Here is a 72,089-nt window from a genome sequence, read left to right on the forward strand (position 1 = left end):
AACAACAATGTACTTTTGAATGTGATGACATATTAAAAATTCCTAAAATGACACACTTTACTTAGGAAAGTATAACTTAGACTATGAAGCATTTCCTTATTATATTATTTTTTTAAGCCAAACCTGATAATTTATTAATCAAAAAAAATAGCAAAAGAGAATTACTACTGCAGAATATACCCCCAATTAGCCTTACAGCATCAGCATAATGTCTGGGATGCTAGTACTAGAAACCACAGAGGACGCCATAACAAATTCATCTGCATGAAAGGCCCAAGTAACCTGAATCCACTCTGCATTTCTCTTTACAGTTATGCCAAGGAATGCGCTGCCATAGGTGGAGGTGATGGGGTGGGCGTTTGGTTGCTTGTGGGTGATACTGTATTGTCTACTGAAAGGCAGGTGTGTATATTAATATGCACTGCTGAATGAATTATTAATTGTAAAAACATTACCTACTATGATAACTAAGTTATTGGTTACAGGCCAGAGGTTAGATTAGCTAGCGATGAGGGTACCATCATTAGATACTGTACATCAAATCTGGATTAGAAATGCTTTTTAAACATTGCAACCATTGCTGTATTTTAATCAGTATCATTGTCTTACCCTGACAGTTCACGCAGACATTTCAATTCAGAGGAAAAATTCACAGCTGCTGATTTTATCCATCCATCCATTTTCTTCTGCTTATCCAATTCAAGGCCACGGGGGGGCTGTAGCCTATCCCAGCAAGGGCAAGAGGCGCATTATACCCTGGATGGGTCGCTAGTCTGGCGCAGGGCTGATTTTATTATTATTACTTTTTTAATCTCGTTGTTCTGGTTGTATTTAGGTCCAAATTTTAGGTCTGAGCTCTAAAACCAATTACCAGACCTTTGTGACCCCTGTTCATTACAGCTATCACACACTTTCAAGAAGATGACATTTTGAATTAGTTTAAGAAAAGTAATTTCATATTTGGATGACCCTGGTTGGGTTATATATGGCTATGTCTTGTGCAGAAAATATAAATTTTGATGAAGAGGACAAGGGAGAGAAAAAAAAAAAGTCAGGCTGGTCCTCCCTTCCTATTTTTGTCCCTCAGCAAGATGAGGTCATCAAACACCAACCTGCTTTGTATATTAATGATGCAACAGCCAGGGTTCTTTGGACACCCTGTCCCTAGAGACTGCTTGTCTGGCAGCAGAGGAAGACTTCATCTTGATTTAAGAGAGATAAAACCCTCGACAGAACTGTGACAAAGGCTAGATAGGCAGTGTGAGAGGAGATAGTGAGGGAGTGTCGACACCAGTAGAGAGGAGAAGACAGGACAGGAGGGAAGCAGAGGAGGGACTGTGTGATACGCTGTGCCTTTAAAGGACCAAGCCCCTCCTCCACAGAGCCAAGCAGAAGAGCCGAGTGGTGCTGGCAGGAGCCTGAGCCCAACGATAAACTCTGGCATCAGCTTCCCTTCATCCGGCAGTCAGCGAGGACAGAGTGAGGGCGTAGGGGCAGAGAGACAGGGATGGAGAAAGAGTGACAGAAAGAGGAGGAAGTGTGAGAGAGAGAGATAGAGAGACAAACCAGGCCGATAGACAAAGAGGGAGAGGCTGTCATAAGAATCACACAGCTCCTTTTTCACAGTAGCAGCTCAGTTGATCTGTCTGCTGCCTCCCGATGCAGACGAACGCTGAAGGGGATGACGGGTGGTGTGTTACGGAAGCATAGCTATCTGAGTGATGGTTGCGGCCGCAGTGGCATCACAATCCGAAGCAGGAGCTCTTCTTGCCACTCTGGCTCTTAGTCATCTTCAGCCTCCTCTCTCCTTTCTCAGAGTGCTATCAGGGCCATTCATCGTTCCCATCTCATGCCTCCTGCCTCCTCCTCCTCCTCTTCCTCCTCCTCCACAGCTTCATCCTCCACTTCTACTCCTCCTCTGATGAGCCACAGCCTCAGAGTGAAATAACCCTGCTGATAGAAGCTTCTCCCTCTGTCAAGACAGTAAGTACGGGAGGGGGGGGGGAGAACTCCGCGTGTGTAAGGGAGAGAGGGAGTGTGTCTGTGTGCGTAAGACAGAGAGGAAAAGAGAGGGAGTGAGAACGCGAAGGAGGAGAGAAGAGAAGATGTTGGTGTGTGCGACAGAGGGACTTCTAAAGAACCAGCAGGTTGTGTGTAGCTTCAGTGATTCTGCTGTGCCTGGACAGTAAGCTCTGGGCATAGCAACAGCAAAGTGATGCACAGAAAAGGTGAGTAGGTGTGTGTCCCGGAGGATGTGTGCGAGTGTGTGGAGGTGAGGCAAGTGCTGCTGAAGTAAGAGATGCATTTTAACAGCAGCAAAAAATAATCAACACAGTTAATCCCTGCCCATCTCTGAGTCTGATTAACTCGATTGATGCTGCTTTTTATGCTGCTGTGATTTAGAACAAGCATTAAAGCACTGAAACAGAAAGGAAGATGAGACATGAAAGAATAAGTGATTGCTTTCCTTCCTGTATGACCAGGTGCCATGTGTGATTGGCCAGCATACCCTGTGGCAGTGGCATCGCCCTGGATTTGGCGAGAAGCTCTCCCCCCTGCTTGTTCTCTGGGGCTCCTTTGGGAAGCTTTCATGGGATTTATCTTGTCCTGCTGGATGGCACGAAGCTCTCTGCCTCTCTGAAAAGAGTCCACAGAGAAAACATACATTACACGGATAAGAAGTAAAATAATTATCCAATCACAGCACAAGCAGGGAGACTGGGTTCCCTTAGCAACAACTGAAGGAGACGAGAGAATCCTTTTCTCTTTCTGCTCCTTTGGTTTTTGGGCACACCCCTGTGGACTGCTGTGGGTCATTCTTTTGCGAGAGGACTTCAAAAGCATTTTTACATAAGACAAGCTATCGCCCAAGTTCCAGAGGAAGGTGCTCATTTGCCTTCAAGTCAGCTTGTTACTGTGTCTCATTGGCACAATGAGCCTTTTGTTATGCCTCCACAAATTCGTATCACAAGTCACATTGCACTGGCTTAGAAATCAATTCATTCTGATCCCACACCACCTGGAATGAGCCCTGCATTTCGGGGGAGATTTAACACTCTGAAAAGACCCACTCCTACATTTCTCTCTGTCATGGACAAGAAATGAAGGACAACATGATTAGGTCATCATCTGCAAAGAAAATGGATGTGAAGCAGAGATTATTTTGATGTGAGTTTCTACTGAGAGTCTTGTTCTTTTTTTCTTGGAGGAGGTAACACCACACTTGAGAGAGGAATATTCCCTTTTTAAACAGGAGCTGTCCTTTCTGTCTTTTAAACAGTAGCTCTCACTCATGGACTATATTTAGAAGGCAAATCTTGGCCCGCCACCAATAAAATAGAACACGATCATTTTGAAAATTGAACTAGTGCTGGGAGTTTTATTTTTTTATCCGAAAAGGTTGTCATGAACCCTTTTTCTGTTTTCACTTTTGTATGTTAGCCAGCCATCATGCCACTGTGTTTCACACATAAAAAAGAGTGTTCAGGTCAAGTGGAAGAAAGAGAAAGTCGTTTCCCTGTATAGACAGGCATTTTAAATAGCATCTCCTTGGGAACAATTTCAAATATATACACTGACACATGAAATGAGTTGGCTCAAAGTGATTATGTAAGAGTTTCATAGCAGCTTTAGCCCGTGAATTTTTCCTCTTCTTTTTCGATGGATTTACAGCATTTGACTTTTCCCATGCTCCTATTCTCTTCATTTTTGGAAGTGTCTACCAGAAGGCATGGATGCCAGAGTGTGACCCTGTGCCGAGAGTGCTGGCGAGGCAAGGTGTTTTGGCTGCCGAGGTGCTTTTAAGATGTTGAGGTCTCCCTGCGTGGCCGGGGCCCCTGTTCGGATCAGTAGCACTGAGGCTCCTTGTAGCCAAAGACATGGACCCCGACTCGGCTCCCCCACGCCCTCAGCCTGTTGGCCACTGGCTCCACGTCACCCTGTAAAGGATGTCCCTCAGCAGAGCTCCGGCCCGGGACACCTCTGAGACCCCCAGCCCGAGAGAACGCATCCGCAGCCACATGAAGATGGTGATTGACCAGCTGGAAGGAATTCTCAAAGAGCTCAAGGATGTGGCCAAGGAACTCCGGGAGGTGAGGATAAAAATCTGTTTACAGATAAACAGGCTTTTCCACTTAGAGATGAATATAATAAGGAACAGAGATAAAAATGGGTGCCAGGTGGGTGTGCTTCTCAGACTGTGTTAAATTAAGTGTAAAAGTCTTTTTGTAGCATGGAGATATTGATTAAGATTTGACAGTGATGAGATCTAACTTTGTGTGTTTGTAGTAAGATGATATTTTTGATTACAACCACAACAAGGCTTTCCTCCTTTTACAGTAATTGCCCATAAGAACACAGTTGTTTATGGGCAATTACAAATGTCCTTCATGTGTTCACTGGTGTCTTGTGGGAGGTACAGTAAATGTGAAGAGCTGCTGAAAAGCAGCAAAGCCAGGCTGAAAGGAAATACAGACAGGCTTAGATAAGATACATGACTTAGCGCCGCAATAGTTACATAACCATTTTGTTAAGAATCAGCTGGATTCTTACTGTATTTTTGAAACTGCCATGGTAACGCTGGAATATGTGCATTTTTTTGTGTGTGTGTTTGAGCGCGCGCATGTACGGTACAAGGTCTGAACAAGGATCATCAAAGAGAGAGACTGTATGTGATGTTATATGCGTGTACAACTATGTATACTTAAAAAATGTGCGCGACGTCTAATAATCAGTAGTACATCTGTTCATGTGGGAAAGTACAAAATCTCTTTAGGATCTTCCCCCAGCAGTGTCCTCAAAGCTTTGAGCTCTTCCTGCAAAGCTCCTCCACAGAAAGAGATGAAGGCAGATACAGACAGAGACAAATGAAACCTGAGTAAACAGTTGTGTCTGACCCATCCCATATCCTCCAAGCACATGACATGATTAGCCTCCCACCTGCTTCTGGGATCTACACGTGCATCTAAATGTGTTAAAGAGGCAAAATGGTGGATGCCGGTGCATATAATCACCTGAAGAAGGAGAAGTGTGGGTGCCTATCATAACTTAGTTCATCACCCCACAGGAACCCTCCCCACCCCACCCCACATTCTCCCCAACTCCCAGCTCCGTCCCACTCACTACTTGCTACTTTATGTACTTGCACAGTTGGAGGTGCAAGGGCACCGCTCGCAGTGCACCTTCTCTCTGGTGAACAAGAGAAGCCGGCCCATGAGCAGGAGTGATTGATGGTTATGGGACAACTGCAAGTGGAATAATGCTGGCTGGAGCTATTTATAAACAAAAACACAGCCTGTGCCTCTGCCAGCTCCAGCGCATATTACCATTCTTATCCCAGACCCCATTAGAGAAGGCTCTGCAAAGTGGCTCAAATGTCATTTTTTATTGGGAGAGCACATTCCCATATATTAAAATGGTTAAGGAATCATATTAACTGGAGTAGCAACTGTGATACTGGTATAAATATCCTGCAATTAACTGACCTATGAGATGGGAGTCTGTACCAAAGGGAAATGAAGAAACAGAATCAGCGTAGTGCTATCAGATGCATGGAAGCCTAATGTTCCATAAAATCTCTCATTCTTGGCCACATGAAAGGAACACTATAATAGACAACAACTGTCATATAAATAAATGATGAATTGCAGTGTGAATGTAGTGAAATAAATAACTCAGTGGAGGAGCAGTAATGACTGATTATCACCCACAAGGTCTTTGGGGAACTGAAGATACTGCAGAGCTCTGAGGAGTTAAAGCTGACACTCCAAAGCAAAAAGCTGCAGAGATATTAGGAACCTATGAGTGTGTTACTAAACTTACTTCATGGTGCCGCTTTCAAAGCTCGAGATCACATATGTACAGAGTCAGTGTGCCAACTGGTCAAAAGCTGAAACCAAGAAGTGATTAAAAGATCGAATTTTAAAACATTATTAGTCACACTGCCAAAAAAAAAAGAAAAAGAAAAAAAAAGATCTACCTACATTTAATTTTCTTTTCCTCTATACTGCCTGCAGTCTTCATTTAGATCATTTAGTCAATGATGTTAAATGTCACTTGAATTAAAACACTTAATTTTGGGAGGTCTTCTGATCAGACTGTCTGGCTTTTAGAGCCTTATGTATCTACATTTAAATAATGTATCCTCTGCATTTTAGGCCATTAGAATAAAAAGAATAATACCTTCATTACTCCATATAAATGAAGCTTTACAAATTTGAAGCACCAAGGAAAATCCAAGAAAAATTATAAGGGGAATCTCGTTTTTAGATTAATTTGCTGCAGAATTTGGATCTTCCATACAAGAGACCTTAAAATCAGCATGTAGATTTTCAACACAATACTAGATCAATTATATCAACAAACGTTGGTGTTTAAACATTAAACACAGTCAATGTGATGTTGTAAACTAGTAAAATAGGTAAAAATAAAATAAACAGGGTAAAAATTACCCATGCTTTCCTTTACCTCCACTCCAGAGTGGCTACCTTTTCCTCATAAAGGGGTGAGGGTGGGGGTGAGGGTGTAATCGCTGTTATGTAAATGAGTATGCCATGGACGGTATAGCTAGTGCATGGCATTCAGAGACTTATCTTAAAAAAAAAAATAGATTTTTGGGAAAAAACTCCACAAATGTTGAGCTATTTCAGGGAACTTGAAAGACTCAATGATTGTTAAATTAAAAAGCAATCTCAAGGAAATTTCCATTTAAAGGTGTGCTTCTTCTGCCAAATCTTCACACGGCCTTTTTTTTAATCCATGCTAGTCATTTAGCTCCAGCATTAACACTACAATCACTCTTAATTCATACAAATAACACAGCAGCCAGTGAAAAACCATCACAGTACCTGACTGTTTTGATAGAACCTGGTCTGACTTCAGCTACACGCAGTTTAATACATATTCTTGATAGTGTGTTAATTATTTTTCTTCCAGTTAAAACAGGCATTAATTAGCCCAAAAAATCCCATATGGTTATTTACTCACATAAAGATAGATAATAGTTCAGATTATCTTCAACAGATCTTAGACAGATTATGATATTACTACTAAAACTACCCATATGCACCTTCTAATTTAATAGTAAACTTATAGAGTATAAATTCTGACTAATCCTAGTGTACATAAAAAGGGGATTATGTTACAGATCATTAAATTGGAAGAGAGTAAAATATCATGGTTTTTCTTTCCATGCTGCAGCAAAGTCTCAGGCAGCAAATCTTTCTCACATGTTGAAGAGAAATGTAACACAGAGCACAGGTAGTTTTTCAAGATTGCTCCCTTCAAAAGCCTATTACTGTCAACTGCAGCCTGTCTTACTTGTGAATCCCATTAAGGTTCCATGACAGGTAAAATGAAAAGGACCTAAAGGAAGGACATTGGAAGGTAATATACTGATAAACTACTCCATTTGTAGTAATAATACTGGCAGGAGTGGCGAGACTAGAGGAAATAATTCATTTAGATATCATGTCAACCTTGGACTTTCTGGGAAAATGGCACCAAACAGAATGCAAAGTAACCTCTGAAAGTTACCGAGTTCTTACTTTTGCTGAAATAAAATTAAAATGAAAAAAGGGCAAATATGGAAATGCAAATGTCAGAGTGCACCCATGATGGTTATTAGGGAGATTCAGATTAGTAAATGAAAAGAATTTAATGAAGTGCTGAAGAAATGAAAATGAGGCAAAGGAAAAGCACCAGTGGCACAGACTAAGGGAAAGGGCTTTGGCAGTAAGATGTTTATATGAAACCAAACACAAATGATGGGCTGCTATTATGTGAATGTAGTTATTATGCAGTATGATAGCAAGAGCAGACAATGCTTAATGTCTGTGCTCCTCTCAAGATATATGAACACAGGAAGGCAATCAGGATGTAGAACTGAAGTTCCAAGACAGGACTGAATATAAGCTAGAAAAAGAGCAATTATCAGAAGCACAACACATTCAGGACACTGTCCTCTACCAGTCAGCCTTTTGGTAGTTGTATGCATATGCTCATGTAATGCTAAAGAGCATCTTACTACCCTGAAGGAGGAGAATAGAGGCAGCAACAAAAGGCAAGTGTCAGGTGAAATCTGTGTTTTCCAAATGTCAGCTTTTTTTTTCTTCTCAGCAATGATGTAGTGAGTAACAGTTCCATTAATGGGACTGGCCACTAAGCTGTTTCAGAATTATATAATAGAGATTTCGGTGTGCCATGAAAGGTTCCAAGTGACCAAAAACAAACAAATGAAAAACAGCCATCAGGTTTTTTTTTTTTTTACTTGCGATTAGCAGCAGCAGCCTTCGCTCTTAATTTAGCTGGAGTTTTAACAAGAGAACTTTTGCTCAACAAGCTAAGTTCACCACTAAGTGGCAGCTGCACGTGGCACAAATGGGTGGTCTACTTCATTTCAATTCATCACCCAATACCATCTGCATGATCCCTCTGGTCTGGCTGTCAAATCAAGGCATCTGTGCTAAAATGGAGTCTGTCAAAGAAAACTGCCATGTAAATTATTTGATTGGGAAGGCTACTATGTGGTTTTCATGTGTGAGGCATACGTCAATGCTGTGTTAGTAAAGCCTTGTGTGGACAGTGAAGTAACCAAAACACCTGGCCTCAGCCTTACAGCCATCTGCCAAGCCAACAAGCCAGTCGTGTCTCCTGATCAAGTCTGAAACCAGTTATGACACATCCATGTCGAAGTGGGGGTGGGGGCACAGTCCCCCTCTGCTGAAGCTACCATGCTCAGTGCTGAATTAAATCTGTTCCAAACCCAGAGGCAGCCCAAGGGAGACTCAAACCAAAATCAAAGGGCATTTTTTTTTTTTTTAAAAAGAAGAAGCCATATCCTCTCCTCACTCTGTTCCCTCCCCTGCTGCTGCTGAGCAGGGCAGGGAGCAGAAAACTGCTTAGCAAGAACACTTCAACATTTAACCATGAGGGTGGCTCTTGTAATCACCAGCACTTTGACTCAGTGAGTAGAAGAATATAGAGGACAGCGGTAAACACACACTCTCATTACATAAAATTGTTGAGCCTATTATCACAGAATATTTGGTGCAACATTCAAGGCCATAGCCATGGTATTAGGAAATTCCCGTGGAGAAAATGGGCCACTGCAGAGGGATTTAATACAATAGAGTAGTTCCATTTATTTCCAAATTCCAGATCTGACCCCAATTAACATGCATCTAATTAAATATCTGTAATGATAAATGAAGAATTGGGAATATATAGGAAATAAGGAAAATGCATTTCTAAGACATACATGCCATCATGCTGGAGTAACTACACCACAAATAAAAAAATCAATTTAATCCTATCCTATTAACAGTCATAATAATTAACTGATAAAATTGGCTGGTGTATGAGGTTCTTTTGGTTTGTCCAAACAGATGCCTACAGTCAGAAATTACAATACAATAAGTCACAAAGCTGATGTATAATTTTCCACAAAACAACCATTTTGAGTTGGCTTCCAGCTTTGTGGGTTTACTGCCCAGTTACCCACAGCCCAGTGATCTCCACTGAGGGTGGCCCAGCCTGTTCTCCACTACAGAATCCATTTACTTTAGATTGAGGCAGGGTTGGGCCAAGTCTCTGACGTGAGCATGCCGAGCAGCTGCTCCTTGCAGGGCAAGGATACTCACCGGGCAACACTGAAAGCTTAACAACACAGAGAGAAAAGTGCCCTTCAACCTGCCATACCTGGGCCAAAGTGTTTGTTCTTATTAAAAGCCATTTGGAAGAAATGACAAGTACCCACCTGCTGTGTCTGTCAATTTGTTCTTCCTTGACTGACCTCTTTTGTGTGGGGAAATTAAATTCCTAAATTAAACTTGGTGACGTGTCTCCAGCAGAGTTCTCTTTGCTCAGGAAAACAACAAGAACCAGGCACCTCAAGCCTTATTTATTCTTTGCAGAATTCAGAACACCCTGCCATCTCCACATGTGCATTGCTGCATTGAGCTGAGCTCCCCATGAATTTGTCCATTCCTGGAAGGAAGCAGGGGTTCATTTATTGTCAGGACTGAAGAAATTGCACTTTGGGATTCAAAGCGGAAAGAGCATCCCTTGATTGGCTGATTTTAAATACATTCTGATATGGCCGCAGTTGTGCTCATGTTTCCAAGTGACTACATTGACAAAAAGATCACAGCTTTAATAAAAGCACATAATGTGATTTAATTTTTTTTAATTCCAAGATCCTGATATTAAAAGGTGAGCGGTTTGACTATATGGGGATCAAAGAAGGAAGGGAGCAGCGGTAAACAACCTATTAAGACTTAAGCGGCATCTAACCTTGCGAGCTGTGGAAAGAATAAAAACTGCACCATGCAAAGCATTCCTCTGAGGATCTTTTACCTAGCTCCGCTGTGAAACTCTAGCTTCTTTCGGATGCAGGCCCAGCATATTGACAAGCCCATCGTGCCTGTTAGACCCACTGGATTAGGTGGCCCTTTGAGCTCTGCCTCCCTCCGTGAACCCTGCACTCAGCACAGACTGTAATGAGGGCTTTAGGTTAGACCTCTGCTGAGGTAAACACTCCAAAATTGTGCTTGTTGTGTTCATTGATTTTTATCAGCTAACACACCTACTGTGGCTAGTTACAGATAAAACAGTGAAAATTTTTATCATGCATGTTTATACTTTGTGATTCAGCCACAAACTCTTTTGCTTGTCCTAAGGCAAGGATTGAGATGAACAGGATGAAAAAAGGGTGTTACAGGCACAGCAAAGAAATACTGAGAATGTGTGCAAGAGAAAAAGAGAGAAAGGGAGAGATGAAGGGCGAATGGAGATAATGGTTTCTCCTGCTGCACAGAATTGCGACAGACTGGGTGGAACAGCTTAGATCAATTGTTGCAATTGTGCTCGTTCGTGGGCGTGTTTAGGATTGTTTTGGCCTATCTCTGTGCTGTGAATAAAACCAGTAGACTGTAGTTAATGGTGTGAAAAATGGCATCCATCGAAGTGCACAAGCAGCCTCCAAGAATAGCTACATCATTTCATTGTGTCAAAGCATACTGTACGCAGAGGGACAGCTTTCTCTCCATTAGGCCAGCAGATTTCGTTTTACTAGGTGTGGATGCATTTTTTTATATAACTGTTGAGATACATATAATGCAAAATAAAGAGATTAATATTATGATCAGATTTTGAAGAGGGGCTATATTTTTCTCTATTTTCATCGCCTGTAAAAGCACTCAGGGCAGCATGGGCCAACCCACTCACCAGCGGTGCAGCTTAATCCAGCTACAATCTTTGGAACTGTGTTATACTGAGGGATCATCAGTTGGGTTTTTTTTTTTTGTCATTCCTTTTATTTTTAGCCATAGCCTGTGATGCATCATAAATCAACCCAGTTTTGAATGAGATTGTTCAGTTTTCACCAGCAGAAATAGCTCGGGTTAGATGGCACAGAACTAACTGGACCATTTTAAAGCCTTTTAAGAGCTCAAGTTTTACACGTCCATCTTGACACATAATGTCAAGCGGGTTCTCTCAGATAAAATACAGTTGGTGTTTTAGTGCTATCGATATTTAGCATTTCTGATATTTCGACCATAGGAAAATAATTGTGCATCTGGTATTTTGTTCTGCATGGTTAGAAAAACCTGCCAGAAACTGTGTGACAAGTTACAACAGCATGACTCACTTCTAATTTTGGCTTGGCATGTATAATGTTGCATACTGTCTTAGTATAATTAAAAATGTGTTGTTTACAATATAGAGTCATAATGCAGTTGTGACAATGCAACTTGGTGTTTTATTTATTTATTTATTTTTTGTCAGTATCAACTCTTAGGGTCTAAAACTATCTAACCTGATTTTAGCACTTCTACAGGTTGAGCAGTTTGGAGACAAAGTTATAGAGGCAGGGCTGAGATGGCTTGGACATGTACAGAGGAGGAATAGCTGCCAGGCAGGAGGAAAAAGGAAGACCGAGATGTTAGGGATAGGGAGAGATGGAGACAGATGGGCCACTGTGGCAACCCCTAAAAGGACCAGACAAAAGACGAAGAAGAAGTTGAATAAGGAAATGATGTTTGGCTTTGTGACTTGCTATTTAGTGTTAGAAACTATAAGAGTACAAGCAGCACTTTGTAAAGCAGAAAATTTGCTTAACAAAGTTCTTAATTGTAATGTGCTTGAGTAACAGACCATTTAACTGTAGCCTTCCAATGAATCATAATAAAAGGGAATCTAAATAATAATTTGTCACCATTAAAACAAATAAGGTCTTGCACCAAAAATGTAATTATATAAAGGAACATTTAGTCTGACAACACTGACAAGTCAGTGTGGTCTTTAGTGCATTAGGTCTTTAGTCTGTCATTCATTGTTGGGTTAAGAAGAATACAAGTTCCCTGCGACAAGGTAAAAACAGGTTTTATTCTTAATTATTCCATGAACTTTAGATCTTGTGATAATTTGTACTTTTTTTTTTTTTTTTTTTTTTAGGGAGGGTATTCTGTCGAATCTGTCCATTTATTACAAAGGACATTTTTCTGCACAAATAAGTATTGTTCAGTAGTATTGTTTTCACTTAGTTGCATGAATCCAAATTCTTCTTTAGACCGCGCACATTTTTAAATTCAATACTATTACATAAAATAACTTTGGTTAGGTAAGAAATATAGTAGCAGAATCTGTATTCAGAATTTTCTGGGGAATAAAGGACAAAAGCAGATGTGGAGTACTATATACAGTCAAACAAAATACAAATACTATTTAAAATAGTTCTTTTTTATTCGTATTTTACCATGTTTCCACAATTTTGGAAATACCACATAAAACTAACAACTGTGTGTAGTGGCAAATAGGATTAGTTGAATTTGCATTCAGCTCTGTGATTGCTAGATCAGAGACTCCTGGGAATAATAGGCAAACACAAAGGTAACACACTTTGCAATGTGGACATCAGAACTCTAGAAATACCAAAACATTATATTCTCTTACTGGGATTTATTTCTAATCCCCTAATTAATGCCAACTAGCCCAAGATCCATTTAACATTTAAATGTCATTAATTACTTCGCTTTCTGAGGAGTTGTTCTGTCTGAATATTTAAGCAGGGTGTCTGAGCTTGGCCTAGGGTGTCTCTGCTAATCTGCATTGTGGACCTATGCAGGTCCTCCTTATTAAATAAATCTGAAATTTTTGTTTTCACTTAGTATGCAAGTGAAGCTTTGTGTTTCACAATGGGAAAGAATGCTTAAGTCTGCTGACCTTAAGTGATGAGCAGTTTTTGGGATGATATCATTACCCTGCAGCAACGTGGCCATCCAAGTACTACAGAGCTAACCATATTAATCATCACGAAAACAGTGAATCCTGCAAAGATGCCTCATAGACAGCTTTAGTAAAGCCATGAATCACAAAATCTAAGCATTCATATGGAAAACAAGCCAAGCAAAACAGAGTGATACACAGAGCTGCATCAAGGCGTAACACCTGTCCACTCAGGGAGCTTTTTTGCATGCTGGGAGCCGGGTGAATTAACAAGTAGTAGGAGACTCTATGCAGTGACTAAGTTCCTGCATTAATATGCTTTCTTTTGTTTCTTCAGACTTCTTTGTGTACTTCATCTTTAACAGTTTTGGCCGGGTGGCTACTTGTTGGCTTGCATACTGGACGGCTGGTATTAGGTTTTGTTGGGGATGGTATCCAAAGGGAAGCCATCTCTCCAACATAGACTGAGGCTTGTGCCAGTAAGTGTAGGCAGAGCAGGTGCTGAGGCTGCAGGTGAATAAGTTGGCCATGAGAATGTGTTATACTTCCAGAATAAATTCAGCACTTCTGTAATAGAAGAAAGATTTTGCTCTCTGCTTATTACAGGTCATCATATCTCGCCTTTCTCATAATGTTGGTAATGTTAACACATTTTACTACAGTCATTCTAGAGAGCAGCACCTTTAAATCTCTTTAAAATCAATGCCTTCAAAGGCAACTCTGTGTTTTTGGAGCCTTCCTCTGACTCCGTTTCTCTCATTGCTTTGCACTGGCAGCTCACACTCTGACAGAAGCACGGCATGGATGGCTGCCACCACTGTCATTGTCAATAGCATGACAACACACTATCTAATGCAGGGCAGGCAAAAATGAAACAGGCGCAGCAGAGAGGACAGGCTAATTATTCAGACACACAGCTCAGAGCAGAAGGGGACATAACTTGTCAACAAACCGTTTCGGTGATTAATATTTTTTGTCATTTACGCAGTCACCTGTGTAGCTGGCAGTTTACGGTGATAAGATGATGACGAATTCTCACTTTTATGCAAAACAGTAAGGTGTAAGAGGGTAAAAAAATATAACAGCACTCAACAAGACTGGTCTGCTGTTATTCTTAAGGATATTAACTGGCGGGGGGAATGTAGGTTCATGTGGGTGGTGGGGAACGTAAGTTACGAGGTGATTAGAGAGAGATAAACACATAAATACTGATTACAATTATACAAAAACAGACTGGAAAAAAAATTTGTGATTAAAAACGCACTGGCAAATTCTCAGTATTAACAATTTTGTGTCTTCTCCATTTTCATGATTGTGCTATGCCAATGAAATATTTTCATACATTATTTTAAATGCAAAACTAATTTTATATATATATATATATATATATATATATATATATATATATATATATATATATATATATATATATATATATATATATATATATATGTGTGTGTGTGTGTGTGTGTCCATTGCTGGGAGGAAGAGGTCAAAGTAACATGAAGATTAAAAGAAAAATCACTAACCTCAAAGCCTTTTTTCCTTGGTTTATATCTAAAAGAACACAATTTTAATAAAACTGAACAAATATTATTGAACCTCATATTTTTGTTATGTGACATCAAGCAAACTTTTTTGCAAGAATAATATTTCACAGACCCAATGTATGGATAAGATAAATTATGACCCTTTGTGAGAATGTCGGGCACAATGATCATTTGTTGTAAACCATTTTTTAGTCTATGTTTTGAAATGACAGAAAAATGAACGTCTGATATTTCGTGGACCCTGTTTAATACAGTATAGCTCAATATTCATATTTGCAATTTGCAGTTTTTAATAGAAAATATCTTCTGTGTTAGCCTGACCTCTTCAAATGATCCGATGCCTCATTCTAAACGACTATTTGTAGTGTTACATGTTCAATCTGTTTGTGGCCACTTGTGACTGTTAGTCTCCAGTGAACACAATCTTTAGGAACATGTAGGAAGCTGTTTCTGTTGTAAAATGACTAATATTATAATCTGATTATAATATTATAATCTGATTGGGGGTTAAAAAAGCTAAAAGGCCAGAAATTACCTCTTTAGCTAGTTTCATAATAATCCATTTTTGACCAAAAACTAAGCCAAATATAATAAGATTAGAGAAAGAACAGGGCTTTCTGGAGCAATCTTAACATCTGTGCATTTACAAACTAATCATTTGAAAAATATAAGACATATAATGATACATAACGTGATCTCAATATAAATAACTTTCAGAGATGGAAATAAATGGTTATTGATTATTGACTTAAGTCATTTTTAAACAGAGTGGAGAAATTGCTGATATATATATATATTTCTACATATATATATGAGTATATAGGATATTGCCAAACTAAATGTTTTAGATGACAAAATATGTTTGATAAGATCATCTTGTGCTGTAGGACACAGATTGTTTAAACAAAATTTTTCCCAGATATAATATATATAAAGCAAACAGAATGCTGAATAATCACATAATACTCAGAGTAATCCATAATATATATATATATTTAAAAAGATTTTCAAAAAAATAAACATGTTTGCTAAGTTATGCATGCTCTAATTGAACACTTGACTCTTAACAGCAATAGCAGCTGCATTTTTACAGGTCTGCTGCATGACTTAGTTTATTGATTTTAAGATAAGCATAAACACAAAAGCCACTTTAAGATTTTATTGATGTGCTCCAATTGATACCTGTCACTGAAGCTTGTGATTAGTATAATTTGAATTCATGTGATTAGTAATTTAATCATTTTCTTTCAGCTTCTATTTAAAATAAATCATACAATATATTCAAAACTTCAACCCTGCTAAAGTAGTCCATGGTTGACTGTGGACATTTCTTTAGAGAATTCATTATGCACAACAAATTCATATTCATTTACACTAACTCAGGTGTACAGCCATAAGTAATGCAGACAACACATTCATTTCAACACAGCAAAATCCATATTTGCATGCTGTGTGTGGTAAGGAATATACAAAAAAAGAACCTGACAAGTAGAGCCTCTCTGCTGTCCTCAGTTCAACTGTGAGTCACAGATGCTTCCACTGAGACATACAAATACAGTGGAAACCAGATGGTTGGTAGCGATACTAAGAATGACTTTTTGGATGGGATAAGATATGGAAAGGTTTTGTTAAGTGTTAAGTTACTAAACTGCATTTTGTTGTTATGTTGACAAATGCTGAAGAAATGTCACATCCCATATTAAATCCATTCAGCTGTCTTTGTATTTCTTGAAAATGAAAATGGTACATTTATAGTTTAGTCATTAAATATATTCTGATGATCAATGTGTGGCCCAGTGTGAAAAAATATGTGTTACAATTTGTGTGACCAAGGACTAAGGGTCAATCATGGCTGCAATGACCCTCACACAGCTAAAATTTTTTGATACAACCACATAAATCACAGAGCCCAGTCTGCAGCTTGAGGTTTATTACCAATTCTGCGTGCATCTGGGACTTGCCGAAAGGCAAAATACGTGACTAATTGACCTAATGTTTAGAGCCTGTCCTTGTTTGGCTTTAGAGCCATTGACATGGAATGTAAGGAGGTTAGGAATGATGAAGCAGACTTGAGCTGCAATGATGACCTCAGGAGTGGCTGCTAAGGTCGCAGCTGAAATGATAACTTCTAGAATCAGCTGTTCATGTTTGCAAAGAGGGCAGCTTGATAGAGTAGTTTGCCCACAGTCAGGACTTTCGGAGTCAGGTGAGGGTGAAGACACAGGTCACCCATTGTTGGGTTTGAGTGGGGAGGCATTTGTCAGCACAAAACAAAGAGGACAAGGATACAGAACAGTAGGGCATCCAATGTCCACAACAGACTCCATAGGTATGTGTGTGGACAGAAAATATTTACAGACTAAAAATCAAGAGATGAAGTGGAGAAGGCGGCGGTGTGAAATCAAAGAGGAGAGAGGTGGAGCCACGGACAGACGGGGGAAAAGGAAAGAGAGACACAGAGGAGGCTTATCTCTTGGCCTGCAGACAACAGTTCTTTTTTCAGAGCTCGAGCTGTGTGCATAAGACTTTGTGTTTCTCTTCGGGGTGCATGAGCCATAGGGTCAGCGGTTCATCCCATAATTCTATGGCTGCAAGTCCAATGCAGATGCACGCCAATAAAAAACTATGCATCCATTTAACACCTGTCATTCCAGCATCTGATGACTAGAGAGGCTGTTAGTTAGAGCATATTTGCAAGGGTTCACAAAGGACTGAGAAAAAAAAAAAATCTTTACCCATCTGTGCACTTGCTTATTTGTTTTTAGACACAACTTATTTTTTAACTGATACTGGAATTCAGAAGTCCTTTGCCCCCAAGTAGCAACAGATCCATCTGTCTTGCGTCATTAATGCTTTGCAGAGTCATTTGTAACAACCATAAATAGCACTGGTCTACATTTAGTCAATGACATCTGCTATGACCTAAATGGAGAAAATATTAAATGGGCTGCCAGTGGCTAAATTTATGATAGCACACACTCTTTAAAGGGATCTGTGTTTTCAGTACATCTAAATTTCAAAGGACAATGCAAACATTAAAAACTAAAAAAGGCATTTAAAGTCACATGACATGTAATTTCAAACTTGGTCCTGATACTTAACTCTTTATTTAATAATTTCTGACAAATTGTTGAATAAAAAATTCAGTACCAATCGACCTTCTTTGACATTTAGTTCTACTTTATTGTCAGTGTTGTCCAGGAAAAAAACATCTGATTAGCAAGCTTTATACATATGTAGAAGAGTAAGAGACATGTAAGAGATTCTAATTTTAAAACTTTTTCCTAATGTGCTACTTTGAAACAAGCAGGATGGACAGGATGACCTTTGTACATAACATAGCTGTGAATCTAACTTTCACACAAAGCTCTCCAACTCCACTAATTGCGGCCTACAGCAAAAAGATTAAAAAAAAAAAACTGCTGCTTTGACATAACCACATGAAGGCTTCGTGGAACTCCTGTACAAGTACACCTTTAAGAAATTTGCACCCTATCAACATCCCTATTCTCTTCTTGACCAGATGCAGCCCTTCCAGACACCTGGAGGAGGGCGACACCATTACCTCTCCTCAGTCTAATTGCATGGACATAGCATTGGCAGTTGGGAAAGGGTTCTGAAGCCAAATTCTGCAGGAGAGGTAGCAGGGGCTCGATGGGCCGAAATTCATTCTGACAGTCACTGCCTGATTGACAGATTACTAAAGGTTGACTTCGGTCTCTATGCACCACAGGTAGATGGGTCTTTGCCCCGCCACCATGGGGCTCCAGGGAGGATGGCTTTGGGATTGGGAAGCAGAGAGCAGTTCAGGAAACATTTAGTGTTGGATTTGAATCTGGCTATAACTGTTGGTGGTCAGGCAATTAGATATACACAGTGCAAAATACAACCTCATGCTGTTCTCAACCCACTCCTGCCTGCCTGCCTGAGCCTATACATATGTATGAGTTTGTACTCAGGAAGAGGAAAGGTGCCCCAAACCAGCCATAAACTATGGCTTTTCTCATTTCTGAATACAGGCTGTCTTAATTGATTAGATAATAAGGGCAGATAGATGATAGGTAATAGAGATGTTGTTACCATTACTGACATGGGTCCAGTCTTTATCAATTATGTAATATTAATAGTTTTTAATCAAAGTACTGGCTGAATACCATTCTTCATAGAAATCATCCAAACCCCCATGCTGTTTGCTGCAGAAACTGCAATAAGAGTAATTAATTAAAATGAATTCCATTAATTACATCAGATTTTATGCACTTCCACACAAAAAGGGATAAGGATCAATAAATGTTACATTCGCTTCGCAAATATGTCTTTTTTTTTTTCTTTTTTTACCAGTGAGCTTAGTAGAGGCAGATACATTATTGATCTGTAACTCTAGGACACGAGTGGATATCCTTGAGGAGTAAACTTTGTTTCAGAGCTAAACTGAGTTTTCGTGAATGTAGCCCATCAAAACACAACATTTGTACATAGGGAGTTGGAAATCTGAAAATCAAAATCTGGTGGTGCCATACATTACACTATGTCCCTGAACAAAATTAAAATTAAATGAAGGTGATGTCAACAATTTATTTTAATAAAGTATACAGAGGTTGCATATTATTTTATCATTTTTCTAATCTCTGATCCAAAACATGCATGTACTGGATTTTATTTTCTACTCTCAACATGCATGTCATTTCTCTTGGATAGACAAATGAAAGAGCAGCAGATCATTTCAGCCTGATAATCTTTAATAAAAAAAAAAAAAAGAAAGTAAGAAAGAAAGAAAAAACAAACAAATGGAGGTTGCCTCGGGTATCATCTTATTGAGGGGCATCGAACCATTAAAAGCGAAAACAAGCTTCAAGGAAGGAAGGAAAAAGGAGCTCTGGCACTGCTAACAACATTGTCACACAGCCCACCCACCCACTTCTTACCCTCCTTTCACACTGCATTGTCAAAATAACTGTCAGAAGTGTTTCATTGCTCAGAACTGCTTGAGAAAATGTTGGCCTTTGTGGGAGGTGGTGTGCGCTCACAATATTGAGGACAATAAAGAAAGAAACAATCTGGCATAGCAGTTCAATTTAGCAACATCATTTATTTGATGAAAGGTGCACCACACCAAGTCTAAGCAACTTCTTATAGGGAGACTTCATTTTAAAGCAGCAGAGAATTTTTCTCATGACAAACCTGCTGTAAACTTTTGTGGCAGCCAGTGGCTGTATTTTCCATCTATTTTATAGTTTATTGGATTTCCTGCCTTCATCTGCTATTGCTGTATTTAGTGTTGATGATTTCCATTGAGAGAGGAAAAATAGGCCATTGGATTCTCTTAATTCACCACATACACTCTGGCCCCTGTCATTTAATTGATAGATGGAAGCTCTTTCTTTTTTCACTCTCTCCCACTCCCCACATAGCTCTCCATTTATCGCCACTTTCATTACTCGGAGCAGAATGGTAAGTTTTTGAGATCGGTGCTGGGTATCTGGAGGCTAATGAATTGGGTGGACTGCAGTGATTGCATGAGGATATGCCTTTGCTATCTGGAGACACTTACAGTAGTGACATGTTCAGGGCAACAACAGAAAGTCGAGACTAAAAGCTACTGCATTACTGACATTACATAGAAAACTTGTGGATTTCTTTTTTTCTTGCGTTTATTCCATTTGTGCTATTTGCAGGATGAGATGGGTATTACTGGAATTTTATCAATACTGATACTTCTCATTCATATTCTTATTGGTAGTAGTCTTAATATTCTGGTGTCAAAGAAACAGGACAGCAGTTACAGCTACTTTTGACTTATCAACGAGGTGTCTGGTAATATGCCTTTGTTTAAAATTTCAACCATGACAAATGCAAAATTAGTTATCTCTGATTGCCAGGACAGCTCACACTAAGTTTGAGCTAACGTATTTGGGGTGGAGGTTTTCATGTCAGCTTGCTCTTAATTTGTATCAGTTTAACAAGCCATTTCTTTTTATGTAAAACAGAGCAGCAGGAGATGGGAGCGGGTAAATGTTTAATGTTTATTGGACGGGTGGTGTGAAAAAGGATTGTTACTGGCCTTTCACCTTCACCACTAAACATAAATAAATAGCCATCCGTAACTTGAAATTTCCAGTTAATAAGTCGAAATTTCCTTGTTAACCAGAAGCAGGAGGCTGAAGGCATCAGCTGACCAACAGATTGACATGAAAACATTCCTTACCTTTTATGCAACTGTTTTTCACTAGAAGGCATTCAAAGGTAAAAAAAAAAAAAAAGCAGATGACAATTTGTTCACGTTTGCTATACACTAATAGCTCACTAATACCGTCGCTCCCGAATTTTGAGAGCACGTGTTGGTGATATCTGCTTCCAGGTAACAAGGAAATGACCTCTTTCACGGAGCTTCCTGATTTGGCAGCGCTAACTTGAAATTTCACGTTATTAGCGCAAAATTTTGAGACATGCAACTCGATAATTTCGACTTATCTTCTCAAAATTTCAACTTATTTTCTTCAAATAATTTTAAAATAAGGATGGCATTTTTTGTGTGTGTGTGTGGCAGAAACAAGCTTCCATAAAAAGGAGTAGACGTTAACTCCAAAAAAAAAAAAAAGAAAAAAAAATTATTGTTGCCTTTATCTGAATTATCCCCCTGTTTCATCTTTTTATTTATTTATTTATTTTGCTGCCTGCAGTGTGTCAAACAGAGGAGAGGATTCTGCTTAACCTCAAAATGACACCTGCAAAAAATGTCATCCCAACTATTCTAACCTGTTTGTTAAAAAATAAAATAAAAAAGTCTTCTTGAATATGTCAGCTATGTATCACACCAGCCCTAAACCTAAGTGATACCTGCCACATTTGTCTAGGTGCTTATCAGCACTGACCAGTACTGACTGAATTGTTAATTGTTAAGTTGCAGATATATGCTTACTAATCTCAATTCTGCATGCTGGAGCTCTTGAGATCCATTTTCAAGTTTACTTACTGATTAAAGTATCTCCATAATGCCATGCAGTTTGGGAGAGTGAGTATTTATTAATGAGCCATCTCTGAGCGAAATCCCAGCAATACAGTAGCAGGCTATGCTGGTGTAAGTGTGGGCCTGAAGCACCCTGCCAACAGCACTGAGGCATGTCATTAGAAGCACCCAATCCAGCCCAGATACAGGACTGTTGCTCAAGTGCCAGAATTATGGCCACAGGCAAAAAACACAAACACTGGTCCTCCAGCAGGTGTAGAAGCAGTTCAGGTCTGGTCAACTCTGGTCTCTAAGAGGTGGTGAGTCCAGTTCCTTATATTTTTCTGGTTAAATTTAGACCATTGTCCTATGCTGCACAGAATACTAATAAGGCCAGTGCAAAGCCAAAGAGAGCTGCAAGAGACTCCACTCCTGTATTGCTCCTCCTTATCTACCGCATTAAAGCTTTCAGGCTTTCAGAACATTGTACAACTAAAGTAACCCGAGCCATAAGTTTAACTGTAGCCCTGAGATATATTGACTTCTTCTCACACAATTATGAGGAGCTTTTGAAACACCTTAGGCATTTTAGTGACACATTAAAGTCACTTAATGGGACACCAATTTTCACCACTGGACTATCCAAATAAAGTGTAGCCCATTAAATGAATATTTCATACGCATTTTGATGGGATCTATCAGACACTCTGCAAACATTACCTATTATTTATTGCTCCACTAGCATACTCTGATTTCCTTTCATTTTGCATTAGATACGGTGAACATTTCTGAAGCCCAGCCATTTGTTTGGCTATGTAAATTATTGAGCAGACACAGTATAGTTGCATACATCATTGAAGAGTTGCAGGTGGAAAAAAAAAAAAAAATCAGCATTTTGTTTTTCTCGATCAATCACATTTCTGGATACAGACTGTTTTCAATCTAACACTTAGACATTGCTGATGTAGACAAACTTTTTTACATCAAATGGTTTTGTTGTGATGAATGGTAACTCTTTGTGCACATTAAAAGACTTGTCAATCAGACATAGCATGTTTTAATCCGTGATTTTTAAAGACATAAAAGTAACACATGGATAATTCATTCTGCTTAAGTGCTTGAATGGGAACCTTCCCTAGTTATTTGTGCGGCCTGTTGCCCGCAGGACTTTTACTGTTCATTTCTCTCCAAGGCTTCTGTTCAACACCAATAACACAAGACTAGTTCAAAGAATACAGGAAAAGCTAGAGTAACATTTGTGGCTGACCGAACACACCAACCCCCATCTTGTTCTCTCTTCCTTTTTTTTTTTTTTTCCCTCTGGTAATGAGAGCAGATGCCAAAGGAAACCACTAAGCAGAGCAGTGCTGAAATAAGAAATAGCTGTAACCAGGACACACTGGTTGAATATTTAGAGCAATGTACATATTTTAGCATGCCCTTTCATGTGATTCCAGGTTAAAGTGGATCCCGCCTGTGCTTTCACTGATTTAACTCCAGGTTTGAGGGCAAGTGCATGTATAAGTACAGTAGGGCAGTGCCAAGTAAGAACTGTTGACACTATGTGTGTGTGCTTTATTTTTTTTTTTGAAAGATGGGGCATGCATTATGAAAGGGCATGGTTTCTGGCTTTTGCAGACTCTCTCATCTTCTACCTTTCTTATTATCATGCTCTTTTAGTCCTTGAACTCCCCTGAGTCAACAGAGAAACTCCATCTGGGGTCTGAAGTCAGGGGACTGGTAAGATAGTGCCTACGTGTCACCATGCTTGCTTCAGCCTTGGCAAGGGAAAGAAGGGTAAGGAAGGGTAGAATAAGGGCGAGACAAGAGTGCTGCAGACAGTGAAGGAGGGAGAATTCAGGGTGCTTCATCATCTCCAGCGACAACTGCACACAGAGGGAAGCAAAGTACATGTCCACTTACAATCTGCAACCTTATCCAGCAGGCTGCCAGCTAGCGGTCACCTAAAAGACGTCTGGCCAAACCCATCTATTAACCCAGAACAGCTGGCCAGTTCCCAGCTTGAACAACTGCGCCTTTAATTGTGATTGTGGTCTAAGAGGAGAGAAGGGGGTGGTCTCCGATGATTACATTCTTATTCCAAAAACATACTGCTCAAAAGCCTCTTTTTTTGAAGACAAAAGTGTGTACTGTGGAATGGAATGTACGCTTAATGTAAATAACTGCTCAACCTCCCACCCCATCCCTAACATACAACATCTCAACTACAGAATCCTGCAAATGCTGCAGAATAAGCCTGCATCTACATAATACAACAAAACTAATTTCCCCATCTCCTGTTGTTCTTGAGTCCTGCGAAGATGAAAATATTCATTGCTGTTGTCCTGAACACAGCATAATCATCTAGGATGTACGCTTCCAGCTTGTATCAAATTAATTGTGCATGGAGTGAGGAGGGTTGAGAGAATATCTCATAGAAATGGATTTCACCGTGTCATTACACAATTGGATAAAGTAAAACTATATTCTTTGTTTTCTTGTCTTTGATCACAGCAAAGTGCACGCAGTGGCTGCTTTTACTAAAACACAGAATAGCAAGGCAGCGATATGATGAAGCATTACATATTAGCTAATTTCCAGGCTTGTCACCACAGAATAAATAGGGGTGGTATGTACAGTAGTTACATTGAAACAGCTAAAAAGGCAACATATGACGAGACTACTGCCTTAGGATTATCCAGCGGCTTTGAAGTCTTCTGCTGATGCAGTGGTTACTTTTGCCTGAACACTTAAGCCCCTAGATGAAACTTAGCAGGAATTATTAATGGAGGGCTATGTGCTTTAAAGGACAGCAACAGACTAAAAATAAATAAATTTAAAAATTGCGCACGATGCTGTTATGTTACTAACTAGTATGATTCAGTTTCTTTTTTCAGTTTTTTTTTTGTTTTTCTGGGATCAGGAAATCAAAGTCTGAGAAGACAGTTTAAGCAAGATTGTGTTTTTCTGTGGATTTGCACATTCATTTTTGGAGGCAGCATGTACAGTATAAGCAAGAAGGAGTGCATTTCAACACTGGCTGAACTTATTTATGGCCATGCAGGTACAGTGTCTTGTCTGCCCTGCAAAACCTCACATGAAGGTTGAGTGCATTGAAGCCACTAGTAATTTGTTTGAATCTCCATAGTGCTTTTACAAACCCAATTCCAAAAATTTGGGATGCTTAGTAAAATGTAAAAACAGAATGATTTCCAAATCTCATCAACTCATATTTATTCACAATAGAGCATAATAGAACAAAATATGAAAAGTTACAGAGGTTTTATTTTGCATTTGATAGCAGCAACATATATATAAAAAAAGTGGGGATTGTGCAACAAAATGTTGGAAAAGTTAAGTGGTACTAAAATGAAACAGCTGGAGGACAATTTTTCAACTAATCAGGTCAGTAACATGACTGAATATAAAAAGGCCATCTTAGAGAGTTTCTCAGAAGTAAAGATGGACAGAGGTTCACCAATCTGCAAACATCTATCTACAACTTGCAGAACTTCAGAATAATTTTCCCCTATTTAAATTGTAAGACTTTTAATATCTCATGATCTAAAGTACATAATATCAGAAAATTCTGAGAATCTGGAGAAAGGCTAAAAATCAAAATTGGATGCCTGTGATCTTTGAGCCCTCGGGCAGTACTCCATCAAAAATGGGCACGATTCTGTCATGGAAATCATTGTATGGGCTCAGTAACACTTCCAGAAACCATTGTCTGTGAACACAGTTCACTGTACTATCCACAAATGCAGGTTAGAGCTCTATCATGCAAAGATGACAACATTTGTGAGCAAGATGCTCATCTAAAAATGAACTGAGGCAAAGCAGAAAACTGCTCTGTGGTCAGACAAATTGAATGTTGAATTTCTTTTTTAGAAAACATGGATGTCCACAAGACATGACATGTGATGTTCTTGCTATTAGCACGGCTTAATAGTGGAAGAGTCCAGGTGCTGAACTGGCCCACCGACACTCCAGACCTTTCACCAATTTAAAAAAATTTGGTGCATCACAAAACAAAATAAATACAACAAAATCCCTGGATTGTTGAGCTACTAGAATCCTCTATCAGAAAAGAGTCTGATAGAGGATTCTAACTGTTCCAACAACTGGTCTCCTCAGTTTCCAGATATTTACAGACTATTGTTCAAACAAAAGGGGATGCTACACAGTGGTAAACATGGTCCTGTCCCAAGTTTGTTAAGACGTGTTGATGCTATCAATTTCAAAATGACCGTATACATTGTCTCAGTTTTAACATTTGATATGTTTTCTATATTCTATTGTGGATAAAATATGGGTTATGAGATTTTCAAATCATTGCATTGTTTTTAATTTAAATTTTAGCTTCCAACTTCTGTTGTGCAATAGTAAACCTGACAGTGAACTGACTTAACACAGCTTACAAGAAAAATAGTTTAAAGCTTTACAATGATAGCAGCTTTCTAACTGCAAGAAGGTGAATCATTTGCCATCTCAGTCTATAAATCCAGTAATTTCTGAACAGTACAAGATAAAAGTTTATAAGGTTTGACTTGTCTTTGCTTCTTTCATCTAGGGAACTTCAAATTGAAAACGTACAATTGAAAATGTCAAAGTTACCACCTCAAATTAGAAATACTTATTAATTTGCATTGATTATATCTGACAAGTGATGTTCACTGCAAATTTTAGGATTTGGAGCCTGAGGAAGCAGAAGTTTTACATTAGCGTCAACCACTCAAGTCCTCCAAACTGACTAACAAAATTACTGCCCTCCAGAACAACAAGTATTTTCTGATCTGACACCCCTATTAACAAGATGACATTATTTGTCGGTGCTGTTGTCAATCTCCATTGGGAAAATAAATACATATTACTATCTGACAAGATTATAGTTAAGACTTGGCTAGGTTTAGTTTGAGTTACAATTACTACTTCATTAAGGTTAGCCCTACATTGTCATTTTTACAATAACAGTAATGTTGGTATGAGACAATATGGGCTTTTACAGTTAAAAAAAAAAAACAAAACAAAAAGAAAACTGGAAATAAAGAGCACTCTCTTGTATTAAGATTTGGAACATTCAGGAGAACCATTAATACCTCATAAACTTTATTTATTAAGCCCAGTTTGTATTATATCATACACAGATCAGTACATATTATTAGGTTAAGTTTGGAAAAGAAATGATTGAACAAATAAAAGCCAGTGTCAGAGCAGTGGCCCAAAGTAAAGAAGGAAAAGTCATAATGAAGGGATAGAAAGTGTGGAAATAAAATATTGGAAATAGAAGACTGTGCCACATTCATAAGCCCAGAAAAAGGGAGGGGTTGACAGTAAACCCTGTAAATCCATTTGGTTTTTCAGACATGGATGGAGAACAGAACTGACAATAGCTTGAGGGGCTAGTGCTCCATGGAGTGAATACCAGAGGAGAGGAGAGGAGAGGAAAAATAAATAAAGAATGTGTCACCTAGTGGGAGGAGGCACCAAGGCAGGATCTGTCAGAACTCTGCTGCTGTCTGCAGATTAGATCTGGGGCTATTTAAAGAGGAAGAGCACACCAGAGTCCCCAACGCCAATGTCCACACCACACCTACCACCAGTCTAACATTACTGGCAGCCATCACCTTGTGACAAAAAACATGATGCATAAGCGATGCCTACAAAGGGCCAAGGGATGGGGGCATTTTTCGCTCCCATGACTGATCTCATTACATCGCATGTTCTCTCAATCTGTGTAGATAAATCCAAGGTCACATAAGAGGGAATTTGCATGATGTCAGAGATGCAGTCAGGGCTGCCATATGCATTTTTAGGGTTATAGTTAGTCTATTAAAGGAAACAAACAAACAAAAAAAACTCACTAACCTTGAGGTCAGATGGACATGCTGCCATTCAAATAATCACAATTTCCCATCAGGATCAAAGTAACATGAGTGAGCCTGGCAGTCATTCTGACTTGCCATGTACAATATATGTATCCATTGTGACTCTATGACAATGTTTTTATTTTTATTTTTATTTATTTATTGGGGGTGGGGTTAGTGATTGATGCATGTGTTTGTGTGGGTGTATGAGTATCTGCCAGAAGATATGAGTTTAGCTATGAGTATGAGAATGCGTGTGCATATTCTGTAGTTTTGTAGGTACACGTGTGTGTGTGTGTGAGTGAGTGTGAGTGAGATGGAGTGCATGCTGTTTGTGTGTTTTCTGTCCTCCCACAGTAGATTGATTAGATAGAATGCTGCTGGCGAGGCCCTGCTGTGTGTTTGGTCACATCACTCTGACTCTGTGATGTTTCTCTCCTCAAATAAAGCAACATTAGCCCAGTCATGTTTGCCTCCCAAACATGAGCCAAGGATGATGAAGCTATGTGCACTACCAAACTGCAAGGCCTCATTTACCCTGTGATACCTTCTCCCTTTCCTGCTCCCTCTCATTCTTGCACTGCTGTCTCTTCCTCCAGGCTGCAGCAGACTGACTCTCTGCTACAGACTGAGTCATTCTCAGCCAGTCAGTTATCTCTCCATCCAGCCCTCAGATTTCACCACCCCTTTTGTTGTCATCAATCAAAGCTTGGCTGCAAGAAAGAGAGGGAGAAACCCTGAAAGGTGTCAAAACAGTGGCCCACTACGGACGTGCACTTATAGGTTGGCGCTGCACTTACGCATGAACACAGAGTCCATGGATTATTAATGAAGCGGCTTTTCAAATGTTTTCAGGAACCTTGTAGAACAGTGTGAGAAAAGCTTGCATCAGATGGTGTCTTGGCGAACAACGGTTGTTGTATCATGCAGACTTGCAAACAGTAGGTTTGGAGAATGGGATCTGCTGGCAGGCAAAGCATATAGAGAGAGGGTCATGGGCAACTGCAGGTGAAGACAATGAAGCAACAAAATCTCAATCAGAATGATCCTCAAAAATGTTCCCGAGAGATGGCTCAACAAGGCCTCCATACCATACCTCTACCAACTAATTACATGCTGCGCCTGACTTCACACTCTCTTCCCTGCCAAAGCCAACTTTATTGAAAAGATGAATATGGTTTACACAGAACAGTACATCTCAATTCTCCAGTCTTTCCAATTTGTGTGAACACAACAGTACAACGGGCCCACTGTTTATGCACTAGAAATTTAAAGCGTGAAACCAAAAGATGAAGTGAGAGGAGAAAAGGATGGGAAATTGCCTCTCCTTTCGTTCACCTTCACTGTACATTGCTTATTTGTCTGCTGTAATTGCCCCTTTTAATGTTCATTGAGAATGCAGATAAAGAGAACCCCACTGTGTTGCGTGTATTTTATTTTTTTAATAACACAACAAAATCAGACAGTATAAAAGACTGATGTAGTGACCATGATATCAGCCATTGGGGTTGTGAAGTCCCGTTTTGAAGCCTCAAGATGAGGTCACCATCCTAAAAATGGATGTGATGAGAAGAGGTTGGTCTGACTGTGAAACGGCTTACTCAATTGCTAATGACTTGTGATTGACAAGTTGATACTCAATGAGAAAATGCCACTACTTATCCTCCCTCCATTTTGAAACATCATTTGACCGAGATTTATAAAATATATTAAATTTTTTTAATTCAACAAGACTCAAAATGAGTGACTAAAACCAATAAACTCAGCAGGAAAGTGTTTACAGAGGTCAAGACAAAAGCATTTTTCCCAAATGCTTCTTATAGGCCAGAAGACTTATTGCAACCACAGGTTTTACCATCTGGTGGCCTTCCGATAGAATGCAGATTTAAGGCACTTCCACATTGGCTCAATTTTCCAACCAGGAAGCTATGTTGATGTTTTATACTGTGTATGAGCAGAACGAAGCAGAAGCTATATGGGTTGGGTAGTCATGAAGTTCTTGCCCCTAACCTACTGACCATACTGTATTTGAGCTTAACAGTCTACAAAATGTGCAAGGGCAGACATCTGGCATAGTATAATGCAAATGAGGCATGCATATATTAATTTGAATTAAAAATATATTCTTTAAATGATTTGTTTATTTAAATAGTGCAATAAAATATTGTCATAGTTAAATATTTTTTTCCTCTCACTTTTGCAAGATGTGTTTACCAGGCTCCTTTTGCCTGAAGGGGTTCTGTGACTGAGGTAACGCTTCTCCAAACACCACCATGTTTCCCTGCCAACTCTGCAACATATAATTATCAACACACACACACACACACACACACACACACACACACACACACACACACACACACACACACACACACACACACACACACACACACATTAAATCACAAATCAAGAGAATTGTTAGGCAGAAAATAGGCTGTGATATTTCTCCAAGGGGAACATATATGTATTCTTGACTCATTTCAGGAAACTAATCAATATGTTTTTGAGCTGATGGGTAGTATTTCAATATGTAATTAACTGAGCTGATCCATGCACATTGACTAATTGTTCTCTTGACGAGATGGCTGATGAAATTCATCCCAAACAAAGAAAGAAAGAGATAAAGAGAAAGAGGCTGTTACAGAGGCTTTTACTTAATGGGAAACAACACCGAAACATCTGGATTTTGATGATTAATTCATAGGCTGTATTTTACATTTGAATTTGGTTAAAGTTCTGTCTTGCTCTCAGATGATAAATCCTCGGATTAGGGGAAAAGAATGAAGAAAGGATGTGTGAAATGTGCAAATAAATACACAATAAAATGTGCATGGAGGCAGAGAGAACATCTATTAGTCAGGCTGAATTTTGCAGTTTTTGTTTGCTTAAGTTTAATTATATTTGTCATTTTAGCACTGCAATCAAAGTAGTACATTGCTTTGAGGGTCCTTAAAGCATTCAAAATGTAGTCACTGCAGACCTTATCAAAATACTGCAAATGTCTAACAAGCTTGCAAGTGCACGTCTGTGTTCAGGCTCTCAATATCATTCCCTCGCTTGGGAATGCACGTTCAATAACATAATACCAATAATCAGAATGCGGCCTACACCCCTTAGAGATGAAACACTAATTGCTTTATTGATAATTCTGATAGTCCAGTGATAGTTGACAGCTAGCTTTCAAAATGATCACAAATTCTGCTGAAACCAGCTTGGAATACACAAATTATTAAATCGCAGTACCTTCACTGACTTAAAGTGTTTCGGGCTTTTTCATAGTTCGTCTCACTACTTACTCTAACAGAGCCAAGCTAAAAATAGGATAAGAGTTCAGATAATGACAAAGAAGGTCATTGCTGGACTCACTATCTCTGCAAAGTCTGGCAAGAAGGCGGCCGATTGTTCATTTCCATTGTTAACAACAGCAGACTGTTAAGATGTTATCCACACATTAAGGGGGAGATGTGTTGACATCTGTCACCCTGATGATTGATTGTCTGAAGGAGAGTCTACATTTTGCTAGATTTTAGTTGCTGTTCTACAAGATGCATTCAGTTGGTGGGTGGACAGGAGAGTACCTATAAATAGAAAACCCGGTGATGGCAAGGGAGTGATGGAGGCAGGTATACGTGGCAGCCAGATGGTGCCTTGTGGGAAATGTCTCCCAGTGATTTTGTTTGCAAATAGGTCTCTGTAAAGTCACCAGCTCTTCTCCTCGAACTTGCCTGCTGTTATAGGCAGAGCTTTAGGAACTGCCATATCTGATAAAGGTGCTGCCAACTCAAAGATGTCCTGCCGCTTGCCAAAGAGAGAGTGAAAGTGACGCACTGTGACAGGTTTTGTCACTCTCTGAGGCGACCGCCCTACAGATTGTCACAGATAGAAATGGCAGAACCCTGGAAGCAATGACAAATTGTTTTGAGAGAAAGAGGTAGGAGAGCAAGTCATGCCAATATCTGTGGCCTACTTCATCACCATGGTGGGGAAGGAGGGTGCTAGCATCACTCAAGATCTTCAGTCAAAATATGTCTGTGCTATAACCCTTTGTGCATGGTCTAAGCACATCCTTAGCTTGTTTGATTAACGGCAAAATGATGCTGCTGTTACACAGCTGCAAGTGAAATAATGGCTTCTAACTGTGCTGGTTACAGTATAAATGCATGTTCACGAGAACAATTCTATTATTTAATATATATATATATATATATATATATATATATATATAGTCAAACTCTCTCTAGGTCATCAAGAGAGCAATCATTGATCTGTTCCACAGTGTGAGTGTGACATTGTGAACACAGTAACAGAAGCCAGGGAGATATGGGCACATTTTCTGGTTCTTCAGTGCTTGCACCTCAACAAACAAAGTACTTATTTAGGTGTAGGAGCGCAAACATTTTACAAGTACACAAATTTAATCTGTGGTTTATTTTTTTTTTTTAAAAAAAGAGCAGGTACATGTTTTTATATCTTCAAGTCTTCAGTACTTAGGGTTGTCTTCTCCAATCTGTGGCTCAAGAGAAACTAAATTAATCATCTAATTTAGTAAACTATATTTACTAAATTAGATGTTTCTTCATGGGGCAAAATCCTTTTTGCTTTAATTCTGGAACTATTTTAAAGTTGAGCACAATGTCAGTAACACCTTGGGATAATATATATATCACTGCAAACAGGATAGCATATCGGTTATTGTGGGAAGGTAAAATACCACACTTATTTTAAACACCTCACTCCTCCAGACAGTGAGTCACAGTCAAACGCCTGAGGATGAAAATGCTTTGTTGATGAGAGGTCAGAAGAGACTTTTGTTCAACCTAACAATGTAGCCCCAAGTAAGAGTTTATTGCAACAATGTGAAAGAATAAGAATAAAGAACTCAAACAAGTATGACCTATGACAGGAGTAACCCATACCAGGTTCCATTTCATGTTATGTGGCCACAAAGTTAGAAATGTGGTCATAAGATGATTAAATACTAGATTTATTATGACACAGGGGTAGCAGGTTACCATTTGGCATGCTGGCATAAAAGATTTTCGTTACCCCTACTGTATTAATTTTCTTTTGAACGGCTGCAAAGTTTTCAAAAGCTACAAATTTCGCATCCTTGGCTGGCATAGCAGACGCATCTCAACATGGTCACATACTTTTAGTAGGACAATGCACTATGTGACTAAGCATGCATCATTTCAAGGAAACTCCAGGTAAGCATGAAGGAGGATGAATGAAAATGCCGCTCTACGGAAATGTGTTTCTGCCCACTAGTGCAAACCACATCATCCTCTGTAGTATGGTTCTGAGTAATAATGCTGCTACGAACACTGGCTAGCTGGTTTTCACTAACAGGCCAAGGAAATTTAAGCAGAAGTGAAACAGCAGTTGAATTTTCTTCTGGACTGTTAGCATTTCCACAAAGGTTCAGAGAGAAGGTTAAAATAAAATAAATTCCATTAAGGTTTTGGTTTTTTTGGGGGTTTTTTTCCTGAGCCTCAGTGTTTTCACAGAGGCTCACAGATCTAGCTATATTTGTTGGGTAATGATATATGTGTTCAAACAATAAAAGAAAATGGGAGCACACTCCCATTAAGATAAACGCTGCAGGCCAAGAAAACCTAGAAATGCCACTGGCATATTGATTGCATGGCCTGTAGTATAGTAGAAGAGTTAGCTGCTGCTCTCTCAGTCCCGAACAGTTCAGCCATGGTCAGACAACATTTAGCTCCCCCCCGTTTAACTAAAATGAAAAACAGTACAAGTGCCTGAAATCTGCAGTCCACTCAAACTCAGACTTTTTAATTAATTTATAATACTTAAGCCTGCTTTTTGATCAAGACTTAATATTTTAGATTACTGAGACTGTTAACATCTCTGTAGTTTATGTATTATGTAAAAACGATCTCATTTTAAAATGCTATATAGCTAGTTATAGCTGGTTATTTATTTACAAATATTTGCCATTAATAATCAATCTGCCAGAAAAACACCAACTACTGACTGCAAGTGGATTATCAGCAGTGGGCTTGTTTTGAACTTGCATTAGAAACATACACTAGAAAAGCAGCGCCCCCAAAAAATAGAGGCACATGCAGAGATTACTAACAAACACTGACACTAACAAATCACAGATTTTTCTAGTATGTACTGACTAACTGACACCAATAACATAGCAACAAAGAGGTAGAGCAACACAATTCTGTGTCCACAGCATGTTAGTTGACCTTCCTACCTGGTATAGGTAAAAATGCATGTGCTTTTTGCTTTTTGCTGTTGGAATGTAGTTACTGCATCTTATTTGTGTGTTTAGATAGAACTGAAATTTGCATAAGAACATGTACACACCCTGAGGCACGACTGTTTCCCAGCTAGCATTTAAATGAAAGGGCTTCTATGATGTATGGTACTCACTGTGTAATATGGATTGCAGAGGTACAAATGCTGCTTGCAATGAATTTGGAATACTTCAAATAGCATATCATGATATGAAAATTCTGTGCAACTGTCAGTAGATTTGTCCAAAGTATTAGTACATTCTGCAAAATATATACTACACATGTACCGCAATGAACTGCCAGTGAATATACTGATATACTGCGCACACTTTCCTCACCAGGTAGATGACAGCACCAATTGTTCAAATGCTAAAAACAACCTATGCCTTTATTTAATTATTTTTCCCTTCTTTGTTTTTTTTTTTTTTTTTGGAGAAGTGCCCTTTTGAAGTGTAGGTGTAATTACTGTCCTATCTGAACAGAAAATGCTAAAGTAGTTGTTACAAGAAGGTTTTGGAAGGAGAATAGATGACAAAATGTATGCATTTGAAACCACATTATACTCACTGCCCTCTCCCAACAGTTCACACATGGTTCTTAACCATAATCATTATTCTTTCTTCACATACTTTCAGTGACCCCAGATCTGACAAACCTAAGCAAAGAGGCTGTGTAACAAAAAAGTTGGGGTTTTTGAACATTTACAATGGTCTGTTATAGACAACACTGACGTGTTCTGCTGAGCACTTCGTATTCTGTTAACATGTTATACTACAAGTAATATATCTTATGAAAAAACTTTGGCTATCCTAACGGAAAGGTTTTAGAGTTTGGGAGAGGTTTTGCTAGTCAATTTTCCAGCATCTAGTAACTTAGAGCTACAGAAACCTTGGCTGAATTCCCTTCTGCACAGTAATTATGGTTCATGTATATAATGTCAGAATGACACAGACACAGAATTTAACAAATTACATCAATGAAGAAGCCATCTATAAGTTTGATTTCTTTACTTTAGTAGTATCTCAGCTAGGGCTTTGCCATATCATTTGCATTAATACCTGTATAAATTGTTACGTGATATAAAAATGTGGTATTGCGATATAGCTATAGCAACACCATGCATTTACATTCCCCGGTGCACATGGCAACAAGACAAGCCCACGCATGTCTGACAGTAAGAGCTGTGTATGAAGGGGAGCTACTTCAACAACCTCCAACAAACCACAGTGCTTTGCAAAATATGCAAGGAAATTTGTGTCGCTAAAGGTGGAAACAACAAACTTGAGGCAAAACACAGTGTTGAGTACAAACAGGCTAGAAAGAAAGAGATACTAGCAGCTGGTGACGTAAGCAAATTGCACTCCAGATGACAGGAAGAGCAAATGGTGGATGGAAATTACTGATACGGTTACATGGTGTTAAAGCAGGGCTGTAAGCAACTGGTTAAAAAGATCGATTTACAACATTTCAGGTAGAAACGATTTTTCGGTTTCATTATAGGACAATATTCTGCAGTTCCTTAAGAGTTAAAAGGTTAAGTTAGTTTTGTTGTTTTAAAGTGTTAAGCAGTTATTTTATACTTTTACTTAAAATTTCCAAGAAAAGCACTACCTACGCTACTTTTGTGCCTACATTTGACTGTATCACTACTATTGCACTACAATGCAACTGCGGCTTGCACCTTGTTTCAGTAGACTCGCAAGTCACATTAGGTAGTGTGTCATCAATGACATCAATGGGAATGACAGATGACTTTTAAATGCTACTCTCTGTGAGCTGCAATCACCTATAAAATGTTGTTTGGTATTTTCTTTTTTCTATATTGTCAGAAATATTATTATTGCAGATTTTGTTGAAATCTTGTGATATAATTTTGAGGCTATATGGCTCATCCGTAGTCTCAGCAGAAGGTGGGACTTTGAAGTCCAGGTGCTGCTGTGGATGATATGTGAGTGATTAACAGTAAGATGTGTGGTGGAGTCATTGAGTTTTACACATCCACATATCAGATTTTCCACAAACTGAGCGCACATACAAGTGCCCTTTCTACCTGAGCTGATAGATCTGACTGCAGAATCTTGTAAGGAAAGAGCAAAAACGTGTTCTCTTCTGATTAAAAAAACCTTTGTCTTCAAGGTAGTTTTTGTGCTCTGTGTGCTGGGTTTGCAAATCCATTTACACCCCTGGAGTTGTGAAAAATAATAAAAAAAAGAAGAAAAAAAAACATGAACTCCTGCTCCACTACTGATATGTCATTAGGCAATATCATTAGCCCCAGCCCAGAAAAACAGACTGGATTTTTAAGGATTTTTAATTACAAAAAGAGAGCAGGTGATCAGTGGCAATGTGTGCATCTGCATAGTTGTAATGTGGGAGTGAGGTGTGAATGGTGTTTTATTGTAGGCTGTATTTTTAAAGATATGAATACGTTCTCACAGATAGAAAAGAGGGGGGAAAGCTGACAATAGGATCTTCAAAAGCCACATAAGTTTAAAGTAAAAATAAATCTGCATGGAGATGATGATTTCTACCCTATCAGTCTTTCGCCCTCTGCTTGGTTTCTCAATCTGTCCACCCCTTCATTTTACTCTTTCCTGTTTCTTTTCTTTCTTCATAAAATAAGTTTGAAATTGAGGCGTTAGACAAGTGGTTATTACAGTAGAAGCCATGACTTTAGATGATGTACACTGCAGAATAACATGAAGATATACATTTACATCTATGCTTCCCTGACTACAATTATACTTTTGCTAGCCTACGACTTTCATTTGGCAAAGGCTGATCAAAATAATTTTGATGGAGTTACAGCTTGGAATACTACTGTTTCTGCTCATATATGTCAGTACTCTCCACTACAATGCAGGCCAAATAAATAACTCAAACCCCAAGATGCACCCAAATTAATTATTTCAACATATTAATTCAGTCAGTAATGAGATGGGTATATATTTAATATTCCATCAACATTAACTGTTTGCTTCACTATGCACATCGTCTGATGCAAATGAGCTTTGACAGCCCAGAAAATGTGTTTATATTTTGCTGTGATATGTTAATGTGCTAACATGTTTACACCAATTTACTGCCATAGTAGGAATTATGTGAGAAATTGTTACTGTAGCAAATCAGATCAACTGTAACTACGGTAAATCTAAATATATTTTACAACATTGAAATTATGATTAGTCACTGGCATAAAATGGGATAAGCATGTAGCTATAGAAGGGCACGGTGCATTTTTCTCCCCCTCTTCGGGATAGACTTGTTATCTGCTTATTGGCCCGGCATGGGTACAGACTAGCAATTTGAGGTGTCAGGGATTGTTGGATTGGACTGAGCCAGCTCCCACAGTGTTGTATTCTACCCTCTGCCCGAGAGATTCTCCCCTTTTTCCAGAATAGGTCAAACACATTTACCCTTCAACCCAACCTACACAAACTACTATCACTTTACACCTTCACTGGCCTTCTACAGAGAGACACTATGTTGTTCATGAAAACTCTACTGAGTCATTAAAATGGGTCAGTGTGGTCTGACTGCACTCACACGCACCCTTTTTCCTTGCATGTGACCAGCATGACCTGACAGTACACAGGCCTAATCCGCCTGCTATCTCAGGGAAGCAGACAAACTGAGGAGCCCTATAGCGTGGCCTTACCATCTTTTTCTGGTCATTACCGGCACTAGGCCTCTCAACACAGATAGAAGCAATGAAGGAGAACCTCAATAAATGATTAGTGTGCTCTGCCAGCACCAACACATGCTGCATCTGCTACCTCCCTGTTGCTGGAAGACGGACTTCCCATCTTCCCCCCTCACTGATTGTACGACCCACAGCCTCTCCGGGATGATAGAATAAACCTTCCAAATTTGCCATAGCGTTAGAAGATAAGACGGTCCAGTCTAATGACCTAAATTTGGCTAAGGAAGTGGTTGATTGCCCAGGCCCACAGGGACTTCAGAAGCCCACCTCCTGTAAAGCCCCACAGGGATAAATGAGGCCCATTATGTGCTGAAGTTTGTAATGATGCTTTTGATTAGTGAGTTGTCAGGAGGTACTGGCCGTACGCTCATCACAGCGTTGTTTAGCACTTTAAGGCCTCCATAAAGATGAGTGTTTTTTTAGAAAAGATGAAAAAGCAGCAGGCATGTGCCTAATGAAGTCTCAAGCTTATAGCCCCTCTCATGACAGGATAATTACACCAAATGCTTCTAGCGAACACTTCAAAGGACACTTTATCCCTGTTCCAACACTAAGCAATACATCTCACCAATCAAGATGGCCTGACCCTAATCAGGTCCTCCTGGCTTGTCTGTATTGTCTTCTGTCCAGTGACTCATTGGTTCTCTGCAGAGTGAACTGCATTCAAATCCCAGCCATGCTCAATATACTTGGCTCGTGCAAAGTACAATGGAATTTGTCTTCTTGACATTCCTGCAGAAACATGTTGACAGGTTCTGCCCATAGTATGTAATAGGGTGTCACATGCAGTGCTCATGAAGAGGGAAAACAGAATGTACACTTCAAATACAAAAACTCAAATGCACGAGAAGCTAACTGACCAGATGTGGGGCTTGTTTAATTTTTGCATGTCTCACAGAATGGCCAAAGATCAGTGGCACACTGAATTAGTTAAACCCCATCTGGGGCAGGATGCCAATCCAAATTTTTAGGGAGCAAAAAAAAAATTCTCATATGAAAAATAAGCCATATTAGGTCTATCAAGAGTCTTAATATACTGTATCATATATCACTCCGTCAATCAGTATTGACTCAGTCGTGATTAGGGATGCGCTGATCTGCACTGATTTGGATCCGATAATGGTCCGCTCCAGACTCCGGTACATAAATCAGGTATTGTGACAAAGTGCCAAACTATTCAGTTCAGTGCTGTTATTACACAGCAGCTAGCAGCAGAGAGCTAAGGCAACATGGTATAAGCTAACGGCAAAGCAGCAGCAGAATGGTAGAGGTTTTTCATACCTGGTACACCAAAAGATTGTCTTGTTTGAAACAGTTTTTTTTTTTTTTTTTTTTATTTAACCGCAAACTGTGGTCCAGGCAGTTGACATGACTAAAAATTCAGATTAGACAATCCACTGGCTTTTCTCTCTCTTGCTCGCTTACTTTCACTCATTAGATTTAGTCAGGAAGATGTTATGTAAGGGGCTGTTTACAATATCAACATTTTCACAAGTGTATAAAGTATGCACTTTCTCAAGTCCACAGATGAGCATATTAGCCATAAGAGTGACAGTTATTCACTTGTCATCTAAATCAAATTTGTAAACCCTCTGTTAAGCAGCCCCATCTCCTATAATGCAATGATTACAAGGGAGAATGATGCAGCATGCATTCCTCTGCATTAACCTAAGTTCACACAGTCTGGGAAAAATATATTCTGACGGGCAGCTGAAAAAAAATGTTAAGTTCTCAGCCATAGGTTAGTTTGTAGTTTTCTCTTTTTTAAAACCGAGAGGCTGTAGTTAGTACTGCATTAATCTGTCCCAGCATACAACCCTAATCACACTCCAAGCAAACAAATGCACAATGTTATGTGTAAAAATCTGCCCTAAGCTTTCATGTAATGCAGTATAAACTCTGAAGCCAAGCAACTTTCTGTGCAGATATGGAATATTTGCATGTTCTTCACATACAGCATGGTAATATTTATAAACTCCAAAACTGTCCTAAAATTCCGTTTTATCCGATAGTGAATAAAGATGTCTGAAAAAGATTGCACTAGTTTACAAGTCACTGGACAATTTTTGTTTGTGAATCTGGTAAATTTGTCCTTTCAGATTAAGTTGGGGATGATAAATTAGCTTCTGGGGAATAAGATAAACCACATCACAAAAATATGAGTGGCTTGGATGCCCCCCTCTTCTCGACTTGAGGAGAATTCAATTGAGGGGAAATAAGGAGAGGATGCAGCGTAAGTAGGAGCTGCAAAACTGTTGGAGTTAACTGCATTAAAACAATATTTGTGAAGGCTTTACTTACAAAGCCAGCATGCAAGGCCATTTTGATAATTGCTGAGACTTCCTAACCGGCATTAACCGCTTTCAGTGCTGAAAGTGCTGCACAGTGGAGGGCTTGAAATCTATTGTGACATGTTGAGAAAGAAATAATAGTGAATAGTGCCTCTGAACATTTGAGATTTTCCCATGAAAAAAAAAAAAGCAAGCTATGCTAGACGCTGGATGCTGCATAATTAACAAACAAGCACTGCAAACTTCTCTCAGTCTGCTCTGAAAATGACTCCTGGAAGAACGGGTGGCACAGGAACAGATGGAGAGAGGCCACTTGAACACAGCGTAATGAAGTGATCCACAGAAAATTCACTCATACTGCGTGCATTTCAAATGAACCCAGTGAGGGTGTTATGTCTCATTTATTTTGGTAACTCACACCTGATTTATTTTTTACATATGTACAAACGGCATTGCTACTGATAAAATATTTCAGAGCTGTTTTTTTTTTTTTTTTTTCTGGTAAACACTAAAATATGTAATGCATATGGAAAACAGGATACCCTTTCTACTGGCATCATTAGAAACATGTTAAAGATGCACTTTTATGTAAGACTTGCAAAGAATTGCAATTCCCATCTGTTTACGAGACAGCTAACAAAAATCATTCCACACAGAAAATCATCAATGCGCATCAAAACAAGCTATTCCAGTTAAACATCTGTTTAAAGACCAACAGAGTGATTAGAACATGTGGTAAATACCCCCCCTCCTTATCAGAGGCAATTTTATACTGAAATTTTCCACATTTGCTGATTTTGACCTCTGTCTGAAATTTTCAACAACATATTAAACATCAGATCTGAAGTAACTTGTTTCAGTAATAATGTTCTAGTACATTTTTAATTAGCAGTAAGAGAGAACAGACACTCACTTTGGGGAAATAAATCAGCTTCCCAGTCACAATAAATAAATCACGATACCAGGTGGAGCTGAATATTAAAGAAAAAGACATGTCATGGTAACGGACAGTACTGAATTGATTCCTCAAATCGCCGCTCCTGAAAGGAGTCTCGTTAAGAGTTTTTACACAAATCTGTGTTAGATAATCCTTGCCTGTCTTTTCCATCACTCTACCTTTCTGTTACAGACGAGGCTGGAGGTGCCCTCTTTCAGGCTGACCCTCAATTACCCAGGCCAATCATTTCAGACAGGTGTTGAGGTACAGTAATAAAACCTCGCCTGATGCTACTGAGCCAGCATCTCTTTAAAGCACCTCTGAGAGCTCTGAAATGACTCAACTCTCTGTTGATCGGGTGATGTGCCCACAATTGACTTGTGACTGTTGGCTGATAGTGTGCAGTGAAACAGAAAAAAACAAAACAAAATTACCATTTATTAGTCTGTTTGTGTGCTTGATTTTTGTTAGGTACTGAAATATTACTGCAAAAGTGTATGCGTTGCTCTAATTTTTTTGTGCTCACTATCCACACACAGAAAATCATAGTTATTGTTATAGTCATCATCATGCTTTTTAAAAGCTTCTATAAGACAGCATTTACAGTAAAGCAAGTAAGTGAATTTGTCAGCAGAGAAAATTATAGACTGAAGTTAAAGTCAAATCCTCAGCACTTTATATCCACACTTATACTATACATTACTGCTTAACTGTGTTGCAAATGGAGTCTTTTCAGTCACAAGGATATGCCATCACCGCATCATAAACTTTGTACTACGAAAGTGCCGTGAAGTCTGTGGGGGATACACAGCCTGACTCCAGAGGTTTATCACAACTTCAAGCATCCAGAATTTTACATTTCTGGGGAAACAAAACAAGAGAGAACTCAAAATAAACACCTTATGAACTACCTGCTATTTACTCTGTATTCTTACATTACAGACACTAAAACCCATACATATATATATTTTTTATTCTTCTGGCTTTTTTGTGTCTCTGGAATTCTTTTTTTTTAATTTTCCAGTATTGGATCAAAAAGCCACACACAATGACATCCGTGAGATAAAGTTCCTCTGTTACACGTTTCATAATGAAGTGTCATAATTACTTTTACCATATTCTAGTTTTGCTTCTTGTAGATTTTCATAATGTATTTTCTATTTCAAACACACTGGGCACATCGTTAATAACTTGTTCCTGATGTGCTCCTTCATCCTTTGTGCTAAACTAATCTGCTCATCCAATTCCCTCCACAGATCCTTCATCACACATTCTCTGACTGGAAGAAGAAAAAAAAAAAGCAAAGACTAGTTCTTTGTCGCCGCATTGAGCATGTGCTGCATTGTGACAAAAAGAATCAGCAGATCCTTCAGGCTCAGATTGTCATCAACCTAAATTAGCCTACTACGTACTACAGGGAGAGGTCAGGCTAAACAGCAGCTGAAGCAGGCAGGAATGCGTTTTAAAATGGAAAACAAACAGGTTCAGGTTCACTGCAGAGGTACAGCAACATTCAGTGTATATGTGGTACCTCGATTCTATTTTTGCAATACCCTTTACCTTTTTCTGAACACACCACAGTATGTTTTCCATCTGTTTAAACACAAATTAGAAGAATTATAAAAACAACTTGTCGCTCATGGCAATAACTACTAACCAAAGAATAGTCAATTTTGGTTTAATAGCAGGCTTGTGAAATACATCTGATAGCTGTTCTTTTAACACACTGATTAAATTAGGTTTTGTAATCAAGTAAACAAAGCTATTCAGACTCCTCTGGCCCTGAAAACATCTTACATTAACAGCTCCATGAGTAAAAGTCTGCAAATCACACAGCAAACAGGTGGAGTAATTCAAGGATTAGAGGATTCATACAACCTAGTTCCCTCCAGGCAGCCTGCCAATAGAGCAGCACAGTCCAGGTACTCATGAGGTGCACGCTGCCACAAATGGCAGATCTGCAGAGAAGCTCATTGACAGATGAGCCAGTGCTATGCATGCAGTGGTATACAGCCAGATTCAAAATGCAGGTGGTTTGACTTAGCAGCACAAAATATCTCAGAGGTAAATGATTCAGGCTTCATATAAAATGCAGCAACAAAGAGAATAACAAGAATCTAGCCAAACTTTAGCCACATTTAGGATGGAAGGTTTATTCAGTCTGATTCTTGAGCTTTTTAGTGACCACACAAGCAGCATGGACAAAGAAAGAATTACGATTACAATTCCACATGCAGAGACTTGTAATTGTTGATACAACCACACTCATTCTGTAGTCATAAGAGCCAGAAAGAAGCAAGCACCTCAAATAATTATAGAGAAAAGGGATCACATTCCACAAATCTCAGGGAAAAACTTCACTTTCTCTGCTGTTCAGCAGCAATTATGGGGCAAACCCAGATGCACACATTCTAAAAATAAAAAAAAATAAAGTTTTTTGAGTTCAAAACACCGTGCTTAATTGCTGAATAGTTTGGGGAAATGTATCATTTACAAGCTACATGAATGCTGAGTGTTTTCATTTCACAAAAGACTGTTGTTGAAAGCAGAACATGCTGATTAAAGGTGCTAAAATGTCAAGTATAGAGGGCTTGGATTTTAGGTGCTGTCAGCAAACCAGCGTGATTCCCACTGAAGTGCTTTCTATTCATCAAACACTCAACACTGCTGCTGATGACAAAAGCACAGAGGTTAATTTTGAGGTAACAATAAATGAAATGCTGTCGTGGTACATTTCTGTGCAGCAGGTGAACATCTGAGTTTATTTTGTTTGACATGGGCATTACAATAGCACTACAATTAACAGTGCAGGTACTGGATTAAGGGTTCACACTGTAAAGCTACAGTAAAGGTCTAAGAAGGTTTATCTCATTTTTAAACGAATCAGCTACTGGGTTTAGGATACGCAGCTTGATCTTAGGGACTTCTTTGGTGTTTGTCTCTTGCCTTTTCCATCTCAAGTCTCTTTCATGCTACAGGCTCATTGCAAAGAATTGTTTAATTTTGTCTTGATGTAGCATAAAGCAAATTTTCAACACCTGTCCAAGGAAAGCCTTGGTGGAACAATTTCAAAAGTATGAACAAACAACGAAGGATTTATGGATGAAAGTAGTGTAATGGCAAGCTGTAAAGGCAAAATGTGAATAAATGTTGGCTTTTGTTAAACTTGCAGGGGGAGGGGGGCAATTCAGAGGAGATGTGAAACATCTAAAGCTTTCAGATAACTGGAGTCAGTCTGTTCATGTACCATGACTGCAAAAAGTAAGACCATTACCCTTTTTGCATTTTCCCCTAAAAGTGCAAATATTAAATAATGAAGTCTCTGCATAGTTTTCAGGGCTGGTACAAAAAGCTGTTTTGTTTTTCAATATGCACTTATGACATAAATAAGCAAAAAAAAAAAGATATGTTCAGATATTTATGATTGGATCTATGTTGCTGTTAAGGCTAAAAAAGATATTTAATAGCAGAATCAGTATAATATTTCCTCCCATTCTATCTTTTACCTATAAATGTTTTTTCTCTTGTGATTTCCTTTTTCTTTGACAGGTGGTGGGTCAAATCGATAAACTAACGTCTGACTTTGACTTTGACCTGGAGCCAGATGACTGGACCGTGGCCACAGCCAGCAGCACGTCCAGCAGTGAGCGGGGCTTGGGAGAGGCCTTCAGATTGGACTTCCTCAATGCAGATGTCCTTTCTGACAGCTGGGAGTTCTGCAGTTACCTGGAGGCTGCTGGTGCAGCTGCCCGCAGGTCTAGCGGACAACCAGGAGATCCACAACAGGAGCTGGGCCATGGGACCATCCTCACCCAAACGCAGACCCCCACCCCACCCCCCACCACTGCCTCTGTCTACTCTCAGATGAATGGTGGGCTGCCTATCCCTAATGGGCCACGCATTATTACTCCAGATTCATCCAGTGAGGAGGCCAGCAGCTCCACGCACAGCCACAAGACTTCCCGTACCTCTGGCACAAGAGAAAGAGTCCGCTTCAGTGACAAAATTCTGTACCATGCATTGTGCTGTGACGATGATGAAGAGGAGGAGCAAGAGGAGTTACAAGAGGATAAGAGTGGCTGTGCTACACCAGATAGCGATACTGAGCCCAGCCTCCTGCCCAGCTCGGTTGCCCCCAAACGTTCATCCTCTGAGCACTCACTCCTCCATAACTGTCTGGACCCTTCTTATGTCTCCTCACCTGTGAAGGGGACAACAGCAGCTCACACACTACCCAGGAAAGGCCTCTTGAACCCTGGCTGCCGCAAAAAACTGTTACGAAATAGCAGCACACAAACTGTCTCTGACAAGAGCACCCAAACTGTACTGCCCTATATTCCAACCAAACAGAAAACAAAGGACCACTGAGAAAGCCCGAAGTTTATCATAAATCTCATGAAGGACTGTGCATTATTTAATATTAAATACATAGCTCATAGATTAATACACAAATAAATTAATTACTAAATAAATAAATGATATATGGGAAATCACTTGACTACCTAAAGTCATTCTGCGGCTCAGGGAAAATACAATGAATCAAAGAAAAACAGATCGAAATGGTGAAAGTTAGCGGCGGACCAAAAGGTTAGCTCCTTTTCAAATGCTAAAACACATACTGAATGGACTCACTATGCGGGATCATTTGAAATGATTTCAGAGATTACAAAAGCAATCATTTTTACCAGAACACGTAAGTGCTCAAAATCTTAAGTATGAAAAATACGAAGAGGTCCTATCTCCTCCTCACACCATAGTACAAGTTTTTTTTAAAAAAAATGCTTGTAACTATAATGTGGATACAAAAAGTTACTCATTCTGTACTCTGAATCTGTATAAACATTGTCTTTTTTCATGTTCCAGTAATTGCAAATGTTAAGGGGATTATTGCTTCCAGCAGGGATATGTGTCTCGATGCACACGCCAAACTTCTTCCTCTCACTCATATCAACAAATGATTTTGAGTGAAGAGCCAGAAAAACAACACTATTTACCTGCCCTTGATTTTATAAACACCTCATTCTGAGCTCTTCTCGGTCTGCTGCAGAAGCTGTAACACAAAACATATGACTGGCAGGTAGGAAAAAAAAAAAAAAAACATGTATACATAGCAATTTCAGAAGGTGTAGTCTAAAAAAAGTGCCATTTTCAATTTTCTCTTCCTACCGGTGACGTCATTAGGCTTAGGATTTGAGCTGAATAGCAGTTCACAAAAAAGTGCTAAAGGCTTTTGTCTCTTCATTCAGTTGCCCAGTGGGGAACTGAACTCAGTAGAGCAGCATTTTATTCACAGGGCTGACGCCAATAAGCATTCCTGATCAATATGTTAGAGGGAGGTTGCAGTGAGAGGTCTCTCTGCTGAGCATGCATGCCACTCTCCTGGGATTTCTGAACAAAAACTCACAGTCAGATCTATTTACTTACACTAAGCGAAACAAAAATTAGAACTGTTGCCCTAAAGAACTGACATTTCAAAAACTGTGTCCAAGAGTGAGAGTTGATGGTGAAAAAAAAAAGTATTAATGTTCAATGATTTATTTATTTTTTTTCTACAAAGCAATAATCTACCCTGGGGAACAGCTTTGTGAGTGTGGTCCCTGACTTAGAGTTTCAAAAGAAAAAGTTAAATGTTGCAGTCTTTACAGGAAAACCCTCTTTGCCTCCCATGAAGCTGACCTTTGTGCTTCTGATGGCCATAACCTTTCACGGTAGGAAGAGTCTGTGGTTGCATTATGCTATTCTTCTACATACTCTCTTATTCCACATAATCAACACAATAAATATTCTGCTTAGCATTCGAAGGATTACCCTAACAGACAGAATTACACCCCCGCCAATTCTAAAGTTGGCAACCTGGGTACACTGCTTTCAAATCTTCTGGTGCTACTTTTCTTTTATAGTACAGCTGGGCACTGCAACCCTACACAACCGTGTTTTAAAAAAAAAAAAAGCTAGGTAAAATGTACATGTAACCACTTTTGAAAAACCAAAAACAAGATGAAAAAGAAGAGAAAATCTTAATATCTCACATTCAAAAAACAAGCAAAAACAAAAGAAAAACTAAACAAATCCAGAACGTCAATGACATAATAGCTCATTCGATTCGTGATCCATCACAATTCACAGATTATTGCCTGTAAAATGAAAAATGTGACCTTGAGCAATTTGGGTCAAGACCCATAAGGTGATCATTGTGTGCAGGTTTCACTCAAATCTGGCCAATACTCTAGGAGGAGTAGTGATTCTTGTGCAAGTGTCTGTAAAATGACTACTGTGACCTTGAGCACAATTTGAGCAAGGAACCATTAGGTGATCATCGTGTGAATGGTTGATTAAATTCTGACCGATATTGCAGCAGGAGTAGTGATTTTGTGAACTGTGGACGGACAGACAGATGGACAGATGGGCACTTTGCCATGGCATAAGCTTCTTTCTGGTCTTTTAGCCAGATGAGCTTTGAAAAAAAATCTAAATCTCACAACTAATTTAGATAAAGGGAAATGGGATGGGGGTATATGAAGTATTTTACTCTGTTTAACTCTGTGAAAGAATTCATGGGAAAATAGTTGAATGATTTAAGACATCTCATAACACACAGTTGCAAAGATCTCATTAGCAGTGGGCATGTATCCGTTCAAAGTGGGATTTGATCATCTAAAGAACATATTATTAAAGGATTCAGTGAAAATGCCAATTCACCCATTACTGGGGCAGAAGTCCCTGAGGTAGTTAAAAAAAAAAAAAAAAAAAAAAACTTGGGTAGGATCTGAATGTTTTTAGGGTTGTCCTGGTCCACTGCAGGGTAGTGGACCAGAGGTTCACCCATTAGTCGAACCTCAGAGTGCAATTCACCCTGGTCATGGAACAATGATCCAGTTCTTTGCCGAATCACATACAGACTGCTTAAACATTCTACATGTGTTTTTAGGACGTGGAGAGGGCATTTGATCGTGTCCCTCAGGGTGTCCTGTGCTTCAGGGCATTGTTTACAAGCTGTTCTCTCCCTGCACAACCATAGGTTCCTATTGCCAGAAGTCTGTCTCACTCCTGGTGGCCATTGTACTCTGCCAAAGGTGTCCATTTCCATTGATTCCATTTAGAACTTTCATGGATTATATTCAAAGCTTTTACAGGCAGAATTATGAAAAGAATTTCGAGGTGTAGCCAAGGGGTGGACGGCTGCCAGCTTAGGGGTCAAGATCACACCTTTGCTTTTTGTGGATAATGTGATCATGCTGGGTTCATTGTGCGTTGACCTTCAGTTCATACTGGGGCAGTTTACAGCCAAGTGCGACAATGGCACTTAGCTTAGGCAATGGCACTCAGCTGGAGAAAAGTGGAGTGCCCATTTAAAAGTTGCTGTTTTCCTGCTTAAGACTGGTAGGAGAGTGGAGCAGGAAACAGAATCACAGACAGACTGTTGCAGCATCTGCAGTGATGTGGACATTGTACCAATCTGTTCAGTTAAAGAGAGAGTAAAGCATGAAGGTGAAGTCACCACAAGCTGTGGGCAGTGACTGTAAGAATAAGACCGCAGATACAAATGTCATAAATAACCTTCCTCTGAAGGCTGTTTGAGCTTAGCCTCAGAGATATATGTCCTACTAGTAGAAAGCTGAAGATTTACGTTCTCCTCTGTGCACCTTGGAAGTGAAGTTGTACCAAAAACTTCTACTTTCCACCAGGAGAAGATCCCAGGAAAACCAACAAATACTGGAGAGACTATATCTTTCATCTGGTTTGGGAACACTCAGAGGACTAGAGGCAATGTCTATCTGAGAAATAGTTTTAGGTACTTAGGCTGATGGAGAAATCTGCACTCAAGGGACACGTAAGAAAGCAAAATACTGACTGATCTTTGACACATTTGTCTGTAGTGGGAATATCATCAGCTCAGTTACTGTCAAAAACCACTGTCAGTGAACACAGCTTGTTGATGCATCCAATCACAAGTTAAAACCCTTCCATGCAAAGAAAAATATATATATAGGACCTTGATCTATTGGCCCAAATACTTTTAAAAGTGACTTTTTTTTGAAAGAGAACACTTCATTACAAATAGAATTTGAATATTTCTTTGATGAATGCTGCCTACTTCAGAAAAAGAGGACAGGAAATATCTAGCTTGTAATCTGTGTACAGTTCATAAGCCAGCCTTCACAAAAGGTATGGGAGAGTGTTAATGCACATGGCATGTGAAACATACAATCTCTGAAGGTATCAGGCATCATCATCTTCAGGGAAGACCTTATTTAATTTAGCAAGTCAATGCCAAAGCAAATTCTGCATGTGGTATATCAGCATGCATAGTAAAGTGTTTGACCACTAAAGTGGCCTGCCTGCAGACCAGACCTGTAACCTGAATGGCACAAAATGAAACAAAACATGACAATAGAGGGTCCAAACAGCTGAGCAGCTGAAATCGAGCAAGGGGGGGAAAAAAACAGCTTTAAAAACTACAGATACTGGTACCCTCAGTCCTCCAATTTTACAGTAAGTCATCATATCACTGGAAAATGTATCCCCATCCCATCTTGCTGCTGGCATCACATTTGAAATGGGTGCATCTTAAAAAAAAAAGAAGAAATCAAGAGCTGCAATTTTTGATATGCCGGCTATGTAGCAGTTTCAGTTGAATATAGGATTTAAATGGGTTTAAATTGTTTGCATTCTATTTATAACATTTTACACAACACCACAACTGTTTTAAATATAAGTTTATAGATTTTTAATGACAGAGATTATTAACATTCATAACAGCTCCTCCTGTCTGCATAGAGGGAATTACACCTGTGTTATTTAGGCAGCATCGACCCTCGAAATGCTGGTACATAGAAACCAAAGTGTGCACTTTTACACAAGGCAGCTTGGTGGAAGCTCCACAAGCATTAATCAGCAAAAGGCTCATGTGCTATACACACGTATAATAGAAGTAATTTTTGAGTTTTATTCATTTATTTTGGTTTTATTAATGTTTTCCTTTGTCTTGCTCCGGCTCAGTTGATCCTAAATACCTGTGAAGACGGAGGCACTGAAGACAGATCAATGGCTCACTCCCCAAAGCAGTGGCTGCCATTTTCCTGCTAGATTGGGGACCAACAGGTCATCATAGCCATTAGCATAAACAAACAAACCTATGCTGCCACACAGGCAAAACATCAATTACAGGAAAACAAACTAAGCCCTTATTTTGATGCCTATACACCTGCCAGATATTATAATGTGAAAGGACTTTTTTTTTCCCCAACTTTTCCACTCTAAAGATTTTATAAGTGATATCTGCAATGAAATCACCTTTTCAAATATAGACCTGTTTGGCACTGGCATAGAATACATTATCATTGGGAACAGATTTGAGATTTTTGGGCAAAACATTAGCAACGTCTCTTTTGCCAACAGGCTCATTATTCATCTCTAATAGGGCAGAGCTTTGTCCTCAGTTCTCTGTAGGACAAGGGTGGGAGGCATCCAAAGGTTACGAAAACCTGAGCACACCGATGCCAAATCAGCTGCCTACCAGGAAGATCCTTTTATGATGCCACTGGATACAAAACATATGATGTGTTTGTGTATGTGTGGATGCATGCATGTCTCCTGTCTGTATCTTCTCTGCCTTTATGTCTGCACACTGTGTGAGGAGATGCATGGTATTTTCTGAATTATACGTTGCCTAATGTGTAATTTTATATTTCACTGTCACAGCAATTAATGGGGATCAATACAAATAGATGCAGCACATCCCCCTGGAAGTCATTGGCTAGATTAGTCCACAAGACAAGATTAAACAAAATCTCCTCTAGAAGGCTGCAAAGTGAGTCATGCCATCTGTATTTTGACAATAGCAGTGGGAATGTATTAGTTCAAATCCATGATCAATTCTCTAATGACAGCCAGCGGGACACTGTTGAATGACTGACAAATAGTGTGGAGCAAAATGACTTTAAAAGGTCATTATGGCACTAAAATAAAGAAATATACATGCCCCGCAGTTTCCTTACCCACCCTTCATATATAATTACCACACTTTACTCTCACTGGCCTTTGTCTCCATCAGTGAGCAGAGGAAAATAGATGACAGATCTCTGTTTTCTCTGCTGATTGGTAAGGGTCCATGAAGCGGAGAGCTCAATGCAGTCTCACTGATTACTATGGATTGGCTAACAGCCGGGGCTACCTAAGGTTGATTTGTTTCATCTTTGTGCCATTGATATCCTGCCACTACAAGAGCAAACTATTTCTATTCTATCTCCCTCTTTTTCCCTTACCTGCAATCTCCTTTCATTGCACACACCCTTTTCTATTTGTGGCAGTTGTGGATTTTAGTCACAGTAGGAATCTTCTACTGATTGACCAAGAGATGGGAGGATAACTTAGTGTTTCAGTTTCTGGTCAAACTAGTAGTAAGGTTTTTGTCATTGCGTAGAGGACTATGGTACCCAACCAATGTTTAAACACTCACAAATCATAGTCAGGCTAAAATCTCAAGGCTCCCAATGAGCTAGGGTCAGCAGCAGTGAAGCAATGTTACACACTGCACTGGGCACTTAGCACATAGTTACCACTGCACAGTGTGTGACGTGTAAAGGGGACTGCTCTCTTTATGCATACAGAAATATCAATAACAATAGGCTGCAGGATCTGTAGTGCCATGGTCAACCAAAGACAGATACCAACACCTGAAAGATGGCCAAACCAGGCCACGTCAACCTTCAATTACAATTTAATTGGAATCAGGGAGTGATTAATGAACAGCCATGCAACAGCAATAGATAAGACACACCTTAAAAGGTGATGAAGGACAGGGCCTGTGGCCTGACTAAGATGCTGGGTGATTCTTGGGACAAAACAGTACCTTCAGCTGACTTGGCAGACTGTAATTAAAGTTAATGAGAGTCCTGTAATTTTCACATATACGACAGCGTTATGATTGATCCATGTGATGAATCTAACAAAAAACAAAGGAAGATCATAGGAGCCGATTGTTATTCTACAATAGGTCAAAGAAAATGTGACCATAGGACCTTGATCAAATAAAGCTACCACATAAGTTTTAGTGTTTGTACTCAACTGTGGTTGGGGAACACTATATAAGCGTATAATGTGATACCGTACAAAAAAGGAAACAAACTTGAAATGTGACTATGTTTTTGTCACTGCCACACTTACTTTAAGGTGGCAAAATTTTATCAATGAAACTGAATTTTTTTTTTTGTAAAATTGTTTAATGCTGCAGTCACATGAAAAAAGTTTTTTTTACAGGATGCAATTACAACATTGCTTCAGTCAATTGATGTTTGAGGTTTATTTATGTACAGCTCTCTTAAGGTCCCACAACAGCATTTCAATTAGGTTGAGGTCTGGACTTTGACTTGGCCATTGCAACGTCTAGATTATTGCCTTTTTCAGCCATTCTGTTGTAAATTTGCTGGTTTGCTTGGGATCATTGTCCTGCTGCATGATCCAATTCACCCAAGCTGTAGCTGTTGCACTCACATTTGAGTCTAGAATACTTTGGTATACAGAGAAGTTCAGGGTCAACCCAATAACCACAATGTGCCCAAGTTCTGCTGCTGCTACTGCAAAAAAGATTTGCTGTGTTTGGCTTTTGATGTGGCGCCATATGTGGCGCTGTGAATTATTGCCAAATATCTCCATTTTGGTCTCGTTTGTCCAAAAGACATTTTTCCTAAAGTCTTGTGGTTTGTTCAGATGCAACTTTGCCAATCTAAGCTGTCTGTTTAGAAAAGAGGCTTTCTCCTGCTTTCTCAACTGCTTTTACAGAGGCGGTCACATTAGCTGATCACTTAATCAAGTGCATCTGATTAACAGTACTTGGCTGCTACTTACCCTCTTAATTTCTATGGTAGCATTAAGGGTGTATTTAGTTTTTCCAAAGTCCTAAGAGTCAAAAGCCAAAGCAAAATTATATTCCTATAACTGTTGCATGTGGTGAAAAAGACAAGAACGGATGGATATAATTTCAATATGGAATGCACTTGACAATAATTGATCAGCACACTCAGGCTAAAGACAGAACATTACCATTTTCATCACATTACCTGAGTGATAATTGGAATATCTCCCAATGTGAATTTAAAATGTGGCATGACTGAGCAAGGCAGAGGAGTGTGGAGTCATTGCCGGAGCAATTGGAAAAAATACGTGGAGAAAAAAAAAAAAAAGAGACAGAGAGAAATGATTGTGGCTGAAAAACTATGAGTCCTCAAATTGAACCACCACAGAAATATAACCTTGTTACATACTGCATTAAATTGCACACAAATGATGTGTGTAATGACATGCTCAGCTGAGCGAGGAATACATCAAGAGACAATTGAATTGGTCCAGAAAAATACACAATTACAGGAAACATCACTGACAGACTGCAGGAATGGGAGATGCATGTTACAGGGAACCCCATGAACACAAAATAGATATTGCCAAGTTCTTACTGAACAAGGCGAAGGAAAGAATCATTTAGAGAAAGTTGTCGTTAATTGAGTGTGTTTGAAATGCTATATCGAATACAAATGCATTAAAGTGCAGATCTGTGCATATACATCTAATTCTGACAGCACATCGAAGTCAAGCAAAAACAGCAGTAGTCTTTTCTAGACAGCTCTGATTTGGCAGCCTGTCAGCATTTTCATGACATCTTACAGGTAGAGGCCAAGAAGGCAGGGAATTGCTGACAGTTTAGCACTGTAAGACCAACAAATACGAGTTAAATGATGATAAGACAGGTGCAATGTATACGGTGAGTCCCCAAACGCCCCTTATTTCACCTTACAATGGGCTTGCCCAGTCCCTCATATTTAGTACTTTCTCCAAAGTCCACACCCTATGCTCGCTCTCTCTCTCTTTCTCTCTCTCTCTCTCTCTCTCTCTCTCTCTCTCTCTCACTCACACACACACAATTACTTTCCTCTGTTCATTCACTCCTATATCCTCCGCTTCTCTGGTAGTAATGAGCTCTCCACTCTAGCCCAGGAGGCTCTGACTGAGGTCTTCATCAAAAATAGAGATATTTGAAAGGTGGCAAGGACAGGTAAGAGTCATTCTTTTGTGGTTCCACTGTGGAGCAGAAGGGAGTTGGGGGGGAGCTAGAGTTTAGCTGTGCAGATCAGCTATGAAAGACTGATTGTACCATGGATTGATTCCTGTCTTCTGCTTGCAAAAATCAGAGTGGACCTTGTAAAAAGGCTCTGATTGCAATAATTACAACTGTACTTAACTAGAATCTTTTAGTGTTTTAACAGCTTCCCCCTTACTCAAACTATAAAGTAGGTCACCAGACACAGAGAGGTGCCTGCATGTTGTGTTACACTGCTGTGCATTTCCAATACATTATTGCAGTGATCATTCTCAAATGACTGCAATTAGTCAAATGTCAGGCTTGGTTTGCGCACTCATGGTGGCTCACTAACAAAGTAGCTCAGAGGTATGTCAAAAGATTAATAGCTGTGGGATTTTATTAAATAAGGTGCTAGAAGGAAACTGGAGAAATAAACAAAATTAATTACAACTTCTGTGCTTTCCCTTAAGTTTAGTCCATAATTAAGAACACAGGACAAAAAAAAAAAAAATCTTACCAGGCTCAGCCAGTTATTTAGTTGGCATGCCATACTTTACAATCACAACTGACTAAAGCTCACAACTACTCATATCATACCCTGCAATTATTATTATATTTACAGAACAAAAAATTTTTTTACTTTTACGAGTGATGGAAACAATACACATGAAACATTGAAAATACCCAACTTATCCTGAGCAGTAAAATTTTGACAGTAAACTTTTCTACTTCAAGATGTTTAGAAAAGCTGCATTCTTCAGTTATTCATCAGTCTCATCATTTCTTAGGGAGCTATCACAGACATCCAAGATACGTAGTTCATTAATAATCTGACTGAATCTCAGTCAGATTATTAATTATTAATTATGTAATTAGTTGAAGTAATATTTTAAAGCCTGCCTCAATAGCCAGGGATGGGTCCACCAGGGCCTCTGCCCAACACACATTGCACCCGACCCCTATGATGCCTCCTGCAGGTAGTGGGCCTAAAGGAGGGAAGGCCCATATGTCCTCACTGGGTTGCGCCTGGCCGAGTCCTTCTACGTCTCAGACCATGGTCTTCAGTTGGAAAAGGCTGAAGTGCCCACTCTGGATCAGTGACAAGTTGCTGCCCCAAGTGGAGGAGTTCAAATATGTCAAGTGAGGAGAGAAGGGAGCGGGACATTGGCAGACGGATTGGGCCAGTGTCTGCAGTGATGTGGACGCTGCACCGGTCCGTCGTGGTAGAGAGTTGAGTGTAAAAGTGAAGCTGTCGAATTTACCGGTCGATCTACGTCCCTACCCTTCCCTATGATAACGAGTTTTTGGCATTTACTGAAAGAACAAGATCACGGAATACAAGCGGTGGAAATGAGCTTCCTCTGAAGTGTGGGTGGCCTCTTCCTTAGAGATAGGATGAGGAGGCAGTCATTCAAGAGGGGCTCAGAGTAGAGCTGCTACTCCTCCACATCGAAAGGAGCCAGTTGAAGTGGTTTGGGCATCTGATAAGGATGCCTCCTAGGCACCTCTTGGGTGAGGTGTTCCAAGCATGTTCTACCAGGAGGAGGCCCCAGGGCAGACCCTGGTCATGCTGACCTCGTGCTGGAGAGATTATATCTCTTGGCTGGCCTGAGAACATGAGCTGTTTCTTTTCTTCTCTATACTTTTCTCTTCCCATCATTGTGGGACAAGTTGATCTTGATTTCATCTGTCCAATTTTTTTTTTTTCCTTCAGAAGTGTGCAGGCTTTTTTTAGATGTTTTCCAGCAAAGTCTAATCTGGGCTTGTCGGTTCTTGAGTGTAACCAATCGCTTGCAACTTGTAAACCCTCTGCATTTACATAAATGAAGGCTTCTCTTGATTGCAGACTTTGACAATGATACACCATCCTCCTCGCTAATTTTCTTGACTTGGCTAAGATTTTGTGAAGCGCTTTTCTTAACCAAGGAAAGAATTCTGCAATCCATTTTAGTGGCCTCCTGTGGACTTTCAGGTCCTTTGCATTACTGAGCTGGCGAGTGCATTCCTTCTTTCAGATTGTTGATTTGTACACCTAAAGTTTTAACTATAGCTCGAATAGGTTAATTTTAGTTTTTCAGACTAATGATGACCGCCTTCATTCGCACTGGCATCTGTTTGAATCTCATAATCCAAATTCCATTGAACAGCTACCAAGTACAAATTCAACATTTAGAATAAACTCAAGATCTTGTATCTTTTTTTGTTCTCATTGAATAATGAGAGAATATAACTCAACTGGCCATGAAAATGCTTATCAGTCAAATGTCTAATTACTTTTGAGCCTTTGAAAATGTGAACCTATGTATAAAAATGTCTCTAATTCCTAAATAGTTAATGCAAAACTTTATTAAACCACTTGAATTAAAGCTGAAAGTCTACACCTTGATTGTATGATTGGTAGTGTACAGAGGCAAAATTATTTTTAAAAAAATGTGTCACTGTTCAAAATACATCTGGGCCTAACTGTAGATACTAATTTGAAATGATAAAATTATAGGTATTTTACACATATAACAGAAATGTTAAGTGACTGGGATACAGTACAATTGGTGATCTGCCAAGTTGTATCATAAACAAACATCTACTGCTTTTCTATTAAAATTGATCCTAAGGAGGCAATAGGCTTGTAATGTAGCTTGGATAAAAAGCAATCAGTCTGAAGTTTGAAGTTGTTGGCCTTGTCTAGCTGGTCAATAAATGTTCTCTTTTGCTTGTGTCCTCAGTGCATCAGCATGGACTATAAAGCCTAGAAAGCACTGCCGTAAAATAACTGTGTGGGCCCTTTCCTGGCCTGGTGTCTGGCAATCTGGCATGAGTTTCTGGCATCCTTGCAGTTGAACCAGGACATTAAGAGCATGTAAAATGTAAATCTTGCAGCTGACAGACTTATCTCTGCTGTCTCCAGACATTTACCACCTTGCACAGAGCTATAAAAAAGCTAGCTGCACCAACATCTTATTCCCAAGGAAAATTTAAAAATTATGAATACGTTTTTGCAGACCCCAGTAGTGGCTGCTCACTAGGTAGGAGCAGTATCTATTTTTTCATACATTCACATCTCAATGACATTTCACCAGGGTATACAGTATATAGTAGTTCAAGAAAAACAGAAGGGGAAAAAGTAAAAGCTGAAATACTGGTGAGTTTTATGCATTGCTCAGCTGGTATCATGTTCACTCATTGATATAAATGAACAAGGTGAAGTGTGATTTGATGCTCCCCTGCTGGTACACCCTGTTACTTTGTCTTCAAGCTAGATACAAGGTGGATAGTTCTACATTAATTGAAAAATTGGATTTACAGAGTTCCCTGATCTGAAAACGTGTCCCTATTATACGACTGCTGCTGAGTGTAAGAACTTTTGTAGCAGAAATCCTGACATAACAAGCATCCTGAGACTGCTGGAGGAAGCAATGGTGCTTCCTAGTGCAATAGATTTGACAGAGGTGTCCTGACCAGATATGATATGCAGATGCCAGTGGCTAATGTTGCTAACAAATTGCTTTTGTAGTTAGAACTCAAGATTTAAGTGGCAACCTGTTGGCTGAAACAACTTTCATCAGGACTAACCCCAAAAATCCTCCAAACCAGGGGCAGAGGGGTTTTTCTGTTTCACCGGTCCTGTTACCTTGTCCTCACCCCCCAACATTCACTACCTGTTCCACTAGAAGATAAATACCTGCATTGAATTATAATGAATTACCTCAATACGGCACCTCAGCTAATCAGTTTCAACTATCAACTAAATCAGTAACAGTAACTGCCAAAGGTTTGTACTCACATTACTACAGTTCAGCTACTGTGGATGAGAAAAGTATTCCATAGACAAAAAGACTAGTCTGATTTTACAGTTAAGTCCAGATGTTTTTGAACTCAAAAACACACATTTGTTTTGCAATTTTGCCACTGTACAGTATGCCACCACAGTGGATTTTAAACTAAACAATCAATATGTAATTGAAGATCAGACTTTGAGCATTAATTCAAGGGGTTTTACAAAGAATTTGTATTGTTTAGGAATTACAGCTGGCAAAATTACAAAAAAAACCCCCCAAAAATCCAAATATGTCATGACCCGATTGTATAATGACATTTATAGCTGAAAAACTCCCACTATCCCACTAAGCAACTATCCAACCAGTTTGCTCTTGTTTGGAGAGATTAATCAACACCTACCTGTACCAGCTCGACCCTTTATTGACTTACGAAGCACAAAATCTGTTATAAATGTACAGTAAGTGTTGTTCAATTGCTAATTGCCTGCACATGGAATTATCAGTCGGGCAAACACTAAATTGTGTATGTGTTTAGCTTATGTCATTGCCACTGTAATCACAGGAACATTCTTTAAAAATGGAGAAAAAAAACTTTTGGAAACATACTTGGTGGTATCCAGCTATAGCTCATTTCTATACACACAAAAACTGAATTCATGACAACACAGAACTAGTGTAAAATCGAACCCAGATGTTGAGTGCATAATATCTTAACTCATACAAAGCAGATTACACCCACTAAACTTAGTATGTAGCCATTTTGGGAAAATACAGCATTGACCATGATTTATGTTTTTATGTTAAGCGATTTTTTTTTTAAAGGAGAAACTTCCTTTAATTATGGGATTTATATGACAGCCGATTGTGTTGATAATGTTGCACCACATCATGTTTGTCACAACCATTGGCCTATTAGTATTGCAATTAAAAACACAATGCTCCAGGCACTGTAAGAGAAACTGTCAAATAATGAATGTGGTAGCTGCTAACTTTTAATGAGGAGCCGACAAATAACTCACACATAACTCACGGTGTAACACACACACACACACTAAGCTCATCTTGATTTTCTTTTACACACACATACTGGCATACATAAGTGTTGACATTGTTGCCCCATACAAATCTTGACCATCTAGATATTTTTTAGTCCATTTCTTTGGCAGAAATCTTTTGGGGAGAAAAATGGAACTGCAACATTTTGCCATTCAGTGCTACATTTCCATGGATCTGAGGTTTTGAAAAAGAGAAGTAAATGCTTCAGGCGATTTCTTATAGCCAGTAAATAACCAAAAGGTTGAAATGTCCATCCATTTTCTTTCGCAACTCTTCAACTGGCTAGTGTTACCAGTCTACTTTTGCTGTTAGCTGTTTTACACACACACACACACACACACACACACACACACACACACACACACACACACACACACACACACACACACACACAGTGACTTCATCTTGTATGATTAGAGCATCTTTGACACACAACAGTAATTCTACTTAAAGACAAAGTGCTAGGAGGATACAAACAGGACAGATAATACAGTATTGTACGGTGTAATTTAGGCTACATCATTTAAACAGCAGAAATAACCGAGGACCCCCAGTAGCCTCAATTTGAAACAGTATTAAATGGAACAATTTTAAATGTATTTTACCTCAGAAAACTGTAGGTTTGTGTTTTTAAAGAAGCAGTTTAGTGAAAGCAACAATCTGTAGAGTTCCATAATTTAAACTACAATAAGGATGAAGCTGCATCTAGTGTTGTGTTTAAGAATCGATTGCTGTTGGTAATGAAGTGTGAATGTCACTAATGGACGTTTTTAGTAAAGTGCTAACGTTCAACTATATGAGAAGGCTACAACAGTACTTTTTCCCTTTTTAACGTTTTTTAGAATTTCATCACTCTTAATCATTTATATGTATAGTATACTATATATAATGATATCATACATTTATTATAAACCATTATGGATTTTACATTTAATGCTCATGCCTGTGAGAGGAACAGTTGTGCAGTCATAAATCCTTTGCCTTCTAAACTTCTTTCTTTTTCCCTCTGCCTTCCATTTTATAGAGGCAGCTGCTCATGCACTTATTCATTCATTCAGTCACCCAAAAAAAAAAGTACTGAGTTGAGAAAAGGAGATCCCTTTCTCAGGTCATTACCAGCTATTTCCCTGAGGTGCAAACCCCATCACATAGTGTTTTTAGAGACTGTGAGAAAGAGACTTGGCAGAGTAGAAGAATACATTTCTGCTTAATTAATCCCATTCCTTACTTTAGGTATTAAAAGGCAATGGTCTGTTTAACAACTTTCGGCGACACTAAACGGGTAATTAGTCACAGCCTAATCATTTTTCATACATTTTATGGACATGTCCAGGGTGGGGTGTGCTCCCTGAAGTGTCGTACCACTAGCCACCTCCCTTACTCCACGCCCTTTTCACAGCTCCCTACACACTGAATTAAGTCATTTTCTTTCTTCTCACCCAGTTTGTCATTAAACATGTCATGAGATAAACATACCTTGGTAGTCCTTTCCAGGAGATCCAAACACCTGCTTCTGATAGCACTGGAGATCAACTTGCATTTTTTCAACGGAGGACTGCGAGAGGCAAGCGGTGTGATGTAGAAACAATTTTCCTAAATATAAAAATGAGGAAGGAAAAAAAAAAAAAGAGTGGGAGCCCAGGCACAATCAACTATGGCACAGTGACTAGCAGCTTGTGCCAGCTGTTGCAGGCAGCCAATCCAAAAGCTGAATACCACATTTGTGACATTTATTCAAATGGTTGGGAAATTAAAATCATTTAAATGGTGAGAGCCTCCCACTGCCCAGGTGTAAATATGATTTCAATAACGCATTCTGTTAAACTTAAAAAGCACAGCTGTTCTTAAAACAATCTTGTTTCTGTTTTCAAGACACGGAGCAGGACATGCACAGACATAAATAGCTTAATACTCCATTAAACAGCCCTGCTATTAAGCTTTAGGCACCAAATAATTAAACAAAAGCCCACATCTTCACAGCCAACTCCACAAATAAGCAATATGCACTTTATGTACATCCTACCAACACACATCACATATATATGAGTAACATACTTTTACAAAAACCAATACAGGAATGAAACCTTCCACAGGGCAGCACAGTCCATATGTGACCTGCACTTTAACCACCCAGAATCAAGACCATTTAAACCAGGCCATTTCATTATGTTAACAAATACCAAAAATATAGCCAATCACACATTTGTGCATGAGTCATACATTCAGTCTGCAACAGCTTCCAATATTGTCCATTCCTCACAGCTCTGTCCATTTCACATGATCTGTAATTTTCCAGCAACTAGGTTTTCATTTGTCCACAGCTCTCCATGACATGTGTCTACAAATCAGTGACCATGATGAACAGGGTGCAGCAGTAAAAGCCACAGGTGGTGCATCCACAAAAGCATCTTTGGCTCTACACTCATCATTAACCTTTAAACACCCAATAGACCTCTTTTTCATGGCAGACATTTTGACCTGCAGGAAAAGTACAGGTGTAACAAATAACATTAATGGTGGCACTACATTAAGGTGTGTGAGCAAACATGACAGTGAGCCAGTATTCACATACCTAAATTACTGAATGTGTCAAACACAGACCATGTTTGACATGTCTGTTTACAGCAGAAGTGCCAAATTACCTTTAACAGACTGGCTCAAACAAATATGGACCTACTGTAGGACCGTCTGTGTGAATGTAAACAACTGTTAAGGTCAAAGTAAGACAGTTTCTAAATTATTATTCACCTTAAAAAAAATAATACTAATGTTAATAACGCAAAATTATATTTAAAACATGATGTGACAGATTGGAATGAAAAAAAAAAAAAAACAGGACATTTGCCAACAGCTGTGAATCTGAATTTTAAAAAGACGAGCACTGTGAGAGCAATCTCAGGTAGTTACGGTAATTATGTTCAGTTTGTGTGCTCTAGGTGTTAAAGGTGTTCATTTCCAAAAGTGTGTGTGTGTGTGGGGGATGGGGGGGGGGGGGGGGGGGGACGTTGGTATGCCTTTTTTTTTTTTTTTTTTTTTAAAACAACTGCAGAAGGCTTCTTGCATTAACATTTGTAAATGGTGGTGGACATTAGTCATATTTACAGTTTACAAGAGTTTACACTACAGACATAACAGCTCACTTTAACAGCACATCGGGTTTGGGGCAAATACGCTAACATCAGTGATCTTCTGTTTAAGACATCCAGGGTATTAACACGAAAAAAAAAATGATAAAACCTATACAGTGCTGACAGGGTTACATTTTTTCATAATAGGAATGATGGTGTACTGTATGTGTAAATCTTAACTGGGACACAATTTGAGTGGCAAAGAGCAGCACAGACAGGCTGGCACAGCTGCAGGTTACAGTAGTGGGCTGATTAGCAGCCTCACTAATGGGCTGCAATCATTTTCTTCCTTAATGAACATAATTTATTGTAAAGTCTCCAACGATACATGATCAGGGCTGCAGTTCCATCTTTGACACCTGAAAACAAACAAATTACACAGGTTCTGTTGCATAAATTACGTGAAACACCAGTTTTCTTTTTCCTTTTATGCAACACTATAGTACAGATACATACACTTACTGTTTTCCACATAAGTAAATTCCATAGCCATTATTGTTTTTTAAACACCCAATCATCTTGGAAACAAAGCCTATCTATAAAGTTGATATACTCAAACTGATGACATGTTTTAAATAAAGTCAAATGAATAAATATATGAAAGAACATAAAACATAAATGAGGGGAATCTCCTCAGGGGTGACAAGTGGAACTTGTTTTATTTAAACCTCTGACGGTGTCTACTGTTCTGTTTGGTTATCCACCGTATAGTGTCCTCGTGCCAAGTTCTTGAGAGCTCTCTAAGGCCTTGTGAAATAAATACTTTTGGCGTCATAAGTCTTACAAGGGATTTAAAAAGATGACCAGTTAATTTGAGATCAGTCATTTTATTGTAAGAAATATCATCAAGGAGTGGTGTACGTTTCAAATGAGGCACAGTAAATTTAAAGATGACCATGTGAAGCAGAAAAGAGTCTCAAGGCACCCACAAATTTCATTACAGGATCTGCAGGTATGTATGCTCGCTTATGGCAGCAATCATAATTATGATTAATTTGTTCGAAGATGTGGAAACATCACACATGCACTGGACTTAAAAATAAAATTTTAAGACATCTGGTAATCCATACAATCTATCCTTGTTTGTTAGACTCCTTAAAAACAAAGTGTTTCCTAACACCTTAACTGGTTTTGCCTTTCTTGCTGAGCTTGAGCTGAACTAAACATCAAACAGCCAGAAGGAAAGCGATGGTTCTGAGCTTTTAGGGAAGAGCAAAAGTACACTGCAGTAAAGGAAAGGAATGTGCTGGATTTATGACAAAAGGAGGGCATCATTGCAAAATGGAATTGGGACATTGAACAGCATTTAGTAAGGGAATAAAGAAGGCTTTGACAGACCATTTTTTACACAGAAAACATCTGACTCTCTACGGAAAGCACAAGTGTATTAATTAAAGTGACAAGTCAAAATGTATGCTCTAAATCTGCTGAACAAAGATATATGTTAGCACATGTAAATACATTTACTTTTGTGGTTCAGTGCATTTCAGTAAGTTTTGTAATGCATTTTCTTATTGCAATGATGGTAAAAACACACTCAGTCAGCAGTAGTATTATTATAGTTCTTGTTGATGCAGTGATTATTACTGTCACCCCACAGCAAGACAGCTCCAGCTAGGGTCTCTTAGTGGACTTAGCATGTTCTCCCTGTGCCTCTGTCTCTGATTATGGTTCTTGGTTGACTGTCTACAGCACTTGTGTCATCAGCACACTCTTGTATGGTAGCATACACCAGGCCATGTCTCCGCTGCACCTTGCGCTGTGTCCCACACCAGCCTGTCCACCCAGCTCAGGCAGCACAGACTACGCTGGCTTAGTCACATCCTCTACATGGACTATGGTCGCATACACAAAGATATCATCTAAGGCCACCCAGCATAGCACAAAAGAACAGCAAGCTACCTGCAGCTGTGCTACAGGGACATCTGCAAGTGGGACATGAAGGCACTGGAGATCAACACTGAGTCCGGGAAGACCTTGCAGCCTGTTGCCCAAAGTGGAGAAGTACCTTGAAGCAACACCTCACGTTCAGAGAAGAAATACTCCAGGAAGCAGCAGACAAGCAAGCCCACAGAAAGCAATGCTGCTCCACAGACACAGCAGAGAGCACACAGAAGTGCAACCGCTGCAACACAGATTCCTGCAGTGTTCTCATCTGCTGTTGTTTCGTACTATAATATTTGTAAACTGAAATTCAGTCAAGACATTGACAAGGTTACAACTCATGATTTGTCACTTTAAATATATCTAGCTTTGTTTTCATCAAACAATTTTACATTTGCAGCAATCAGAGCCTTGAAGACCATTCGCTGTGAGCTGTTCAAAGTAAATGAAGAAACACATACTTCCTTCAGAAGCTTCCCACAAGCTATCTTCATTGCCAGTTCTTACATATCATACTGTATGCTCAAGCTGTTCCCACAACAGGGAGGACATCAGAACTGTGATCCGGTGACTGCTTTAGCCACACCATTATGGACAGAATACAAGCTGACTGCTTCTCTGAATAGTTCTTGCGCAGTACGGAACTGTGATTTGGGTCATTGTCCTGTTGTAGGAGGAAACTGTCTCTAATGAAGTGACATCCAAAGGTTATCATGCAGCCCTGCAAAATGGAATGATAGCCTTCCTTGATTAGGATTCATTTTATCCTGTACAAATCTTTTACTTTACCACCACCACCAAAGCATCAAATTTTCTCTGCCACACTTGAGAGATAGCATTAAGAACTCTTCAAGTATCTTAATGTTTTTGTCTTTCAAATGTTCTTTATTTTGACGTTAAATCCCCAAATTTAGATATGTCTGTACCAGGGTTATAATAGTTTTGGATTTTACATTATAGTTTAGTTTTAATTAGTTTTTACTTTTTTTTCTCGAATTCAGTTAGTTTTAATTAGTTTTCAGAGTGGTTTTTCTCGTTTTTATTAGTTTTTATTTTTGGTTTCATGCTTAGTTTTAGTTCGTTTCAGTATTAGTTTTAGTATTTTCATACCTAATCAGGTGCAAGATTCAAGGCGCAAAAGTGACTATTGTGTAATGAAAACTTGACAAAAGATACCGTTTAAAGAAATATATTCAACAACCAACTGTTCACAAGACATGCTAAACGTGTGTAATATTAAGGACACACATGAACATCAACAGGGAGAAACATGAATTCCCAAACTCAATAAATTCTACAATAAACTCCACAATAAACTTCAGCATCAGTGCAGCAGATTAACAACACCTACATGTGGTGTTTGACAAAAACAAACTCTTTGAAGGAGCTCAAATCCGGCTGCATCCTGTTGTTCTCACCACCTGATGCTGCTTCTGTTTTGGAGCTAGCTTGGTTAGATGCTCGCTAATTAAACTTGCAGGGTCTTTGCGGCCTCTGTAAATAGCCTACGGAAGTTGCCGACCTCATGTCCACATTTATGCTTGTGTAGCTGGATTGTGTGTGTTATTACCTTGTGGTCGTGTGCAGGTGTTTTATATGCAGCGCAGGCTGGGACTTCTTTTTTGGTCCTCGCTCTTTGTGCTCAGTTTTTTGGCTGCAAACATATTTGTCCCTGTTTTTTTTCACTTACTTAATTCCTTCACGTCCATCCTGATAGTTTCAGCAGTCTCCTACCAGGAATTTGCTGACAGTTGTGAGTCCCTATATTGATGCTTTGATTATTATTCCTGATTGTTATTCTCTCACTGATAAAGTAGCCGGAAATGCACAAGGACTAAACAGTTTAGTCACAACGTTCTGGGCTGCGTGGACCCGACAAGTAGTCCCGTTTCTCAGAGGCGCAGGCCAGGTTACCTCGTAGCATCAGAGCGGTTTCTGTAGCCGTTGTGCGCTTCTCAGTTGGACTTTGATGTTGCTGGTTTTTCCTGACTGAGAAGTGTTCCGCACATTTTTCATCATCCACAACAAGACTTCCGATTCTATCTGTGCTCTTGAACTCAAAGAACCTCCATACGGGACTCTGCCGCTTTCTCGGCAGACCGCAGCCATTACTTTGCGGACCAGCGCGGTGAGCGCACGCACATGCGCACTCACACAATTGTCCGATGGCGCTCCCAGCTTAAACTCGGAGAGCGGAAAAAATGATTTCATATCAATCCACAAGGCTTAAAAAAAAAACAAAAACAAGTAAATGAAAGTCAGTTTATCGATAATTTCAGTTAGTTTTAGTTAGTTTTGTAAACTCCCAATTCAGTTTTAGTTAGTTATCGTTTTTTCCTTTTAATTATAGTTTTTATTTATTTCAGTTAACGACAATGTACATAACACATTTTACAGCCTCTCTCTATCCAATGTCTGTATTTTTTTTTTTTTTTTTGGCCATGTTAATATCTTATGTTACTAGCCAGTCTTATATAGATTTTTCATTACAACTCTGCCTTGAAGGCCAGTAACCTGGGCCTGCTTCTTCAGTGTTGGCATTGGGACAGGTGTGCAGTTACCATTTAAAGCTGTCAGGTAAAGATCTGTGACGCATATGTCCTCAGGCTCTAATGTACTTGTTATCTTGTTCAGTTACACACCATGGCTTGTTACTCTTCTTTCTATTCTATTTAGAGCCAGTTTGTGTTATTGCATAAAGAATTTATTGTACACTACTGCATGAATCAAAAAATACTTTTAGAAGATCTTTTTGGGTCATTTTCAGAACCCACATAACCTGATGTTATGCTGGTTAAATAGCCAAATCTATTGCATATTTAATTAGCAGAACAGTTTTCAGATGTACACCTGAATCAGAAGCTCTTTAATAGTGACTGGCCTTTAAATGAATATGAATATTTTCTGCATATACAGGGCCACATTAATTGTTGATTATTTATAATTATGATTTCTAATGATTCCATTAATATTTGTGATTTGCAGCATTTCTCAAATGGATTTTTTTTCAAAAGTAAAGACTTATATCAGCAAATGCTAAGTTATAAGCAGTAGTGCATACTGCTAAAACTATACTTTTCACACCCTTGAATTCAAACTCTGAGTGCCCCTCAAGTCAAGTGAGCAGTGGATTTTTTTTTTCCCCCATTCATCCCATACAATTTGTTTGATCACAGCATGGACCAAATTCATTTATTATTATAAATGTTTTTGGAAAAATGTCAGCGCCCCTGTCTGTTTATTTCTTTACAAGGCTCCTGTGTTGTTGTTAATCCTCTTGCCTTTAATTAACATAACAAAATCATTAATGTTTCCTTTTTATCTTTATTATCGTGTCTTAAATCCCTTTAGCAGCTGAGAAGCATGCCTAATCGCAAAGAAATGGGTTGTGATATGTGTTATTTCAGCTTGTTTTCTGACTTCCAGCTGCAGTTGAATAAACTAAATCCATATTTATCTACCGTCTTAGAGCAGGGAATTATTCCTAACTGGCACAAAAACCCCAGTGCTTTGCTCTTACTTTTAAACATTTGACTAAAAGAATTTGAGATATTTTCCCCCCTAATAACGTCACTCTTTTCCAGGATCTGTGCATATTCTTGTGAATCTTGTGGTAACAGGTTTGTCCAGAATATCTGCTTCATCTACAGAATTATACATACAAGGTCAACTTGCCAGTTGCTGGGGGGGGGGGAGAAAAAAAAAAGTACATCTAGCCACACAATTTAAGCGGTTCTGTTGGCATGTTTCTGTTTCTTTTATAAGGCAGCTGCACTGAAGCAAAGATGTACAGTATATGACCAAGGCTCATAAACCACAGCCAACAGTAGCTGCAAGGTTGAATAAGTGAAAATGAAACAACATAACCAGCTAGTGAGTTAACAGTTTACATGGAAATAAGAACCACCAAGCAGGAAGTAAACCTAAGCCCTCTTGTAAATTAGAATTAAGATAAAACCAACATCTTTGAAGCTTGGGGATGTGTGGGCGCGTGCGATTTGTTTGACTAGGACACAAATTTAATTAGTTTCAGTTTCCTTTTCTCTATTTCACAACAGTACTTATATCTGCTGTTATTTTAATATAGATGGTCCTTGTGTAAATTACCAATGAACATGTATCAACCTTACACTTTTACTTTATTGAGAAATATTTTATATTTCAAAAGAGGTGCTCAGATTATGATATGTATACGTCTGCCAATTTTCCCAGTTCTTTTTCCCTCCAGAAACAGGGAAAAATTCTTTGATGGAAGTGATAGCAGAGATCAGTACAGAATATTGAGCAAGGTGAATAGCTTTTACTCACTGAACCTTCCCCACACTTAGCCACATTCATATCCATTTGATACACAAACCTAGCTTTACATCACGCAGGGGACTCAAGTGGACCAGCAATAAAGATCAATAAAAGAACTTTAAAAATGGAAACAAGGCTGGTGTCAGGGATCTGAAAGACAGCTAATACAGTGAGAGAGAAGCTTGTGGAAATAAAACCAATATTGCAGTGGCTTTAGAGTGACTTTAGTGTAAAGCTAAGGATGAGGCGAAAACTTGTAGGTGAACAAGTATGCAAGAGGAAGTGTATGTGTGCATTTGTGACTCAGACACATGAGCATGATTGTGAGAGAAAGTTGTGTGCCATAAAGATCCCTCTGACAAGATTATTTCAAGATATCCTGCAGCATGCACACACTGCTATTTTCAGATCTTATTGTTAAGGTATGGGTGAACTTCCTCTTTTTGATTATGGGTAAATCCAATAACCAGATAAGATCTTTACTTTAACAATTTCAGCACAGCTTGCTCTTTAGAAAGAAACTTAAGACTTTTTACATCATTTGGAAGACATACAATGCTAGCAAAAATAATAAATAAACCATTGTAGTCCCTGGCTTTATTATTATTGTTTTGCAGAACATAGAGAATGTATACTGCTAAAAGAAATTAAAGGAACACTTTTAAATCAGCGTCAAGTCAATAAACATCTCGGCTATTGATCTGATCAGATCTGGTTTTACAGGTGGAGGCCACTGATATTTTTCTGTTTTTTTTTCCCTTTCCCACTAGTTTTGCATTGGGCTAGGGTCAGTGTTACTACTGGTAGCATGAGGTGATACCCAGACCCCTGGCTGCACAGGTAGTCCAACAATATGTGCCATCCTGGAGCAAGACCGGTAGGAGCAAGTACACTACAATATTGGCTATTTTCACAAGTGCAGTGCTTCTCCTGCACTGTATTAGCTGTCTTTCAGACAGCTAGACACCAAGAGCAAGATAGGTATTTACTCCTTTGTGGAAGGAGGAACAGTATGAGCACTGCCAGAGCCCTACAAAATGACCTTGAGCAAACAAGGTCAAACAATGCAAACAATGTCTCTGATCAAACAATCAGAATCAGATTTCATGAGGGTGGCCTGAGGGCCTGGTGTCCTCTAGCGGGCCCTGTGCTCACTGCTGGCACCGTGGAGCCTGATTAGCAATTTGCCATAGAACACCAGAATTGGCAGGCCCACTGCTAAAGCCCTGTGCTGATCGCAGATGAGAGCAGCTTCAACCTGACCACATGTGAACAGATGTGAAAGGGTCCGGAGAAGCCATGGAGAAGGTTATGCTGCCTGTAACATCATTCAGCATGACCGGTTTCGTGGTGGGTCAGTGATGGTCAGGGGAGGTATAACCATAAAATGATGCACAGACCTCTACAGGCTGGGCAGTGGTATCCTAACTGCCATTACTTATCGGGACAAAATCCTTGGACCCATTGTCAGACCCTACACTTGTGCAGAGGGTCCTAGGTTCCCCGGTGCACGACAATGGCCGGCCTCATATGGTGAGTGTATGCAGGCAATTCTTGGAGGATGAAGAAATTGATACCATTAACTTGCCCCCACACTCACCTTACCTAAATCCAATAGAATAGCTCTGGGACATTATGTTTTAGTCCACCAGATTTCACCTCAGATTGTCCAGGAGCTCAGTGATGCCCTGGTCCAGATCTGGGAGATTCCCCCAGGACACCATCCATAATCTCATTAGGAGCATGCCCCAACATTTCTGCAAAATGGACTAAGTACAAAAATTTTTCACTTTGCTTTTCAGGGTGTGTTTGAATTTAGCCCTTTGTAGGTTGATAATTTTAATTCTCATTAAATAATGCGGCATATTTTCATTCCAAACACATTACCCAGTCCATTTCAGTATAGATATTCAGCATGTTTTTTTTGTTTTTTTCCATTTTCCCCATTGAGTGTTCAAAAAGAGTGCCTTTTTTTTTTTTTAGCAGCATACATAAAGAGGAGGTGTGAAGGTTTACTTTCCTGTTGCCTTATAAATGACCCCAAAATCCACTGATAAATGCCTATGTTATTTAGCATTGTTTTCATAGAGATGCAGTTATAGAATAATTTGACAATAGTTAAAAGTCTTCAGTAGGCCTAGTAAAAAATGCTCAAAGGTTTTGAAAAACTCACATTTCGAAGAGGCATTTTGAAGGAGGAGGATGTTGCACAGGTCACAGTCACCTAGTCCGTGGAGTTACTGGCAGTGTGTTGGTTATAAGCCCTTATAAGTTTTACTTCTGCTCCAGAAATACTACTTCATTCGTAAGCAGTCTTCATGCAGCTTTGCAACCTGCATATATCATAGGGTTACAACCCAACTATAACTTTACACTGGGTCTATTCATCAGGTGCTGTGATGCATAGTGTGATTTTCAGTGTCAGCACAATGTGTACAAAGCAGTAAATCAGATAGGCTTTATGCACATGTGTGTGTGTGTGTGTGTGTGTGTGTGTGTGTGTGTGTGTGTGTGTGTGAGTGTGTGTGTGTGTGTGTCTGTCTGAGAGTATGTTGGTACTTTACACTGATAGGAGCCACTACTGACATTAAGTTGAAAGAGACAGTGCAATTACAGTTGATTAAAAGCTGCCTTACTTCATCCTCTGCTGCATGTTAATTGTATTTAGTTGGAAATAAGGTGCACTTCATAAAAGTTTTAAAATAAAAAAATCCAGGACCATAAGAATTAAAAATTTCTGTGTCAACTACTATGGTTTTTTTTTTTGGTTTGTGCTCAGCTTGTCCAAAATTAAGAATATAACCACTTCTTACTTTAAGCAACCATCAATAACGCTCTTTGCAAATAACTTTTTCTGATTCAAATAGCAAAACCTTTTTGATCACCTTGCAACCAGATAGTTGAAATTGTTTAAAGCTTTATTACAGAAAGTAACTTCTATTAATCTCACATTAGTGCCTTTTGCTTGGCTCTATATGTGTTTGTGTAAATTAATAATCACCTTTTACTGAATTAAAAGGAGTGATATTAGATCCTTCGAAGCAGCCCTGTGTTGATGGAAAACAGTGATTTATTCCAGTGCTTCCCTCAGCAGTATAGGTGCTGAGATGCTGATCTATCAGTTTGCTGAGTTTATGATTGTCTCAAATATCAGTCCTTCAAGTTAATCCTATAAACCTAAATTCCAACACTTTACATTTTCAGTATTTTGCTAAATGACAGACTTTTGTGAGGTATTTCAAAATATCACTGTGTGCTTGGCTGCTGGATGATAACACATACCTGTGTTTACCACAGAGCTTTGGTAGAACATATTGTACCATACTCAGTGTCCCTGTATAGTACTAAGTGCAATACCCTGCATCCCAAAAGACAGTCAATACTGCACAAACAACAAACATTTAAAAAAGTGCCCTAATATATGTAGATACATACTGATGCAATATTGTCATATTGCAAGTAGCCTCACTTAACATTTACTCATGCACCATTGAGTGAAATTAGCCTACTTTAGGCCACAGCAACACAGTCAATTCGTTGTGAGAACTGCTTCCCAAGAAGTCAATAGAAAGTATTGTATTACATGCTGGCAATGATGAGGGGAGCAGTCCAGAGGGATAATACAGACTGAAATGCTGCATACATAGAGGGTTGCACTGAAATCTGAAGTATAATATGGGCAAGCAGAAAAATAACAGCCCCACTCTGTGGAGTGGAACCGGAGGATTCAGAGATCAAATAGATAAGCCACTTCAGACCTTTCCATTTTAGTGCATGATAGAGCTCACATCACTAAATTCTTGCTTGGCACATCATCCCTTCCTTATTTGATCTCTGCTACTGATGCTTAGACTACAAAACTTGACTGTGTTAGAAGATAGTGATCCAAACTGAAGTTTAATTAAGTTCTTAATTATTCAATTGACCCAGCAGCTGGTGATCAGTTGGAAATGAGGCATGAAGAGGCTGTTTTATTAAAACCCGTAATCTTAAATTATATAAGCAATGTCAACTCAAATGTGCATGAGTTGAGTTCTTCATGGTATTAATTAGAACAGGAACTCAGTACACATCTTATTAA

At 39.1% G+C, this 72,089-nt stretch overlaps 1 protein-coding gene across 1 annotated transcript; it reads left to right on the forward strand.

Moving 5' to 3' along the window:
• The first annotated feature begins 1,443 nt into the window (after positions 1-1,443).
• Positions 1,444-45,280, forward strand: insyn1 (inhibitory synaptic factor 1). Its single transcript, XM_030757655.1, has 3 exons — positions 1,444-2,228; positions 2,484-4,091; positions 44,340-45,280. Exons 2-3 carry the CDS (start codon positions 3,948-3,950, stop codon positions 45,156-45,158), a joined length of 963 nt encoding a protein of 320 aa, XP_030613515.1. The 5' UTR covers positions 1,444-2,228; positions 2,484-3,947; the 3' UTR covers positions 45,159-45,280.
• The last annotated feature ends 26,809 nt before the right edge of the window (positions 45,281-72,089 follow it).

Source organism: Archocentrus centrarchus, chromosome 3 (genome assembly GCF_007364275.1).
Source record: "Archocentrus centrarchus isolate MPI-CPG fArcCen1 chromosome 3, fArcCen1, whole genome shotgun sequence".
Lineage (NCBI taxonomy): Eukaryota > Metazoa > Chordata > Actinopteri > Cichliformes > Cichlidae > Archocentrus > Archocentrus centrarchus.

What these genes read in the sequence shown, in the direction of transcription:
- insyn1 (XM_030757655.1), top strand. Translation starts at nt 3,948, where the DNA reads ATGTCCCTCAGCAGAGCTCCGGCCCGGGACACCTCTGAGACCCCCAGC. An exon ending in TGGCCAAGGAACTCCGGGAG is followed by an intron (nt 4,092 to 44,339) that starts GTGAGGATAAAA and finishes TTTCTTTGACAG; the next exon opens with GTGGTGGGTCAAATCGATAA.